The 72,089-nt window shown below is 41.6% G+C and overlaps 3 protein-coding genes across 6 annotated transcripts in view; all 3 read right to left on the bottom strand.

Moving 5' to 3' along the window:
- The window catches only part of c13h10orf53 (chromosome 13 C10orf53 homolog), an 18,000-nt gene extending 1,296 nt beyond the window's left edge, over positions 1-16,704 (bottom strand). Inside the window, exons 1-2 of the mRNA XM_072582898.1 lie at positions 16,549-16,704; positions 9,670-9,789 (exon numbers count right to left, since the gene is read on the bottom strand). Coding sequence (XP_072438999.1) covers positions 9,670-9,789; positions 16,549-16,642 — 214 coding nt within the window. The 5' untranslated portion in view covers positions 16,643-16,704. The remainder of the gene's footprint in view (positions 1-9,669; positions 9,790-16,548) is intronic.
- A 6,586-nt stretch (positions 16,705-23,290) lies between these two features.
- Positions 23,291-64,163, bottom strand: chata (choline O-acetyltransferase a). 4 transcript variants are annotated; one of them, XM_072583386.1, is made up of 16 exons: positions 63,945-64,163; positions 63,747-63,861; positions 63,254-63,380; positions 62,475-62,666; positions 60,027-60,145; positions 59,295-59,348; positions 56,319-56,499; positions 55,823-56,000; positions 49,566-49,735; positions 45,048-45,148; positions 43,951-44,079; positions 43,114-43,236; positions 39,211-39,352; positions 36,677-36,739; positions 25,375-25,512; positions 23,291-24,795 (listed from the first exon to the last, which is right to left on the bottom strand). In XM_072583386.1, exons 3-16 carry the CDS (start codon positions 63,314-63,316, stop codon positions 24,523-24,525), a joined length of 1,926 nt encoding a protein of 641 aa, XP_072439487.1. In that variant the 5' UTR covers positions 63,317-63,380; positions 63,747-63,861; positions 63,945-64,163; the 3' UTR covers positions 23,291-24,522. The 4 variants fall into 4 exon arrangements, with proteins under 4 accessions (XP_072439487.1, XP_072439485.1, XP_072439486.1 ...); XM_072583384.1 differs by having other exon boundaries at positions 63,777-64,163; XM_072583385.1 differs by lacking the exon at positions 63,747-63,861 and having other exon boundaries at positions 63,862-64,163.
- Positions 64,164-67,317: 3,154 nt separating this feature from the next.
- slc18a3a (solute carrier family 18 member 3a) lies at positions 67,318-69,533 on the bottom strand. Its single transcript, XM_072583376.1, has one exon. It carries the CDS (start codon positions 69,489-69,491, stop codon positions 67,893-67,895), a length of 1,599 nt encoding a protein of 532 aa, XP_072439477.1. The 5' UTR covers positions 69,492-69,533; the 3' UTR covers positions 67,318-67,892.
- Positions 69,534-72,089: the final 2,556 nt, after the last annotated feature.

Here is a 72,089-nt window from a genome sequence, read left to right as displayed (position 1 = left end):
TCCCAGCTGCACATGAAGCAGCAACACCTACACACAGCAATGGCAGAATGTGACACTAATAAATCTTGACGTTCTTCAAAGCAAAACCCATTCTAACCCTAAGAGGAGAATACCTTTGTTCCCCAAGCACACATCTTCCAGCACCTTGGAGAACCCTCAGAAGCTGAGTTGTTAAGATGTTTCTTCGTACAATCCAGCTGTGCAGAGATATTCACCTTGGTGGGAAATCATTTGTCTAGAGAGTGACATTCTGGTGACACTGACACAGGCACATAGCCAGTGGAGGAAGATAGGGCTGATATCTCTGATACTTGAAGGAATGCTGGAGAACGGTAGAGAGGAATTTCTGGACTCAGCCTTTAGTTACATAAGAAAAAAGGCAGGAATATGTAGGAAGCCAGCTGGCAGAGGTGCCAGTGATTATACACAGACTGAAATAGAGGGTGAGACGTCTGTCCAGGTTCTGTCTGATGTCATAGTACCCACAGAGCTAGGTCCAGAAGAATTGTCAGTATGTGCAGAGGAAACCTCACTCCAGCTATGGATACATTGGTGAGGTGAGAGAGGGCTAAGGGACACTCACTTCCTTCCAGGTGCCCTGTCTGAGGAAGGTACCACTTCACATGGTTAGGGAAAAGAATTGACAGCCAAATGCTGAGATTTATATCCCAGGACCTCTAATAGAGCATTTTACCACTGTTGAGGATCTGTCTGGGGTTCTGGATTTGCCTCACCCATCTTCTGGGGCTAATCCTTGTCAGCCATGAGCTAGTTCTGGAGATAATGTCGGACAGTGAACACTTGCCCCATTTGGGAGTTTGTTTGGTAATTGTTCATGGTATGTAGGCATCACTGGCTTGGTCAGCATTTATTACCCATCACTACTTGTTCACCTGGAGAAAGTGATGGTGAGATGCCTTCTTAAACCACTGTAATCCAGTTGGACTACTGACAGCACCCACAGTGCTTTAAGATATAAGCCTTCAAATGTTGTTTCCCTCTGACACTAAACCAACACCATAGACAACAGCTCGGCAATAAAACAAAAACAAGGGGTCATGCATTTGGTTCCTCAAAAAATACAGGCCAGACCGAATCACATCTGAACCATTGCAAATGTAGCATAATTTGCATCCAAACTTACACAATCATTTCCCTATGTTTAGTGATTTTTTTTCCCTCAACCATCTGGTACAGCCTGATTAATACAGTAGTTACAGAATCAGTAAATGGTTAGTAATTTGGAAGACTAGTGAGTGCATGAGTGCATTTGCACATTCAAAAATAAAGTCCACTCTTAATTCAAAGTTGTGAAGTCAGCTATTTTTTATTTTTGCGCTATTTTCCTATGCTACATTTAATTTTACTGTACAGTTCACAGTACTGATTCAACCTTTTTTAATGCAAAAAGAATTATTTGAGGTAGCCAGACTTTACTGGAAAAGAACATCATAAATAATGGGCTGAGCTGAAATCTGCAGCCAAAACAATCTGAGCTCCTGGGATTAACTTCCAGTTCTTAGAAATTGTTTGATCTAGAAACAGGCTATGTTCAGTCATCTTCCTCTAAGGACAGTAACTTCACTGTGGCATGTCCTTAGTCAAAGCCAGTTAGGAATCGACATATCTGAAACCAACTGTATTAGGGTGGATTAGAGTGACAGTAACTCAGATGGGATTCTCTTAACTGCACAATTCCTTCCTTGACAGAAAATTGGGAATGAACTTGAGTTGAAACATTTGCAAAAAATTTGACAATGAAGCTTTCCAGGCAGTAGCATTACGCAAGTGATTGGAAAACCTGGAAGAAGAAAACTGTGTCTCATGCAAACAGGATTAGATTTTTAGATTAGATTAGATTACTTACAGTGTGGAAACAGGCCCTTCGGCCCAACAAGTCCATACCGCCCCGCCGAAGCGCAACCCACCCATACCCCTACATCTACCCCTTACCTAACACTACGGGCAATTTTAGCATGGCCAATTCACCTGACCTGTACATCTTTGGAGTGTGGGAGGAAACCGGAGCACCCGGAGGAAACCCACGCAGACACGGGGAGAATGTACAAACTCCACACAGAGAGTCGCCTGAGGCGGGAATTGAACCCGGGTCTCTGGCGCTGTGAGGCAGTGAGCTGGTACTTGTGCTGCAATTTTAATATTTTTGTGTTCAGAATCCACATGATTTTCAATCCAGATACATTACACATCAGATTTGAAATCAAGTAACAACTTGCAAAGATTGGTCATCACGTTTTTGTGCATCAAGTACTGCTGTGATATGTATCGTGCGCTGGCAAGATCTACTCCATCCGTAAGTGAACTATGAATCAACGTGTATCAGCATTGTTCCAATACTGCTGTCCTTCATTGTGTAGCCTGAGCTTGTGGCAGAACCAAAAAATATGGTTACAAGGTCATACCCTGTAATATCTGAATGACACTCAGGGGGTAGAACTTACTGCCATTCCTCATAATGAGTGGGATTATTTAATCAGATGGGTGGGAGATGACCACTTCCAGTCACAACCTTGATAAAGTTCAGGGGCTTGAAAACCTATGGATAGCCTCCACACTGACTATTAATTGAGGTCCTGAATTGGAGAATTAATATCCAGAAAGAAACTAGCATGCATGTTGCTCTTTGGCTTCAGGGTTGGACGGGGGAGCTTGTTCAAACACACCATGAAGAATTGAGGAACCCGGCATTGGGTAGTTGGGCTCTGGACGAGGGGTAATGGTCACTGAGAGACTCACTGCCCTTGCTGCCAAACATCCCCTTCCACCAACAATCCCCTGTGACCTGGTTATGGCAACACCTCAGGTGGGTATCTATTGGCAGCAGCCAGCCCTGCCTCAAAGGCAATGTCGATCGATTGAGCTGCCAACATCTGTCTGGCCAACAGCTCTTGGTAGGTGGAATTTCAATTCCCTTCCTTGCCCCACTCCACCGCCACAATAGATCGCCAGGTTCTTCATCACAAAGAAGGTCTGCTGCTGTCCAGTGTTGCTGGCACTTATTAAAGCAAATTTTGCTAGTAGAGGTGCCACAGGGTTAAACCCCATGAGCTAAGTGCGACATTGAATCATTTAAAAAGGAGGCTCCTTTGTTCACATTAATATTTTCCATCTTCCTTCATTTACAATGGTCATTTGTTTGTTACCCAGCTACTGCTTGCTTTATTCGATCAAGTTTTGCTTGAGACAAGCTTACTGTTGGCATCTTGAAGTTTTATCTGTCTGACTGCCCTCACCATGCACAGTTTGTGACAAAAATCAGAAATCCAGGTGAACGTTGGAAACCAGACCTGGGAACCATATCAATGACCAGGACAGCTCACTGTCTCATTAAGATTTTACATTCCTCAGGTGTTATGGGAAACGGCTGTCATTTCGTCCAACCTGCAACATATATGCACATTACTGATAACGTTACTTGATCTTGTCTCTTAATTGGGTTCTCCACGCTCCAGAGACCAGTACAAAGCTTGAAGGAGTCTTCCATTCGGACTGTGAGACACAACACCCCAGAATGTTACTGTTGCCATATGCACTTGGACCACATTATCAGTCCGTCCAATTTCATTGCTGTACATTTTGTCTCTTCCATTTATATTAATTTGTTCAATACTTCTGTCCAGGTCAATGAGAGGTTTCAATGTTTTTTAAGGGACTGTATCTGACTCTCTAAGAGAGCTGAATCAACACATGTTGTTGAATTGACAGTCACTGGGGGGGTTAGTGAGTGCCTTTACTGGTATTGATTCCATTCAATAATCATCAAAAGCAATGATTCTCTCAGATTCTCTCTTGATTAAATCCTCAACATAAAATGAGCACCCAAAAGTCAAACTGAAGTGATGTTGAGCCTTGTGTTGGGACTCAGTGTAGAATTGTGGCACACAGGCCAGGGACAGAACAGGTTTGCTCCCAAGAATTGGTCTCTGCTGGGTTTATTGCAACTCATTAGCCAAATCATATAAGTAAATGCTCTCTTCAGTGGTGTAGTGATATTATCACTGGACTAGAGAATCCAAAGGCCAAGTCTGACAACTTTGAGGATATGGGTTCAAGTTCCAACACAGCAACTGGTGAAATTTAAATTTGAATTAATAATATGAAGCTAGTGTCAATAATGGCAACCAAGAGAGCTGCTAATTGCACTCCCTCCATGAGATAACGAGATCCCAACCGTTCACAATGCTCAAGAGGTGGTCTCGCTGAAACCCTGTACACTTTCAGCAAGATATCCCTGCTCCTGTACTCAAAACCTCTCACTCTGAAGGCCAAAGTTGCCCATTTCCTCATTATCTCCAGTCATTACTGTTCCATCTGTTTACAATGGAGGATTCCAATTAATCTGAACTGAACCAAAGTGTTATGAACATATGATAATGAATACGATTGTGAAATGTGGAGCATTTATTATTAAATGTTCCTATAGCCAAGATTATTGCATTAAAATATGATTTTTTTGTAGTATCCATATAGCACATCATATCTATAGGCTGCTGATCAGAGGTCAAGCAATTGTTGGAGAATGTGTAAACATTTGATTCAGGAAGAAGGGGGATGAGAGAAAATGTCAAATTTCACCTATTCGCTTAAAATAAATCACCCTCTGAACTTATACCTAGGCTAAAGTGTTGGTAAAATGGAACAAAACTATTTCTTCATACAAGCAGAATACATTCCACTTGTGTGTAATGTTAATTAAACTGAAATACTGATATTGGATTAATAGAAAAATGTCATGAGATGGTTGGAAAGGTATATCAGACAAATATGCTCAAATCTGAAAATGTGTTGCTGGAAAAGCGCAGCAGGTCAGGCAGCATCCAAGGAGCAGGAGAATCGACGTTTCGGGTATGAGCCTTTCTTCAGGAATCGTTAAATTTTCAGGAATATGCTCAAATGCTTTGTCATTTCATGTTATCCCGTGAATTGAAAAGTGAGCAGTTTGAATTAGTTTTGTTGCATTCTAATGGTCCCTTCAAATACAGCAGAGGAACTGCAGCATCAAATTACCATCACTGTGCCCATATTCAAAAGACACCAGTGCCTGATCAGAGGGAGCTGTTTGAAAGGTTTGGTTCAATTACAATGACGAGATGTTAAAGCAGCAAGGCACAGTCGCCTCTGGTCTTATCATGTTCATTTGCATAATTGCTGCTTTACTGATGAGGGAAAGGCACTTCAGGATTTAGCTAAAATCTTATTTGGCTGAAAATGATTTTGGTTTATTGCTATTAATTACAACATTCCTGCCAAGACACTGCCCAGTAAATAAAGATATCATGTTTCTTAAAGCTTGAAGTTTGACTTATTGAAATGCAAGTCAATAGTTGCAGGAGGAAACGATGGCAAAAGTCAAATGAAAAGAAGTCAAGTTGTGAAATGACGGCAAAAGTCAAATGAAAAGAAGTCAACTTGTGAGGAAGGGTTTGCAGACCTGAAACATTAACTTTGATTTCTCTGCACACATGCTGTCAGACCTGCTGAGCTTTTTCAGCAACTTCTGTGTTTGTTTCTGATTTACAGCATCCACAGTTCTTTTATTTGATAAGAAAGCAAATTTCCTTTTAAAGTGTATTTATTGTTGCACAGGTGTTTGTAAGGTGCATTTGTATTGGCAAGGTTGTATAACAGTATGACAAGGTTGTATGTAATTATTAAACAATGGAATGGTGTAGCTGCTCCAATCTCGAGACAGCTCGTCCTGCACAATGTGAGCACTACAGGGTGTTTCCTGTGTTTGGATTTCTGTAGGAAGCACCATCAATTACAGCAGCTTGAGCTCCTGGTTCCAGAGCTTGAGTGGTTCCTGGTGTCACTGCGATGTGTCCATGAGGCTAGAGCTATGTGGATAGCACTTTATAAATGTGGTCACCCCACAGCTCAAGAGTATGTAGGGACAGAGGGAATGGATACCGCCAGTCAGGTAATACAGGACCCTTGCTAGGCATGACTACTAGTCAGTAGTCAGTCCTGAATACTCCTAAAAGTGATGACTTATCTGAGGATTGCAGCCAAGACCAAGTCTGTGGCATCATGTGTATCTTGGTTACATGACCAAATTCAGGGGTGGGGGGAAAGGAGAGAGAGAGAGAGAAAGATGGGATATGTAGAAGTGCAATATTGATAGGTAAATAAATAGTTAAGGGAACAGACCAATGTTGCTGCGGCTGTAGATGTAAGTGCAGGGTGGTGTGTTGAGTCCCTGGTGCCAGGATCCAGGATGTCACTGCTGCAGAGTAAAGTTGAACAACCAGAAATCATGGTCCACATGGAAACAAATGACATAAAAAAGAAAAATAATGATGTGGTCCTGTAGTCAGAATTTAGGAACTTTGGTAGAAAATTGACAAACAGGATCTCAAAAGTAATAATGTATTGATTACTCCTAGTGATACATACAAGTGTTGAAACTGGCAGATAAGACAGGTGGATCTGTGACTTGGTGCAGACTGGGAAGCTTTAGGTTCCTGGAACTGATTCTGGGAAGGTGGGATTTGTACAGATGTGGTCATAGTATCTGTACAGGACATGGCAGTTAGCTTTCCGAGATTGTGTTCAGGAGAAATTTCTGTAGCAGTATGACTCACATCCAACAAGAAAGGAAGCACTGCCACACCTAGTTCTTGGAAATCAGGCAAGTCAAGTTGATCAAGTGTCACTGGGAAAACATTTGGGGGAATAGTGATCACAATATAATCAGGTTGAGGAATGCATAAGAAAATGATAATGAACAATCCAAAGTAAGAGTAATTAATGCACTGCCTGAGAGTGTAGTGGAGGTAGGTTCAATTAAGGTATTCATAAAGGGAATTAGATGGTTATATGAAATGGAATAATAGAAATAATTACAGGAAGCAGGCAGGAGGATGGAACTAAGTGCGTATCTTATGTGGAGAGCTGGAGCAAGCACAATGCTTCAATGGCCTCCTTCTACACCATATCAATGCTGTGATTCATTGTTAAAATGGTACACCAATATTGCACAAATAAAAAAGCCTTATGACTATGTCTAACAATCAAATATCTGAGTTAAGCTTCAATCTGCAATTTGAGAGGGAGTGGGTACAATCTGAAGTGACAATATTTCAGTTGAATAAAGGGAAATATGGAGCTATGAGGGAGCAACTGGCCAAAGTTCAATGGTTCAATACCTTAACAGGGAAGACCGTGGAGGAACAATGGCGGATATTTCTGTGTATAATGCAGAAGATGCAGGATCAGTTCATTCCTAAAAGGAAGAAAGATCCCAGGAGGAGACATGGGCGGCCGTGGCTGACGAGGGAAGTAAAGAAACATATAAGGTTAAAAGAGAAAAAGTATAACTTAGCGAAGATAAGCGGGAAAACGGAGGACTGGGAAGCTTTTAAAGAACAACAGAGGATTAGTAAGAAGGAAATACGCAGAGAAAAAATGAGGTACGAAGGTAAACTGGCCAAGAATATAAAGGAGGATAGTAAAAGCTTTTTTAGGTATGTCCAAGGCAAAAAAATGGTTAGGACAAAAATTGGGCCCTTGAAGACAGAAGCAGGGGAATATATTACTGGGAACGAAGAAATGGCAGAGGAATTAAATGGGTACTTCAGATCTGTGTTCACTGGGGAAGACACAAGCAATCTCCCTGAGGTAACAGTGGCTGAAGCACCTGAACTTAAGGGAATTTCTATTTGCCAGGATTTGGTGTTGGAGAGACTGTTAGGTCTGAAGGTTGATAAGTCTCCGGGACCTGATGGCCTGCATCCCAGGGTACTGAAGGAGGTGGCTCGGGAAATCGTGGATGCGCTGGTGATTATTTTCCAGAGTTTAATAGAATCGGGATCGGTTCCTGAGGATTGGAGGGCGGCTAATGTTGTGCCACTTTTTAAGAAGGGTGGGCGGGAGAAAGCAGGAAATTATAGACCAGTTAGTCTGACCTCAGTGGTGGGAAAGATGCTGGAGTCTATTATAAAGGATGAAATTATGGCACATCTGGATAATAGTAACAGGATAGGTCAGAGTCAGCATGGATTTATGAAGGGGAAATCATGCTTGACTAATCTTCTTGAATTTTTTGAGGATGTAATTCGGAAGATGGACGAGGGAGATCCAGTGGATGTAGTATACCTGGACTTTCAGAAAGCTTTTGATAAAGTCCCACACAAGAGGTTAGTGAGTAAAATTAGGGCGCACGGGATTGGGGGCAAAGTACTAGATTGGATAGAGAATTGGTTGGCTAATAGGAAACAAAGGGTAGTGATTAACGGCTCCATTTCGAAATGGCAGGCAGTGACCAGTGGGGTACCGCAGGGATCCGTGCTGGGACCGCAGCTTTTTACAATATATGTAAATGATATAGAAGAAGGTATCAGCAATAACATTAGCAAATTTGCTGATGACACAAAGCTAGGTGGTAGGGTGAAATGTGATGAGGATGTTAGGGGATTACAGGGTGACCTGGACAAGTTAGGTGAGTGGGCAGATGCATGGCAGATGCAGTTTAATGTGGATAAATGCCTGGTTATCCACTTTGGTGGCAAGAACAGGAAGGCAGATTACTACCTCAATGGTATCAAATTAGGTAAAGGGGCTGTTCAGAGAGATCTGGGTGTTCTTGTCCACCAGTCAATGAAGGCAAGCATGCAGGTACAGCAGGTCGTGAAGAAGGCTAATAGCATGCTGGCCTTCATAACAAGAGGGATTGAGTATAGAAGCAAAGAGGTGCTTCTGCAGCTGTACAGGGCCCTGGTGAGACCACACCTGGAGTACTGTGTACAGTTCTGGTCTCCAAATTTGAGGAAAGACATTCTGGCTATTGAGGGAGTGCAGCGTAGGTTCACGAGGTCAATTCCTGGAATGGCAGGATTGCCTTACACGGAAAGACTGAAGCGACTGGGCTTGTATAGCCTTGAGTTTAGAAGACTGAGAGGGGATTTGATTGAAACGTATAGGATTATGAAAGGACTGGACACTCTGGCAGGAGGGAACATATTTCCGTTGATGGGGGAGTGCCGAACCAGAGGACACAACTTAAAAATACGGGGTAGACCATTTAGGACAGAAATGAGGAGAAACTACTTCACCCAGAGAGTGGTGGCTGTGTGGAATGCTCTGCCCCAGAGGGCAGTGGAGGCCCAGTCTCTGGATTCATTTAAGAAAGAATTGGATAGAGCTCTTAAAGATAGTGGAGTCAAGGGGTATGGAGATAAGGCTGGAACAGGATACTGATTAGGAATGATCAGCCATGATCATATTGAATGGCGGTGCAGGCTCGAAGGGCAGAATGGCCTACTCCTGCATCTATTGTCTATTGTCTATTTATCTATTGTCTTAAAATTAAGCCAATTAGCAGCAGCATAAAGCTGCACAAGTGAAGACAGAAGTTATTGTCATAAATCTTGACAAAGTTAATCTGAAGAGAACCTTAGGAGGCCTTCAGGCCTAACATTGACAAATTGTGCAGCACATAACAACCATGTTTATGCTCAGAATGTAATGATTATAAATTATCCTTTATTCAGTGGCCCACTGTTTCCATAATTGAGATTCAGCTGTTGAATGACCATCTAATCCAGAATTCATAGTTAACTTTTTGACATTGGAAAATGTTAAGCAATTTTACTTGCTTTTTGCTCTCACTGTAGTGTTATGTGTACAATCATTTTGAGAAGTGCTTACCAAAATCAAGATCTGTTATTTTGCATGTGAAGACAGACTCTCCTTTCACGATAATCTCCACCATGTTCCAGTCAAGGAATTGTTCGAGAATGCAATGATGTCCATTGGCCTCCAGCATTGCTTCAAAATAGAAAAAACTTCCCAAATGTTGTTTACTTATTTAGCAATTTGAGAACATTCACGATAAAGCACCTGAAATGGTTCATTTAAAAACCTTAATAAAAAAGAGATAAAAGAGAATTCACTGCAATTGTGTAACGTTGACTCAGCGTGCTGTGAACTTTAAAAAGAAATAAAGCAAATGGCTGCTAATCTCTGAATACTGTGGAAGGGAAGAAATACTTAAGCCTTAATTAGACCAAGAACTATTTTTATCCAACACCTCCCTATGCCGTAACACCAACAGAAATAGAATATGGGCCATTTGACCCATAAGGAGAAAGTGAGGATTGCAGACGCTGGGGATCAGAGTCGAAGAGTGTGATGCTGGAAAAGCACAGCAGGTCAGGCAGCATCCGAGGAGCTGGAGAATTGACGTTTTCAGCATATGCCCATAAGACAATAAGATATAACAGAGGAATTAGGTTATTCGTCCAAGTGAATATGCTTCACCATTCAATCGTGGCTGATATGTTTCTCAATCCCATTCTCCTGCCTTCTCCCCATAACACTTGATCCCCTTACAAAGCCCTCAAGCTTCCTCTGCCATTCAAGGGGATCATAGCTGGTATGGCATTCCTCACATCCATTTTCCTGCCATTAATAACCTCACAGATCAAAATCTATCTATGTCAGCCTTAAGTATACACAAGGACTCTCCCCTCACAGCTCTCTGATGCAAGGAGCTCCAATGACACTGAACCATCTGCCAGAAGAAATTCGTCTTCATCTCAGTCTTAAATTTGTGCCCATTTATTCTGAAACTATGTCCTATGGTCCTAGACTCTCCCACAAGGAGAAACATCTTTTCAGCATTGACCCTGTCAAGCCCCTTTAGAGTCCTATATGGTTCAATGAGATCACTTTTCATTCTTCAAAACTCCATGCCTTCATGAGATTCATGAGCAGCAAAATTTGAAAACTTCAATTCAGACTCAAGGCCACAAGTCAACAGCAACATATAGAGTCATAGTCAGAGAGATGTATGGCATGGAAACAGACCCTTCGGTCCAACCCGTCCATGCCAACCAGATATCCCACCCTAATCTAGTCCCACCTGCCAGCACCCGGCCCATATCCCTCCAAACCCTCCTATTCATCCAAATGCCTCTTAAATGTTGCAACTGTACCAACCTCCACCACTTCCTCTGGCAGCTCATTCCATACACGTACTAGCCTCTGTGTGAAAAAGTTGTCCCCTTAGGTCTCTTTTATCTCTTTCCACTCTCACCCTAAAACTATGCCCACTAGTTCTAGACTTTGTCTATTTACCCTATTCATGCCCCTCATAATTTTATAAACCTCTATAGTGTCACCCCTCAGCCTCCGATGCTCCAGGGAAAACAGCCCCAGTCTGTTTGCCCTCTCCCTATAGCTCAAATCCTCAAACCCTGGCAACATCCTTGTAAATCTTTTCTGAACCCTTTCAAGTTTCACACAGAATTGCACGCAATATTCCAACTGTGGCCTAACCAATGTCCTGTACAGCCGCAACATGACCTCCCAACTCGTATACCCAATACTCTAACCAATGGACGAAAGCATACCAAATGCCTTCTTCATTATCCTATCTATCTGCGACTCCACTTTCAAGGAGCTATGAACCTGCACTCCAAGGTCTCTTTCTTCAGCAACACTCCCTAGGACCTTATCATTAAGTGTATACGTCCTGCTAAGATTTGCTTTCCCAAAATGCAGCACCTCGCATTTATCTGAATTAAACTCCATCTGCCACTTCTCAGCCCATTAGCCCATCTGATCAAGATCCTGTTGTAATCTGAGGTAACCCTCTTCGCTGTCCACTACACCTCCAATTTTGGTGTCATCTGCAAACTTACTAACTGTACCTCTTATGCTCGCATCCAAATCATTTATGTAAATGACAAAAAGTACAGGACCCAGCACCGATCCTTGTGGCACTCCACTGGTCTCAGGCCTCCAGTCTGAAAAACTACCCTCCACCACCACTCTCTGTTTTCTACCTTTGAGCCAGTTCTCTGTCCAAATGGCTAGTTCTTCCTGAAATCTGTGAGATCTAACCTTGCTAATCAATCTCCCATGGGGAACCTTGTTGAACACCTTACTGAAATCCATATAGATCACATCTACTGCTCTGCCCTCATCAAGCCTCTTTGTTACTTCCTCAAAAAATCTCAATCAAGTTTATGAGACATGATTTCCCATGCACAAAGCCATGTTGACTATCCCTAATCAGTCCTTGCCTTTCTAAATACATGTACATCCTGTCCCTCAGGATTCCCTCCAACAGCTTGCACACCACCAAGGTCAGGCTCACTGGTCTATAGTTCCCTGGCTTGGCCTTACCATCCTTCTTATACAGTGGCAGCACGTTTGCCAACCTCCAGTCTTCAGGCACCTCACCTGTGACTATCGATGATACAAATATCTCAGCAAGAGGCCCAGCAATCACTTCTCTAGCTTCCCACAGAGTTCTAGGGTACACCTGATCAGGTCCTGGGGATTTATCCACCTTTTTGCGTTTCAAGACATCCAGCACTTCCTCCTCTGAATTTGGACATTTTGCAAGGTGTCACCATCTATCTCCCGACAGTCTATATCTTCCATATCCTTTTCCACACTAAATACTGTTGCAAAATACTCATTTAGTATCTCCCCCATTTTCTGCAGCTCCACACAAAGGCCGCCTTGCTGATCTTTGAGGGGCCCTATTTTTCTCCCTAGTTACCCTTTTGTCCTTAACGTATTTGTAAAAACCCTTTGGATTCTCCTTAATTCTATTTGCCAAAGCTATCTCATGTCCCCTTTTTGCCCTCCTGATTTCCCTCTTAAGTATACTCCTACTGCCTTTATAGTCTTCTAAGGATTCACTCGATCTATCCTGCCTATACCTGACATATGCTTCCTTCTTTTTCTTAACCAAACCCTCAATTTCTTTAGTCATCCAGTATTCCCTATACCTACCAGCCTTTCCTTTCACCCTAACAGGAATATACTTTCCCTGGATTCTCATTTCTGAAGGCTTCCCATTTTCCAGCCTGTGAACATCTGCCCCCAATCAGCTTTTGAAAGTTCTTGCCTAATACCGTCAAAATAGGCCTTTCTCCAATTTTGAACTTCAACTTTTAGATCTGGTCTATCCTTTTCCATCACTATTTCAAATCTAATAGAATTATGGTCACTGGCCCCAAAGTGCTCCTCCACTGACACATCAGTCACCTGCCCTGCCTTATTTCCCAAGAGTAGGTCAAGTTTTGCACCTTCTCTCATAGATACATCCACATACTGAATCAGAAAATTTTCTTGTAAACACTTAACCAATTCCTCTCCATCTAAACCCTTAACACTATGGCAGTCCTAATCTATGTTAGGAAAGTTAAAATCCCCTACCATAATCACCCTATTATTCTTACAGATAGCTGAGATCTCCTTACAAGTTTGTTTCTCAATTTCCTTTTGACGACTGGGGGGTCTATAATACAATCCCAATAAGGTGATCATCCCTTTCTTATTTCTCAGTTCAACCCAAATAACTTCTCTGGATGTATTTCCAGGAATATCCTCCCTCAGCACAGCTGTAATGCTATCACTTATCAAAAATGCCACTCCCCCTTCTCTCTTGCCTTCCTTTCTCTCCTTCCTCTGGCATTTGTATCCTGGAACATTAAGCTGCCAGTCCTGCCCATCCCTGAGCCATGTTTCTGTAATTGCTATGATATCCCAGTCCCATGTTCCTAACCATGCCCTGAGTTCATCTGCCTTCCCTGTTAGGCCCCCTGCATTGAAATAAATGCAGTTTAATTTATTAGTCCTACCTTGTCCCTGCCTGCCCTGACTGTTTGACTCGCTTCTGTTCTCAACTGTACCAGTCTCAGATTGACCTCTTTCCTCATCATCCCCACCCACCTTACTAGTTTAAATCCTCCCAAGCAGTTCTAGCAAATTTCCCTGCCGGTATATTAGTTCCCTTCCAATTTAGGTGCAATCCGTCCTTTTTGTACAGATCACTTCTACACCGAAAGAGATTCCAATGATCCAAAAATGTAATCCTTCTTCCATACACCAGCTCCTCAGCCATGCATTCATCTGCTCTATCCTCCTATTCCTGCCCTCAATAGCTCATAGCACTGGGATAATCCAGATATTACTGCTCTCGAGGACCTCCTTTTTAAGTTTGTGCCTAACTCTCTGTCATCTCCTTTCAGAATCTCAACCCTTTTCCCTTCCTATATCATTGGTTCCAATGTGGACAATGACCTCTTGCTGGCCCCTCTCCCCCGTGAGAACATTCTGCACTCTCTCTGAGACATCCTTGATCCTGGCACCAGGGAAGCAACACACCATTCTGATTTTTCACTGCTGGCCACAGAAACGTCTGTCTATACCTTGGACTAGAGAATCCCCGAACATAATTGATCTCTTGGAAGCCGACGTACCCCTCATTGCATTAGAGCCAGTCTCAATACCAGAAACTTGGCTGTTTGTGCTACGTTCCCCTGAGAATCTATCACCCCCTACATTTTCCAAAACAGCATACCTGTTTGAAATGTGTATATCCACAAAAGACTCCTGTCCTAGGTGCTGATCTCTCTCACCCTTCCTGGAGTTAACCCATCTATGTGACTGTATCTGAGACATCCCCCCCCCCCCTTCCTATTCACCTTTTTGGATAAAGTTTACTCAAAGAACAGCGGGAGAAGGACACAAACTTATAATTTTGAGAGATACAGGATCCAACCAGTCACAAAAAAAAGTAAGGGATGAGCGAATATGCATGCTTTCTGAGCTGTTACCCAACAGTGTAACAGAAATTTAGCATTCTGCTATGTAAGATCAGGTTGGAGTGCCAACTCAAGACTGGAGTGGAGTTTGCACGTTCTCCCCATGTCTGCGTGGGTTTCCTCTGGGTGCTCCGGTTTCCTCCCACAGTCCAAAGATGTGCAGGTCAGGTGAATTGGTCATGCTAAATTGCCCGTAGTGTTAGGTAAGGGGTAGATGTCGATGTAGGGGTATGGGTGGGTTACGCTTCAGCGGGGCAGTGTGGACTTGTTGGGCCGAAGGGCCTGTTTCCACACTGTAAGTAATCTAATCTAATCTAAAAAAAAATGCAGACTAGATTTCTATACTTAACTAAAAGTACGATTCATTGCAAATACATTGATTCCAACAGAAACAATGATGAACCATTGACATATAACTATACTAATAAAAACTCCAACATTTATAGGACTCCCCTCTATACACACACACAAAGACACAAAAATGGGTGGAGTGAAAGATTGGGAAGACAGTTCCCAGTCTCTGTTCACAGGGTTTGCTCGGGTAATTTTTCTTCTGATCAGAATGCTGTTTCTTGATCTTCCTTCTGCAGGAAGTTTTATCTGTTTGTAGCAGGCACAGGGTGACTGGTTTGCAACTTAGAAAAATTTCTGACTTATTAATTTAAAGTCACAGCTTGTTGCAAGTGATGAGGGGAAATAAACTGCTTTCTTTAGACTTGAGATATTTTTTTTACTGCAGAGGGAAAACAGGTCCTTCCCTTTTTTGGAGATTCAATCTCCCTCAAGCATTCACATTCATAAGCTGTTCAGCCAACTCGGAGTCAATAGCATAGTCATTGGCAGACAAGAAAGCTTTGTCATTGATAACTGGTCTCTCCCTTCCCCTTCATGTTCTTCAGTTAAGCATTGTCCTTATCCAGCTTTGCTTGTTAATGGTTCACTGGCCACATAGGTGTTTTCCTGGTGGTGGGAGGTATGGAATAAAGCTTTTGCACAATGGTGTCTTTTTTTACTGAGTTACTGCACATACACACAAAGAAACAAAGAAGAAAAACAAGTGGTCTCTCATCTCCAGACCATTCAGCTACCTGAACCTCCATTTATACACAGGTCCCCTGGCGCCAGCTCAACTGTAACTTGACTTCAAAATAAACAATGACTTGAGATAGCTTGCTTCTTGAAAAATCAGAAAAACAGCTGGCAACGCAAATCGAGTCAAAGCGAGTGGTGTGCAGCCCAACATTATGTTGAGAGCATCCTACTGGACTGTCTATGGCCAAGCCTCTGGTCTGGTGGCAAAGGCTGCCCTTGACTTGCTGGGCTGGAACCCCCTGAATGAAGGCTATACCCCTGTGTTGGCTGAAGACTGCTGACACCCATAACACACTCCCTGGCTCTGTGCCTGTGCTAAATGGCATGGCTAGACAGTGGGACTGTGACAGAGACAGAAATTGTTGGACAAACCCAGCATCGGTGGAGAGAGAAACACAGTTAAGTTTCGAGTCGTGACCAGAACTTCATAGGGTCACTCCAGTTATTAGTCAGTCAGTATCCGAGGACCAGGAGAATCGACGTTTCAGGCATAAGCCCTTATCTGATACCCAGCATCTGCAGTCCTCACTTTCTCCTAGTACTCTAGTTGTAAAGACTTCATGTGGAACTACCATCGTTTCTCCACTTCCCCAATCATTTCAGGCAGATATACAACTGGGGAGAGAGAATTTATTTTGGATTTTTTTTTTGGTCCAATGGAGGTTTACAAATAATTCCCCTCATCGGGTTGCCATTCTTTCAGAGTGAATAGCGCTGCAGGTAGAGGCAAGCTGGCAGCTTTAGTCTAGATCAGTGTGGTGCTGGAAAAGCACAGCAAGGGGTCAGGCAGCATCCGAGGGGCAGGAGAGTCGACGTTTCGGGCAAAAGCCCTTCATCTGGCAGAGGTGAGCTTGCGGCCCTCGCTTACCTTGTAAGCCCTGCAGGCGGCTGGTCCTGTGATCCACCACTCCACAGGATTCATACGGCCCGTAACGAATTGTCACTAGCGCTGCCTGTGGCATTCCAGCTCTCAGTGTGTCCAAATGCAGCACCACCCACCCCCACCCAACCTGACAACAATACAAAACGTTGCTAAGGAAGTGAAATCATTATTGGAGGAAGCATTGAGTGATTTTTTAAAAACTTCCGTGGGTCCCTTCTGAACTCGATAAAAGAACAGTCGCTAACTTTTCCAGATTTCTCTGTGACACATCTTTCTGTTCTCCTTCGGTGCTGTCTAAAGGTTTAAGTTTTAGTCGGGGCTGACTTGTTTTGCTTCCCTTTCGGCTGTGACCGTGCATACTTTCCCAGTTAGTGTGATTGGGTTACTGTCAAACAATGCATTATGCAAAAAAAAAGCTGATGTGCATCAGACAAGAAACAAAGGTCCCCTTTCTTTAAAAAGAAACAACAGAAATCCTGGGGAAGCTCAGCAGGTCTGGTGGCCTCTGGGGAGAGAGAAAAATACAATAAATGTTTCTGGATGGTTCAGATTGGACTGGAAATGTTGCCTGTCTCTCTCATCCGACACACTTATGAGATCTGCTCAGTTTCCCCATCAGTTCCTGGTTTTGTTCCGGGTTTCTAGCATCCGTGGAATTTTGCCTCTAATCCTCTTTCGTTTCAGATTTGCAGATTTTCAGAGTTGGTGTAACTTTTTAATGTTTTGTCAGTGTTTTTTTTTCAGGTTATATGCCGGCGGTTGTTGAAACTCAGTCAATGATGTAAAGTAATTTCTTTCGTGTTGGCGTCCAACAATGTAAAACTCTAAAAGTTGGTGTGTTCCAGCACCTCGATAGCTGCATAAAAGGCATTAATGGCTCTTGTTTCACATTAATGATTCCTTTGTGGCTTAGAGTAGTTTATGGTGCTCAGTTTATTATAGAGTCATAGAGATGTACAGCATGGAAACAGACCCTTCGGTCCAACCCGCCCATGCCGACCAGATATCCCAACCCAATCTAGTCTCAGCTGCCAGCATCCGGCCCATATCCCTCCAAACCCTTCCTATTCATATACCCATCCAAATGCCTCTTAAATGTTGCAATTGTACCAACCTCCACCACCTCCTCTGGCAGCTCATTCCATACATGTACTACCCTCTGTATGAAAAAGTTGCCCTGTAGGTCTCTTTGATATCTTTTCGATCTCAACCTAAACCTATGCCCTCTAGTTCTGAACTCCCTGACCCCAGGGAAAAGACTTTGCCTATTTACCCTATCCATGCCCCTCATAATTTTGTAAACCTCTATAAGGTCACCCCTCAGCCTCCGACGCTCCTGGGAAAACAGCCCCAGCCTGTTCAGCCTCTCTCTATAGCTCAAATCCTCCAACCCTGGCAACATCCTTGTAAATCTTTTTGAACCCTTTCAAGTTTCACAACATCTTTCCGATAGGAAGGAGACCATATTCCAACAGTGTTATTGAGGGACATATTGTAGTTTCTCTAGCTTTTGGTGGTATACAGAAGTTGTTCATATTAATAGCCACCCAACTTCCCTTCCTGGTTCCTCTGTTAGCTGATAATGTTAACCTGCTGTCTCTAGTATTATCTCTCTGTCACTTGGATCTGTCGTTATACATGCTATGATCTGTATGTCCTTGATTGCTATGATCTGTCTGTACTGCTTGTAAAAAAAAATTAACTGTATTTAGACACACGTGACTACAATAAATCAAATCAAAACTCCATCCCTTCCCTCCTTCCAATTTCCTGCCTGCTCTGAAACCTCCTTTCCTTCTCCAAAGTCTTTGAACATGTTGCCCTTTTTTTCAGTCTACCCTGCCTTTTCTGGAACTCCATGTCTGAATCTCTTTATGTAGGCTTCTAGCCTGGTCACAGTACTGAAAGGGCTCTGATCACAGTCATAACTGATGACAGTCAGAAGTAAACTATTCTCGATCCCCTTCTCATCTTGTTTACAGCCTTAGAAACCTCTGACCAAACCATTCTGTTCCAACAGCTCTCTGACGTTATTCAGGAGAGTCGTGCTACACTCAACTATTGGCAATCATATCTAATTATCACGAGAATTTAATCAATGTTTTCTCTTTCAGCTCCCACATTGTTAGCTCTGCAAAGCATCTACTCTTAGCCCTTCATTCGATAAATGTAAATCTCCTATATACAATCCCTTGTAAATTACATTTATATTCATAGCCCCACATCAAAGTCAACTCTAATAAGCTCCTGTAACTGTAAAACAATTGTTACTTTACAGCCAAACTCCCACCCCCGTTATAATGAAAGGTTGTGGAATCAGTCAAGCAGTAATGATGTCTTTGTTATAGCACTTAGGAATATGTCAACAAACATCTATTGGAACTGATTCTTTCAGCTCACATTTTAAAACAAATCCAAAATTTAATGGGTAGGGGGTTATATTGATCAGATTTATTTGATTAACTGACAAATTGACAGTTCCACAGACCTTATTGAAGCTAGAAATTCCTACCTCTCATTAAGGATATGGTCAGAAATGGTGTTGGGACTTGAGGCTCTGGGTTCCTCGTGCTGTTTTGGATGAGTAGTTGTGTTTCCATGACACTAAAAGAGTCTAGACCAATGTTTCAGGTCAGTAACCCTCTGTCAGAGTTAACAAAAACCATTCTGAAAATACATAATTGCTGGATAAATGCAAATTGCTGCATTTTGGGAAAGCAAATCTTAGCAGGACTTATAAACTTAATGGTAAGGTCCTAGGGAGTGTTGCTGAACAAAGAGACCTTGGAGTGCAGGTTCATAGCTCCTTGAAAGTGGAGTCGCAGGTAGATAGGATTGTGAAGAAGGCATTTGGTATGCTTTCCTTTATTGGTTAGAGTATTGAGTACAAGAGTTGGGAGGTCATGTTGTGGCTGTACAGGACATTGGTTAGGCCATTGTTGGAAAGATGTTGTGAAACTTGAAAGGGTTCAGAAACAATTTACAAGGATGTTGCCAGGAATGGAGGATTTGAGTTATAGGGAAAGGTTGAATAGGCTAGGGCTGTTTTCCCTGGAGCGTCGGAGGCTAAGGGGTGACCTTATAGATATTGACAAAATTATGAGGGGCATGGATAGGATAAATAAACAGAGTCTTTTCCCTGGGGTTTGGGAGTCCAGAACTAGAGGGCATAGGTCTAGGGTGAGAGGGAAAAGATATAAAAGAGACCTAAGGGACAACGTTTTCACTCAGAGGTTGGTATGTGTATGGAATGAGCTGCCAGAGGAAGTGGTGGAGGCTAGTACAATTGCAACATTTAAAAGGCATCTCAATGGGTATATGAATAGGAAGATTTTTGAGGGATATGGTCCAGGTGTTGGCAGGTGGGACTAGATTGTGTTGGGATACCTGCCTGGCATAGACGAGTTGGACTGAAGGGCTTGTTTCTGTGCTGCACATCTCTATGACTCTATGACTGGAAACAGCTTTCCTTGTTTCAAATTTAGATTTTTCATATTCATAATTTTAGCTTCTGTGGCAATGTTAACATGGTTTCAAAGTGTTTTGTTGTCCAGATCATTTGAGGGTCAGTAGGCTTCCTGTACTATTTACACCACAATCTGTTTCCACCCATTTGTTTAAAATGGTCTTTTAAGGCATATGTGAGTTGAAAAAAGTTATAAGGTCTGAACAGGATGCATGCAAGATGATATTGAGCAGAAAAAGTTGTGTTATCCTCTCGAAATATTAAAATGCTTGGCTGTAATTCCTCAGTTCATCAATCAGTTTACTGCAAAATAATTTATCAAATTTATTGAACAATTTAACTGTTTTGACTTGAAGTAACCTGCTAGCTGGAAGAGGCAATAAGGGTCATCAGAATATAATAATGGGATGAGGTAGCTGTCACAGTCTTTCACAAAGTTTGGTTGTTCATGCTGATGATGGTGCAAGATGCTATTGTTGGGGAAATGAAAGTCTTTCTTCCCCATTTTTGCACACGTTTTCCAGATACATTTGTACCCCTAAATTACGTACAGTATTTTAATTCCACTAGCAGATTTGCAAACATTAATTAAAAGCGCGTGACATTGGAAAACTGTTGAGTTAAATGTTTGACGTACATTTATATTTTCCTGTACAAAATGGACATAAAACCACAAAAATCATTCCTGACAAATGATATAAGAATATAGATTTTGTCCAAATTTTATTTTGTACTAAGGTTATATGCAAATGATAAAATATTTTTTTCATATTTGCACAATACCTATTGTAAATCATTGCAATTTTTTGTGCAGATTTGTTTATAGTCTGGCAAGGATCAGAAATGTAGACTTGAAACTGGAACAGAATTATTGCTGGTCGGGAGTGAATAATAAGGCTGTAATTTTGTCACAGTTTTAGGTGACAAGTCTTGAGAGCAAAACTCAAATTGTTTATGGTGTCATCTGAATACAGAAATTCAATCACAGCCCCACTTTCTATCATCTGTATTATTTTTATCACATATTTTATATTCATGAAACAAAAACTGTGCCATGAAGGCAGGTGGTGTTAATATGAATAAATTCCAAATCTAAGGTTGAATACAAAGAATTAAGAGCATAATACGAGTGTACAATTGTTTACATAACATATTTGTCACAGAATAAATTCATTAAAAATCAATGCATTTTCCTCTCTATTCTGCGTTTTTATGTTATGATTTGCAAAAATGGAGCTTGTTAATTCAGAATAGCTCTGTTCAGTGAATATGACTCTAGACTCTGACCTCTCTAAACTCCTGATATTTTAACTGGCTTTAACAATGCTCCTAGCAGGCTAAAGTGTCACAATTTTCTGACTGTAATTCCCTTCCTGACAGTGATTCTCACCTACTTAAGATTTATTTCGACTAAAAACCCTATGCAAGCTTTTCAGCTTGACTTTTGCAATGGCATCTGTACCCAATTTAAATAAATGCCCAGTTACTAATGAATGTGATGGCATGAAAAGTTAAAGAATTTCTGTGGCAGCAAATGAAGAAATGCTAACTGCTATTTTGACTTTCCCAGTCCTGTCGTATAAGGTTTGCTGTTAGGAATTTACAGGAAAATAATTTTTCTAACACTTCATTCTAATCAATCAGGAGTGACATTTAATCTCAGAACCTGCCACATAAATTTGTTCATATTTGTTCTGAAGCTGTGCTGTTTCGCAAAAAAATCAAATTAAGTAATAGACAACTCATCAGAAATGCAGCAGTGAAGTTTCTGATTATTTTGACGATAAATGGATTTGTTGAAATTACACCACTGTAGGAGATCATTACAGTCATGCAACTCCCACTATCATTTGCCTGTATTTTCCTAGTCATCTTTTTCAAATACTCATCCAGTTCCTTTGCCAGTAATCATTTATTACAATTCAATTTCAATGGATAATTTTAACCCTTTATTTTCCAATGATAACATTTTTTTTTGGCTGCATAAGCAACTGCTTTGAACACTCTTACGAAAGTCTCTATTAAGCGGTTTACTGATCTTTTTCTGTGCTGAAAATGTGTTGCTGGAATGAGGAAAGGGCTCATGCCCGAAACGTCGATTCTCCTGTTCCTTGGGTGCTGCCTGACCTGCTGCGCTTTTCCAGCAACACATTTTCAGCTCTGACCTCCAGCATCTGCAGTCCTCACTTTCTCCTTATCTTTTTCTGTTTCAATTACAGGAAAAGGTCTAAATTTTCAAGTCTTTTTACAAGTAAAATGCTTCTTTTCCAAAATACTAAATCCATAATCAGTAGCAAAGCTAGATAGCAAAGATCAGGACTGTAATGTACTTTTGTAATATTATTATTTTAATGTGTTTGTTACTGAAATGAGAGGAAATGTTCTCGGTATTGCTTTTGGCTTGGGATACAGCAAACTGATAACGGGCATCTTCTAAGATGGAGGCAGTCTGGTGGAATTAGCAATCAGCACAGGTCATAGAGAAGAGTCATGCAGCATAGAAACACACCCTTCAGTTAACAAGTCCATCTTAACCATAATCCCAAATTTAAGTAGTCCCACCTGTCTACGTTTGGCCCATATCCTTCCAATATTTCTTATTCATGTCCTTATCTAAATGTCTTTTAAATGTTGTAACTGTATATGCATCCACCTTCCTCTGGAAATTCATTCAACACACTATAAAAAAAATCCCCCTACTGTCTTTTTAAAATCTTTCTTCTCACACATTAAGAATATGCCCCCTCGTCTTGAAATCCCCCACTAGGGAAAAGGCACCTGCCGTTTACCTTATCCATACTCCTCATGATTTTATAAACCTCTATAATGTCACCCTTCAAGCTCCTATACTCCAGTGAAAAATGTTCTAGCCTATCCAGGTGGCATGCTAGCTCACTGCTGCCTCACAGTGCCAGGGACCTGGGTTCATATTCCCGCCTTGGGTGACTTTCTGTGTGCCATGTTTGCACATGCTCCCTGTGTCTGTGTGGGTTTCCTCCCACAACCCAAAGATGTGCAAGTCAGGTGAATTGGCCATGCTAAATTGTCCATAGTGTTAGATGCATTAGTCAGGGGTAAATATAGGGTAGGGGGGTGGGTTCCTCTTCGGAGGGTTAGTGTAGACTTGTTGGGCTGTTTCCGCACTTATAGGGAATCTAATCTAATCATCCAGCATCTCCTTATAACTCAAATCCTCCATTCCAGGCAACATTTTAGTAAATCTCTGGTCAGTATTTGTGGACTTATAATGATCATTCACTGTTTTCACAATAAACAATTTATTGAACAGTATTGCACAATTGTCTGTTTTTTTACCTTTCACTTGTTCAAATGCACTAACTCTTCAGCAATCTGCCTCTATAGGCAGTGTTAAAGGATAAAATTTGTCATTGTACAGTGAACATAAAATTAATAACACTCCACTCACACACACACTGATTTTACATTTCAACAAGAAATACACATTTTGAAAGTAAAATATAGTGAAAAATACAGAACTTTTGTTAGTTTCCAGCATGAATTATGAGAATTTCCTCTGCATATGCTTCTCCAACTGATGTATTATGTACAATATACGTTTATACTGTACTGATTATACATATATATTTGACTTTTCTATAATTAATTTTCTAAAATATGTTTCTTTTGTTGCATAATTATAATTTATATAAATAAAAACAGGACTCCAATAATCCTGACATTTAAATAAAAATAGTTTCATCTGATTGGCATTTAGAGAGGCAATGAGGCAATTATTAATCACCATAATTATTTACAGAACAAAGCACACTACATGTCTTTACCCTGGAAGAATACAGCCAGGATTATGACTGCATCAGCGCTCGTTTCAGGGCTATATTTTACATTCTATTGCTACAATATGTGATACAAGAATACTTCCAGCAAGACTCACATGTGAAACAGTTACAGATAGACTCATATTCTCCAACTACAGCACATTTTTTTTAGCACAACAATTTTGTAATTTACTTAAAAACAAATGACCAAAAAGAAACTTTACTGTTCAACTTTATTCAAATGATATGGTTAACAAAATTATTTAATTCTCTAGCTTTCATGATTTTGTTACCACAATATCACAAAACAAGTTCTTCAATAAGCAAAATACATTATCTTCTTGTGTTGCATAAACAATACAGACATGAGTTATATGTTTTGGATTAAATTGCATTGCTGATTATCATCAAAACATTTGGCAGACCAATCTATCCTGGACTGATGTGCAACATATATGTATCATTATAGAGAGAGAGAGAATTTTTTTTCTATTTTTCATGGTAAAAACATTAGAGCTAATTCTATAATTTAACAAACTTGTGATTTCTTTGTTTATAGTGCATGAACAGTGGCAAGTATATGTTTTTTCAGATTCTATACAGCTACTAAATGGATTAAGACTGATAACAGTATGCTATTCGGTTGCATAGAGAAATGACCATTTATGCATTTCACAGTACAACAGGCTGAGAACATTAATGATACAACTTCCTTCCATTTTGAACCTTCTGTGTTATATTCCCCATGAAGCTTTGCTTGGCTTTGGTGTTGTACTTAATGCACAGCTCTTTCATCTGTATAAAACTCTTTTCCACAGCTTTTGCAAACATGGTAGAAGAGGTTGCCTTGCAATCATTGAAGCAAGAAATGCAGAAGATGATATGGTCTAAGTGTGGATTGTAGGAAGCACCATAACCATCTGGAACTACAGGCCCATAAAACAGAAAGCCCTCCATTGTAGTTGGTACCTGTGGAGTAATGGAACATTTAATGATCATGAGCTATGAGCTTGATTGAGTACACAGTACTTTTCATTTACTGTTCCACTTTGCTGAAATATGGGTAAATCTTAAGTGTTCCCATTCACTTATTAAACAACAATCTTTTGTCTGCATTTACACAGTTGTGCATACAGAATGGTGACATTATCTGAACAATGCTGCTATGACAAATATTCAACATGTCATAGATTTAATATTTTGCATAGTTTTAAATAGTCGATAATACTCTTCCCAATGCAGTCTGTGTCCATACTTGTCTGGAACCTTCAGATCTTGACTAATTTGAGAATCTAGTCAGTAGGCTGGTTAATGCTTTGATGGGAGATCACCTAGGTATACCAGGCGTAACTGACTTTAATCTCTCTATTTCTGAGGACTTTGCCAACTTCTACCCAACATAATCCTGGAGTAGAAACATCATGTGGAGATTTGAGGTCTATCACTCCATGGTATTGGATATGGATGTCTCATCTGCAATTGTTTATTTGAATTGGTTAAGTGAAAATCTAATTAATAATCATAGTTTAATGGTGTTTTGACACTAACCTGGCTGGTGGAGAGGATAAAATGGTTACTTATAAGGTATGTTTCATCAGTGAATAATTTAGGTAAATCCATTTGCAGTTCCATTGCCATCTGCCGCAGTCCAAGTAAATGATTATCAATTGCCATCCCAGTAATAGCCTAGATGTGGGAAGATAAACTAAATTAATATTATCTGATATTAACTATAGCCTTGTGGCACTCACTTCTCAGTAGTGATGCAGCCTCTAAGTCAACAAAATGGCAAGTCAGAAATGTACATCGTATTTTTCATTGAAAATATAACAACCATTATTTTCAATGTACACAAACAAAAGGCATCCTTCAGCCACACCTTTTGGGAGTGGCACGGTGGTTCAGTGGTTAGCACAGCTGCCTCACAGTGCCAGGAACCCAGGTTCAAATCCAGCCTTGGGCGACTGCCTGTGTGGAGTTTGCATGTTCTCCCCTTGCCTATGTGGGTTTCCGCTGGGTGCTTGTTTTCTCCCACAATACATAGATTTGCAGGTTAGGTGGATTGTCCATGCTAAATCACAGTGTCCAGGGATATGTAGGTTAGGTGGGCTCGCCACAGGAAATGCAGGGTGATAGGAAGGTAGGGGGTGGGTGGGGGGCAGTGAGTCTGGGTGGGATGCTCTTCAAAGAGTCAGTGTGGACTTGTTGGATCAAAAAGTTTGTTTCCACACCGTAGGGATTGTATTCTACCTTAAGCAGTGTATACTTTGCAAATAAGAGGCAGGAAACCAGCCTTATTTAATGTCAGTAGCAACAAAATAAGTTATATTATTTCACCTTGATTATGGAACTGGTTGGAAAATGGGCACACCCAAATTCCTAGGGCTTTGTAGTAATGAAGGATTACAGGATTTTATCACCAATGAGTATTTGCATTTTCCCATGTAGTATCATGCTCTCTCATTACTGAAATAGTAGGTTACCACAATATCACAAAACAAGTTCTTCAATAATCAAAATACATCACCTCTTCAGGGGAGCACGTTTTTAGTAAATGCCAGTGTCAAATTTTAACCAGCTGCCAAGAAGCGAATGAGTTTGGCAGAGTGGAAAGTGTATTCTTCTCCCACCCCATCTGTACAGGAACATCTGACCCCTCACTGACTCACTCCGAATACACCTCTCCCAATTCACAACACAGACTGCATTTTACTAGTTTCTGAATTGTCTGTTATAAAATTTCTGAAGGAATTTACTGTGTTCTCAAATATTATTAAACAATTTGAAAATGAAATGGTTCCACGTATTTTAAAATTTGGACTGCACTGAAGATTATTGCTGCCAATAAATTAGATGTAGACCAGTGGTTTGCACACAGCGTAGACATTGTGGCTGAATATTAAGTGTAAAAGCTACAGTATTTTGTGACAAGAAACCAGGTTATTCAACTGAGGGGTAGCAAACTGAAATGGCTGAACAGAGAATCCAATCATCACCCCCTTGACATTCATTGGCATCACCATCACTGAATTCCCCCATTATCAACATTCTGGGAGATACTGTTGACCAGAAGCTTAACTGGACCAGCTGTGCAAATACCATGGCTATGACAACAGGTCAGAGGTTAGGAATTCTGCAGTGAGTAACTCACTCACTGACTCCCCAAAGCCTATCCACCATCTACAGACACAAGATAGGACTGTGGTGTTTTACTTGCCATTTCCCCAAGTGAGTGCAGCTTTAAAAACACTCATGAAGCTTGACACCATTCAGGAGAAAGCAGCAAGTAACTTTCCATGTATTCACAATATATTCCACCTGCCATGTCTTGTCCATTTAATTAAGTGATCTAGTCCATTTGAAGCTTCCTTGCATCTTCTTTGCAACTTACATTCTCACCTCGCTTTGTGTCACTAGTAAATTTGAAAATATTACTTTTGGCCCTTGTATCATTTATGTACATTTTGAGCTGCTGCAGGCCGAGCACTGGTACTCCACTAGAAACAGCCTGTCTTCCTGAGAATGATCCATTTATTTCTATTCTCTGCTGTCTGTGTATTAACCTATTTTCAATTCATACTGATATGTTTCCAGTAATCACATGTTCTAATGCTGTTTACTAATCTGTGGTGGGACTTTTCCTAAAGATCTTCTGAAAGTAAAAATACAGTACTTCCATTGGTTCTCCTCATAATAACACAAATAGTTTGTCAAACATGATTTTTTTAGATTAGATTACTTACAGTGTGGAAACAGGCCCTTCGGCCCAACAAGTCCACACCGCCCCGCCAAAGCACAACCCACCCATACCCCTACATTTACCCCTTATCTAACACTACGGGCAATTTAGCATGGCCAATTCACCTGACCTGCACATCTTTGGACTGTGGGAGGAAACCGGAGCACCCGGAGGAAACCCACGCAGACACAGGGAGAACGTGCAAACTCCACACAGTTAGTCGCCTGAGGCGGGAATTGAACCCGGGTTTCTGGCGCTGTGAGGCAGCAGTGCTAACCACTGTGCCACCGTGCCACCCACCCATTTCCTTTGCAAAAATCCATGAATGAATAGCTAAATACATTTTTGCCTAATTCTACCATTATTTTCAAAGTGTCCAGTCATCATGTCCTTTAAAATAGATTTTGGGAATCCAAGATGGCGGCAACCCAGTAGGTCTGCTTTGCTGAGCTCTGCACCAGAACCCAAAGTGGGGCACCCACCCTCTCTTTACTACTTAATGTGCTGGCAATAACCATTTCTTGACCCCTAGAACCATCTAGTATCAGTTTTAAATTGTCAAGGAAATGACCAAAGGGAATGTAGCATGAGGATCGCATCAGGCAGGAACAGTGGACACACCTGTGGCAGCACCCCCGTCTCTGTGACCACCTCAGGGGACTCACCTATGGGGCAGAGCCTGATCTCGGAGTGAGACTCTGAGAGGAGATCGATTCGTCGACAGAGGAGCCAGACTTGGGCCAGACTTGAATCGACCTCAGTCATGCTGCAGAGGCATGACCAGGAGATCCAGCACCTCGGGCAGCATGTTGGGGAGGCAGAGCAATAGGCCATGGCTTCCGAGACTGCAGCGGAATCCTCGGCGGTTGGATACAGGCCCTGGAATGCCGATTGCAGGCCTTAGAGGAGCAGGTCGACAACCTCGAAAATCGAGGTCATCGGAAGAACATCCGTTTGGTGGGGCTTCCTGAATGGGAGGAGGAAGGTCAGCTCATCAGCTTCTTGGAGCAATGGCTCCCACAGTTTCTGAGGCTGAAAGTCGAGGTAGGCCATGCGAGGGTCGAGCAAGCCCACCGGGTCACAGTGTGCAGGCCGGATCAGACCAGCACCCCCGCCCGGTCCTAGTGCAACTCCAGCATTATAGAGATAAGCAAATGATGCTGGAAACCTCTAGAGCACTAGGGAAGGATCCTCAGGCTCTGATATTTAAAGGATTACGAATTATGCTTTTCCAGGACTTCTCTCTGGTTGTGATTCACAAGAGGAACGCCTTTGATGAGGTAAAAAGGCGGCTGAGGGACTTGACTATCCAGTATTCTGTTAGATATCCAGCAATACCGCATTTCAGCCACGGATGGTCCGTGTTCAATTTTGATTCACCGGAAAAGGCAAAGGATTTCTTGGATACTTTAAAATAGACTGACTGGCTTTAATAATATGGGCAATTATGTTTATTTTGTTTTTTCTCTGTAATTTGCCAGGTTTACCTGGTTGTTGGAGGATGGTCTTGTTTTTTTTAATATGTGTTGGGGTCATAATTATTTTCCTTTTTTTCTTTCCTCTCCTTTCTCTCCCCGTTCCCATCATCCTTTATTTTCCTGGGTTTTCTTTTCTTATTATTTTCTTTTATTCTTTTTTTCCGTTTTGAGGTGGGGGAGGGTGGGCGGTGGGAGGAAACGGGGAGTGGTTTTTTTGTTCTTTCAGGAGTGCTAGGATTACAGTATGGAGGGCATGGGCTGAGTGCCCACTTTTAACTTTCTTGTTACAAGATATTTGTATTTTTGTTCTTACTTTGTATTGTCTGGGCTGGAAGGGGGAAGTCTCCTTTCATTTGTGAAATGTTGGTATGTTGTAGAAATAGCTGTTAGAAGTTTGATCTGGTAGTTTTGGAAGTTGCATTTTATACGAACTGCTTGTGGTTTTCACTCGGCGTGCTATGGGTGGGATTCTTCCTCCCAGGAGATCACAGACTGTTTTGGACGATCATGGCTAGCCATTCTTTTAAATGGTGCGCCTGGAATGTTAAGGGGCGTCATTCACCAATTAAAAGAAAAAAGATACTGTCAAGCCTTAGAAAAGAGATGGTCATGCAGCCTTGTTGCAAGAAACACATTTAACCGATAAGGAGCATTTGAAGTTGCAGTAGGGAGGATTCGGCCAGGTATTTTTCTCATTCTTTAATTCAAAAAGTAGAGGAGCTGCTATTCTCATCCAGAAAAACCTCCCATTTCAAATGCTAGGCCAAATTAAGAATGAGTGTGGGCAATTCATAATTCTTAAAGCTTATTTATGCTTGTATATTGCCCGCCCCACCCCCTGCTCCCCCCGCCCCCCCATCCCCCGGGACATCTCCTTAAATTCTTAACGGATGCGCTTTCTACATTGATGGCCCTTGGGGCGAGTCATACAATTATAGGGGGAGATTTTAATCTTTTTATTGACCCCAAAGTGGACAGGATGCCTAGGGGCCTTGCAGGCATGTCTCCACAATCCATGCAGTTGGTGGACCTGAACAGGGATCTGGGGTTGGTGGACGTGTGGAGATGTCTTCACCTCGAAGGTATGGATTTTACCTGTTTTTCTAATCCACATAAGTGCTATACTAGATGTGACATTTTTTTCGTCTGATCGACCTTTTTGAACTCGGTGCAGTCTTACAGAATAGGGAACATAGCCGTTTCTGATCATGGAGGTCAAGACCGACGGTAACGGGATAGGCTCCCGGCATTGGCGCATACACCCTTTCCTCCTGAAAGATAGCAATCTTATAGAGTAGTTTTCACGGGAGTTTAAAATCTTTTGAGATATTAATTTAGGTACGGCCAGTAATCCATTGGTGCTCTGGGAGACTGCCAAGGCCAGGCACCGGGTTTGATTATTTCTTACTCTGCGACCCAGAAGCGACAGAGGGAGAACAGCAACGTTTGCTCAAGGCTCGCCTGGAGGCAGCTGGGTTAGTATACTTTGACAGACCATCTGTAACTAAATTGCAGCAGATTACAGCCCTTAGGGCTACTTTGAATGCTGCACTTACCCAGTCAGCAAAGAGGGAAAGCTCTTTTGCAAAACAGAGATTGTTTGAGTATGTGATGAACTAGCATACTTGGCCAGAAAGAAGAACGCCCGCCCCTCCCCAATCTATTACATCCATCAGAGAGAGTGCTGCTACTCTTACTTGCAATGCTAAAAAGATTAACGCAGCATTTAGGAAGTTTTACTGTGAGCTGTACCGGTCGGAAGGCTGTGAGGACAGAATGACGAAGATGGAATCCTTTTTTAAGACCCTGGACCTTCTGGGTGTAATCTCAGAGCAACGTCCTTTCTGAATGTCCCCCTGACAGTTCAGGAAATACAGGAGGTGGTGAGGCTGCTCCAGAGTGGTAAAGCACCCAGACCAAATGGATTTCAAAGTGAGTTTTATAAGGAGTTTATAGACAAGCTGGCCATGCCAGCTCATTCAGTCAGGGCTGCCTCCCATCTTCTTTAAGAGAAGCAAATATTTATCTTATTCTTAAGAAAGGAAAAGCACCAGAAGATTGCCCTTTGTACAGGTCCATATTGTTACTGTCGAAAATGCTGGCGTAAAGGTTGGAGAGGGTATTGCCTTTCATTGTAAAGGAGGACCAGACGGGTTTTATTAAGGGTTGTAGGTCTACCAACAATATGAGAAGAGTACAAAATATGGTCCAAATATGCCAGCAAAGATTGATCCTGGGTTTAGTAGTCTCCCTCGATGCAGAGAAAGCATTTGATTGAGTGGAGTGGCTGCACCTCTTTTATGTCATGGAACGGTTTGGTCTTGGAGGGGGTTTTTGCCAAATGGGTGGCAGTGTTGTATAAGGATCCGAAAGCAACAGTTCGCACTAATGGTATAAGGTCAGATAGTTTTAGTGTCAGTAGAGGCTGCCCACAAGGATGCCCTCTCTTGCCACTACTGATTGAGCCGCTGGTAGAAGCTATTTGGACTGATCCCAATACAACTGCCCCAGAGGTAGGATCAGGCGGGCAGAAAATCACCCTCTATGTGGATAACGTTCTTCTCTTTTTAACGGATCCAATGACATCCGTGTCCCGCTTAATACAAGTGATTAATCTATTTGGTTTGTTTTCAGGGTATAAAATTCATTTCATGGAATTGGAGGCCATGCCGGTTGGGGGGGTCTTACCAGTATATCCAACTTTGGGGATGGAACCCGTTTCCCTTTCTGGTGGTCACAGGGAGGTTTTCTGTATTTAGGTGTTTTTATCACCCCGCTCTTCGATCAATTATATAAAGCCAACTATGTACAGTTGTTAGAGAAGATAAGGCAGGACCTTCGGCACTGGGAAGTTTTTCCAATCTGTTGGGTGGGCAGGATAGCTCTGGTTAAAATGAATGTTCTTGCTTGCTTATTATATCCCATGTGAATGCTCCCTTTGATGCTGCCAAGGCAAGCACTACGCAGGCTTTACAGCTGGCTTGGATCTTTTATTTGGCATCATAGGCGGCCTCTTATTAAGCTGGATGAACAAGCTGAGGCTGTTTTCCCTGGACCGTTGGAGGCTGAGGGGTGATTTATTTAGGTTTACAGAATTATGAGGGGCATGGATGGGTTAAATAGGCAAAGTCTTTTCCCTGGGGTCAGGGAGTACAGAACTAGAGGGCATAGGTTTAGGGTAAGAGTGAAATGAGCTGCCATAGGAAGTGGTGGAGGCTGGTACAATTGCAACATTTAAGAGGCAGTAGGAAGGGTTTGGAGGGATATGGGCCGGGTGCTGGCAGGTGGAACTAGATTGGGTTGGGATATCTGGTCGGCATGGACGGGTTGGACCGAAGGGTCTGTTTCCATGCTATACATCTCCATGACTCTATGACTCTAGATAAATTGCAGCTTCCTCAGGAGAGGGGGTGTCTAGATTTTCTGGACTTTAAGAAATACCCTTGAATTCTTTACTATCCTATGTCACTGAATGGGCCTGTCAGGTCCCAACTCATTGTCTGGTTGGACATTGAGGCCTCCCAGACAAAATGCCCCCTCATTAATTTGTTGTTTGTGGACAAGATGAGAACTATTATGGACCACTGCAGAAACCCAATTGTCCTAAACACAGTTAAAGCATGGAGAATTATGTATTTTACAAAAAAGCTTCCCCTTTCACTCCCATAGTGGGAATGTTGGGATTCCAGCCAGGGTCGATGGACTCTGGCTTTAAGCTCTGGGAGTCCAGAGAAATCTCCTATTTGGGAAATCCATTTGACAAGGAGGTCATGATGTCCTTCGAACAGCTGAGTCGCAATTTAAGTTACCTAGGAGAGATCTCTTTCAGGTTAGAGACTTCATTCAAAAGATGACTACATTGATAGTTAGTCCCTACAAGTCAGATATGGAGAGGAGAGTGCTCCAGTCTACAGGCTCCCTCTCGGTTAGCACTCTCTATCACTTGTTAGGAAGTGATGTTTCGAAGGACATGAGCAGCTATGCAGAACTTGGACTCAAGAATTGAGGGTGGAAATCTCATCAGAGACGTGGGAGGATATCTGGGAAAATGTTAGGAAGATCTCAATTTGCAATAAGATCCAGGCTATTCAACTGAAGCTACTCCATAGGGTTCACTTGGCACTGGAACAGCTTGCGAAATTTAAGACAGGAGTGTCCCCCATGTGCCCCAAGTCTAAAATGGACGTTGGCACTCTCACTCATTACATGTGGTCATGCCACAAGCTTTGCAGATATTGGGATGCCATAGCGAGTGTTTTGGAAGAGGTTTTGGGAATTGAGGGTAAGTTGGATCTGGTGTCCCTCCTTTTGGGTCTTCCAAATCTTCCCTCTTGCATGGGAAGAAATTGCTTAATATTCTTTCATTCTGTACGAGAAAGAACATTCTAATGAGCTGGGTGTCGGGGATTCCCCCGGGACATTTGAGCTGGCGTAGGTTAGTCATGGAATACATCCCCCTGGACTTCCTTACAAGTATGGTGCACCAGAAAACTGAGTTGTTTTACAGGACATGGTGGCCCTTTTGGAATTATATTGATGCAGACTTGTCGACTATATTGATCAGAGCCTTTGTGTAGCCGTGAGGGTTGTGTCTGGTGGTCCGGGGTCCCGGGGGGGTGGGGGGGGGGGGGGGGGGAAGAATCCTGAACAAATATTGGTTTGCTTATTATTGCTCCTAGTGGTGGGGAGCTTCGGTGAGACTGCGTGGTGTGTAGTAATTTAATTGCATATAATTTAAGTTAATGTGCTATAACTTGGTTTAATTTTATTCTGTTTGTTTATTTATTTTTCTTCTTTTCCTTGGTTATTTATTGAATTGTAGTTTTTGTAGAGGTTTTTTTGGCTTTTTTTTCTTGTTTCAGTCGTTTGTGGAGTAGAGTAGTAGTTTGCTTCCTATTATTGATATTATATTATAAAGTTGTCACACTATTTTGTACTGGTTTTTGTAAAAAAACAAATTTTTTTCAATGAAAATATTTATTAAGAAAAGGATTCTAACATTTTCCCTAATACTGATGTCAAACCTAATAGGTCTTTATTTCTCCACTTTCCCCTCTCCCTCCCTATTTGTGTAATGGAGTTGCATTTGCCACTTTTCAGACTACGAGAATCTTTTCCAGAATCTACAGATTTTTAAAAGATAATTGACAATGCATCCACTACAACACAGCCCTTGAATTGGCTGAGGACAGCTGACCTTCATGACAAGCTTCCTGACTTTGTGTCTGTACTAAATGGCACAACCAGACAGCAGTACAATGAAAGAAAAAGAAAACTGGAAAAACTCAGCAGGTCTAGCAGCATCGGTGAAGTCAAAGCAGATTTAATGTTTGAGTCTAATAACACGTTCCCATTCTGAAGAAGAGTCACTAGATTTGAAGTGTCAACTCTGCTTTCTTTGCACAGATGTTGGTAGAACTGCTGAGTTTTTCCAGCAATTCCTACTTTAATATCTCTTGCTGGCCATTTTCATTCACCTTTCCCAGTGGGTGTTTGTGTGTTGGAAGTAATGTCTATCTGTTATCATATGTTGCTTCTTTAAATACTAGCCATTGCTTATCTATTATCAAATCATTTTGTGTATTTCCTAATCCATCATAACCAACTTTCTCTAGACATCTTCATGCTTTCCCTTGTCCAGTTTTAAGACCCTGGTTTCAAAATGTAAATGATATCGCATTCAAACTTAATGTGAGGGTCTATAATATTATGATCATCATTTCCTAAAGGCTGTTTTGAAACAATATTATTAACTAACTATTTTTCACTACATAATAGTAAACCTAAAAATCCCAATTCCTGCTTGGTTCTTCAATGTATTGCTACAGAAAACATCTCGGGAATTTATTTTCTGCAGCATTAATGATTATTAGCTTTATTCATTCTATATGTAACTTGAAATTTCCCAGTATTACCGTATTACTCATAGTGCATGCATCTCCACCTTCCTGAGTTATATCATGCTCAACATTACTACTACAGTTTGGTCATCTATAAGCAGCTCCCACTAATGTTTGCTACTCCTTGCTGTTCCAAAGCTCCACCCAAACTGAGGTTACATCTTGATTCTTTGATCTAAGATCTGTCACATATTTATTCATCTCATTGTTTACTAAGAGTTACCCCACCTCCTTTGCATTTTTATCCATCCTTCCTAAATGATGATTATCTTTGGATATTCAGCTCCTAAACTTGGTCACCCTGTAGCAACTTCGCTGTAATGGCAATTTAATCACACCCATTTACTTCAATTTGAGTCTTCAAAACATTAACCTAATTGCAACTACTGTGTGCATTGAGATACAATGCCTTTAATTCAGCCACTTTAACATTATTCTGTTTCCTGATCTTATTTGATACATTTGCTTCATCGGTCTCTTGTTTACTATCTCTTTACTTCCATTGTGGTTCTGTCGAAGTGACAGTCAAAAAAGCAAAACAATGCCTCTATTTCTCCAGGAGACTAAGTCATTTCAGCATATCCACAAAGACTCTTATCAATTTTTATGGATGCCTCATAGGAAGCATCCTATCTGGGTGCCTCACAGTGTGCTATGGCAACTGCACTACCCAAGACCACATGGAACTACAGACACATGAACACAGCTCAATCCATCACTCAATCCAGCCCTCCATCCATTGACTCCATCTACCTCAGAAAGCAATCAACATAATCAAAAACCCCCTCACACCCCAGTTATACTCTTTTCCGTCGGGCAAAAGATATAAAAATTTGAAAACACGTGCAAACAGATTCAAGAACAGCTTCTTCCCCACTGTTATCCGACTTTTGAACAGATCTCTCAAATTTTAATGTTTACCTCTCTCTCTGCACTTTCTCTGTGGTTGTAACACTATAGTCTACACTCTGTTCTGTTACCTGATGTACTTTGTTTGGTACAATCTGCTTGTAGAGCACACAAAACACTTTTCACTGCATTTTGGTACATGTGATAACAATAAATGAAATGAAATCAAAGTCATTTGTCAATGATTGATTTCATCACTCCATGTGACTTGACAAGCCTTTAGTTTGCAAACATTATTTTGTGAAAGTGTACTCCTTTTCATTTTCAGTTTCGGTGGTTTGCAGTAGAACAGATCAGCGCATTTTACCGAAACATTTAGTTATCTATTCTACAATTAGATTAAAACTAGTCATCCTGGTTGTACTGTTATACAGTTTAAAAAGTGCATGTCACAGTGACTTAAATCATAGTTGATTAAAAGAAATCACATTGTCTGTCCCTAAATCAAATCTGTTTTATGATAGATGGCATCACAGACAATGATCCTGGTGAGTCTGAATAGATTGAAACATCAGAGTGCAGTGAGTACATTTATACTGAGCCATGAAGATGCAATTTTAAAATATGGATCTTTTTTCCTTGTCTTGAGATAATAAATTACACAATCTTAACTTTCCTGTTGCAGAACAGGACAGTATGAAACTGGAAGATTTATTGAATAGCTAATGAAAATAGCAGAAGCTGTAAGTGCATTCTGTTACCAAGAGCACCACTTACTGCTTCCCTTTTATTAAGTAATTAATTAATTAGCCTATAAATGTTGGAATCAATAAAACTTTTACTTGGCTAGCACAGCATTTGAAATGAAAATTATTTTCACTTACCAGGATGGTGTAATTCGTCTGTGCATTGATTGCTTCCCAGAGAAGCTCCATCTTCTTTGAGTCCTAATATTAAAAGTCAAGTATCATATACATTAGGTAGTTGATAGTGTACAAGTGTGTCTGACAACTGGTTATTTACACATACACACACACACACACACACACACTTTGCCTGTATATTTGCACTCGCACATAACATCCCTCCACCTACCACCCCTTGTGTTTGGTGACATATGTTAGCTCCAGTTAAGCAATGCCTTCAATTTAAAACTCCCATCTTGGATCCGAGTCTCTCCATGGCAAATAGTAGACTTTGAATTCAATAAAAATCTGGAATTTAGAGCTTAATGATGACTATGAAGTCATTGTTGGAAAACCCCATCTGGTTCACTAATGTCCTTTATGGGAATGAAACTGCAGTCCTTACCCAGTCTGACATACCTGACACTCTAGACCCACAGTAATATGGTTGGTTCTCAGCTGCTGTTTGGGCCATTAGGGATGAGTATTAAATGTTGGCCTCACCAATGATGGTCACATGCCATGAATGAATAATAATTTTTTTTAAAGTTTACATACTGCTGTGGCCTCCTGAGTATGTCTGACTATTCAAAATTGTATATTATTCATAAAATTTATGGTATACAACAAAACATTTGGACTCAAAAATTATGAAAAGTGCAATAAAATTTAACATGTCTCCAAACTTATACTGAGCCATGAAGCTGCCACTCTTCTGTGCCTGGATAGGATAGGATAGAAATAGTCTTAAATCATTCTGTATAGAGCATCGGCCCCAGAAGGCAATGGAGGCCAAGTCTCTGGATACTTTCAAGAAAGAGATGGATAGAGCTCTTAAAGACAGTGGAATCAAGGGTTATGGGGATAAGGCAGGAACGGGATACTGATTGTGGATGTTCGGCCACGATCATAATGAATGGTGGTGCTGGCTCGAAGGGCTGAATGGCCTACTCCTGCACCTAATGTCTATTGTCCTGAGGACAAAATACTTCAAATTGAAAATTATAGAAGCTGCAATAAGCTTTTCTCCATGCACTGTGTTCCATTTTGAAGTGCCTCAATATAATTTCAACACTGTTGATGTTCACTATGTACGTTCAACATCAGACACATAGCCTGAGGGGTTTGGCAGTTTCCAGCCTCTCAGTGCATTTGGCTGAAAGGTCAGAGACAGCAGCCCCAATTTTAATTATCATCTCATCGGTGGCCATCCTTGCCAAGGTTCCAAATTCTGGATTCCATTCTTAAACTTCTCCACCTTCAAGATGTTCTTTAAAATTTACCTCTTCATGTAAACTTTGGGTAATTTGCTTGAAATTATCCTTACGTGCTCACTGTCAAATTTCGCATTATGCTGCTCCAGTGAAACACCTTGGGACATTTATTTCTGTTAGAAGTGCATGTATACAAATTATTGTCTATGCACACATTCATTTATCAGCACATACACATGGGTGCATCCCGTTAATCATTCAGCTTTACATTTGCATGTGTTCATTCAGTGTGTCCCTCACGTACACTCAGATCCACCACTTATACTCCTTAAGGTAACAAATACTTTGTTACACATGTGAAAACCCCATTATTGAGGTTAAATATAAAGCTAACTTCAGCAAAGAAAGGTCATACTTGGAAACCAGGTCCTAGAGAGCAGAAGGAAAAAAGAGCTGTGTATGATTGGCATGCACTATCTCAGACTATCCAGCACATTGTTATAGACTTAGACTAAGTGCAATAAATTACTAAGCTGCCACTACAAAAGCACAAGCGAATTCAGGAGAATAAAACTACAGCTGGCACAAAGTATAGAAGAAATATTCATTTCATGTGGAAAGAAAGAGGAGGATTTCTACCTGAACCTGGGATGGGTCTTAGTAATATTTGAGCACTATCAGCATTTAACTGATGTTCGGTTCTCTCTTATTTTAGCAGAGATGTTAATCCATTTAAAACATTACTGTAAAATGAAGCAAAAGGAATGTCAGATGAATGTGGCAAGTCTTTGAGGAGAAAGTGAGGACTGCAGATGCTGGAGATCAGAGCTGAAAATGTGTTGCTGGAAAAGCGCAGCAGGTCAGGCAGCATCCAAGGAACAGGAGAATCGACATTTCGGGCATAAGCCTGAAGAAGGGCTTATGCCCGAAACGTCGATTCTCCTGTTCCTTGGATGCTGTCTGACCTGCTGTGCTTTTCCAGCAACACATTTTCAGCTGTGGCAAGTCTTTGTTTGGAAACATGCAACACTGAAGGTGACCATTCAATCTATTGTACCTATGCTGGCTCGTTGGAAGAGTTGTTCAAATAGTCCCATTCCTCTGTCTTTTTGTCACTTTTTTTCTATAAAGTTTTCAAATTTAGTTTTGGAAGTTATTACATTTCTATCCTATGCAATCCTAACATAGTGGTGATGAATGAGGATAGAGGGAGAAGTCAAGATTAGACAAAAAGAAAGCAGATTCAAAAATGAGAGTAAGTCAAACTGAAGGATGAGAAAGATCAAGAGAAGAACGCACCGATATAGACGGTCCCCCATCTATCATTGCTTTTACAAAGTCGAATGCCTCTTTCGTTGCTGATCGAATATTATCGACTCTTCCTTCCTGAAAGCGACGTGTTGAAGCACTTTCATAAGTGGGGACAAGCCTCCCATGGCATCTGGATTAGAAGCAACAACAGCAATTTTTAATGATGTGAGAAGTCCTCAAGAACGACGGAGATTCAAGCAGACCAAAAATAAATGTGAAAGATGAGCAGAACAATTTGAAAAGTAAGGAAACAAATACTTTATTAGTAATGTGAAAAACACAGCAAAGAATAAATATAAAACTAACACCAGAAAAGAAAGGAGATAATAGAAACCAGGTCCTGGATAGCTGAAAGAAAGAATAATAAGACATTTTATATAAGGTTTATGAACAGAAATATCAATTAAAGATTAAATATGATTGGAATAACATGGAGGATCAGTAAATATCAGGTATACGATAATATTTTTTCTCGACAAACCTTAATATATATGAAATTCTAGATGCAGTAATTTTAACTTGGAATGTACACTCTATTTAGACATAACTAATGCATGCATTATGAAGAACCTCAAGTTAATTAAATGTGTCCAGGGAATCAGATGGCTTGTATTCAATAATCTTTAAGGAGATGAGAGAGGAATTGTTGGAGAGATACAAATGATTTGTGTTCAACATTGAGGAAGCTATAGTAAAGGGTCTGACAAATGCAGTGAATTGAACTACATGTGAATTATTCCGTTCAGAGCATAATTTTTTTAAAATTGAGATTTAGCAATTTTAATAATCTAGCTTAAATCATTCCATATCTATTTCCTGTATAAGTTGTGTTTGGTGTATGCTCACCACTCAAGGGCAACTAAGGACGGACATTAAAGTCTGGCCAGCCAGCAACAGCCACATTCCATAAAAATGTGTTTTAAAAAAATGAAACATTCTGGACTTTCTAGAATCATAAACTACAACTTCTTGCTCAGGATTCTAAAAGAATATTGATGAGGGCAATAATCTTTGTTGCTAGAGCCGTCTTTCCCTTTCTTCAAGCAAATATGGATGACTGGTCTCAGAGTCCAGGCATTAGAATACAAGAAATAGACATAGACCATACAGCCCACTGATCCTACTCAATCTTTCAGGGTAATTTTGGCTAATCTTCAACATCAACATTGATGATTATGTACCTCCTGTAGTGCAGTTTCATATATGGTTGCCTACCACGCTGACAGTGAATGAACGAAGTTGGGACAGAGATGTTGGAGATTTTTTGCTCTCAGAGGGTAGTGAATCTGTGGAAGTCTTTACTCCAGTTGAGTATAGCGGCTGGATTATGAAGTATTTTGAAGGCTAAGAGAAACAGATTTTTGGTCAGTAAGGGAATTAAAGGTTATAGGGAAAAGATAGGAAAGTAAAGTTTAAGATTATCAGATCAACCATGATCTCATTCAATGGTGGACTAGATTCAATGGGCCAAATGGCCTACTCCTGTCCTGTGTCTTATGATGTTGCCTCAGGTTACATGTTTTTTTGAGATCTAAGTGGCATTCTTCCAATCTTGTTGATGCTCCAAGGTAGAACAAAGACTTAGATTTCTAAATTCGGAGAGGTAACAACGTCAACTGGTAACAGCAATCCAGAGGGTATGATCCACTTATGCTTTCAGAAATCATTTTATTGCATGACAGAACATTTGATGGTGCAGAAGCTTTAATTTCATTTGGAAACATCATGACATTACTGGGATATTAGTTAATTGGATTGGAAACAGTATTAGCATTAAAAAGTGGCAGATGATGATAAATTTAAAAGTATCTGCTGGAGGGGGATAACTAGCTAAGTTCTTTGAGGCATTTTTCGCTAGTCTCCTGCTTTTCACATAAATCAGAAATTATCCTAAAAAGGATGCTTGCAATATCAGATGAAAAGGCAAACTTTTTGGCTGGATGTCAAGCATGCAAGATTGATAACATTGCAAGAGATCAAGATCAATTGAGTGCTTTAGATTAGGAATGGCAGGAGGGATTTAAATTAAATAATTTAAGATTTAGTTTCAAATAGATGTAAACTGAAACAGGAATTGTGATACTTGATGTATTATGAAAACTTTCTTATAAACATATCGAAGGAACATGATTTTGCAGCAATATGACTTGGCCCTGGAGGAGATCTTGCTAAAGTCTTATGAGTAGATTTTTATTTTTTCTTTTTGCTATGGAAATCTCACCCTCAATGCAGGACGCAGTACACTCTCCAAACATTTGGGCTTGCATTAAAATTGGAACTCTGTAGGCTAAACTGAAGGCTTTGTAGACTTATTGGAAGTTTAGGAAACAGAATTTGGTACTGCTTAAACTATGCTCTTTGAGTACCTTTGGAGTCAGCTGAGGCAAGAGTAGGACATAACACAGGGATATCCACTCATGCAATGGAAAAAATATACAACTTATTATTGCTCAATCACTGAGGCTGTCCTGTCAACCTGAAAATGTTAGAGACCATCCACTGCAGTATAAGAAGGACATTTGACTTGTAAAGGGGATGTTTTCACTTTCAGGGGAGACCAAAATTAGAGGTCATAAACTCAAGACAGTCTGATGAAGAATCATCTAGACTGGGAACATAAGCTTGCTGACTCTCCATGGATGCTTCCTGTTCCACTGGGATTTCCAGTATTTTTAGTTTTCAGTACAGATTCTGACGTCCACAGTAATTTGTTCCCGTAGTCATTAATAAATCCAAATTGGAATGCAGGAGGAACTTTAACCTGAATCTGAACTTTAATTAGAATCTGAAACAAGGGGTAATTGAGGTGAAGAGTATAGATGTGCTTAAAGGGAAGTTATATTAAATTAGGGAGAATGGAATTGAAAAATATGTTATTGGACTTAGATTAGATTAGATTACTTACAGTGTGGAAACAGGCCCTTCGGCCCAACAAGTCCACACCGACCCGCCGAAGCGCAACCCACCCATACCCCTAACCTAACACTACGGGCAATTTAGCATGGCCAATTCACCTGACCTGCACATCTTTTGGACTGTGGGAGGAAACCGGAGCACCCGGAGGAAACCCACGCAGACACGGGGAGAACGTGCAAACTCCACACAGAGAGTCGCCTGAGGCAGGAATTGAACCCGGGTCTCTGGCGCTGTGAGGCAGCAGTGCTAACCACTGTGCCACCGTGCCGCCCATAACTTAGATGAAGAAAGTTAGAAAGAATGTTATGGAAGCATGGATTCAGCGGGGCCAGAATCTGTGCCATAAATGCAATATAAACCAGACCCCCTTTCTTTAAATTGATTTTAAGAAATCAAGAAGGATGATGAAAAAGGTAATTAAAATGTTGTGACATTGCGCCATGCGCATGCAAACAAGTTGCTTAACTTGAATGTTTGACATAAAACACAAGACCTTGAAAGTAAGAAACCTCAAGCAAATTGGAAGAGTGCTCCCTACAGAATTATTTCCTAACCTGGTTAGAATGGATTCCGCAACCTAGTAATGGTTGTTACCAGGTTAAGCAGCAATGGAGACAGTTGAATGATATATACATCACTTCAGTTGTTAATTTGGCAGGGATTTGAAGTTTCATCTCAACGAAGGAAACCATTCAGGGTAAAGTAAAGCTTTTCATGCTATGAATTTATAATGGAGGATGGTCTTTAGTTTTGCTTTAAGAGAGGGGGAAAATATTTTGAATTCCTTAATTTGATAAGTCAAATGATTCATCGAGAAAGAACTGTGACAGGAGATCAAGTTTTGACTAGTCTGCAAAAAGAAGAAGCTCAATTGGTCAAACAGCTTATGCCATTTCTATATGATCCCACATGCTTCAAAGCTAGATTGGAGATTATTGTAAATTGCTGAACTTCAAGGCAACTTCAGAGACTTACCTGTAATAAGACAGCTGCAATCCAACCTGGATAAAAGCATCAGGACTCATCTTCTGTTTTTTAATGAAATCTTTGCCAAAAGTCTTAAACCAGTACACATTTAGATCAATGTTGTCTATCAACCTGGAAAAAAACATATTACCAAAATTATAAGATACATGTAATATCATAATATGCACTATTTACACCTCAGGTTTAGCCAAGAATACTAGTGAAAAAGAAGGAATTTTACAATAATCCAATAGTTTTGTGGTCATCAAATCTGATATTAGCTTTTTATTCTATATTTTTATTTAATTAATCAAACTTAAATTCCCCAGTTTGTATGGTATGATTTAAACTCATTTCTTCAGATTACTATATGTCATCTTTGTGTATTATTCCAAGGTGTAACACAGGTGGCACGGTGGCACAGTGGTTAGCACTGCTGCCTCACAGCGCCAGAGACCTGGGTTCAATTCCTGCCTCAGGCGACTGACTGTGTGGAGTTTGCACATTCTCCCCTTGTCTGTGTGGGTTTCCTCTGGGTGCTCCGGTTTCCTCCCACAGTCCAAAGATGTGCAGGTCAGGTGAATTGGCCATGCTAAATTGCCCGTAGTGTTAGGTAAGGGGTAGATGTAGGGGTATGGGTGGGTTGCGCTTCGGCGGGGCGGTGTGCCCATGTTGGGCCGAAGGGCCTGTTTCCACACTGTAAGTAATCTAAACTAATCAAATACAATACTGTAGCCAGAACTGCAGTGAAAGCTGAAACCCATTTATAGATGATTCACTGTAATTATTTTCATAACTTTTACACAAATAAACTCTCATGACATATTACTTATCATTTGGCTGTACCTCTGAAGCTTATCAGCTGCTGAAGTTAAATATCTTTGTATTTCAGAGTCACATTTCCACCTCAGTCTTCTTGGAGCAGGCAGCTCACAGACAGAATCAGCTCGTACTAACTTTTTTGAAGTCTCTTTACTGTTAAAAAAAACGGATACACCAATATGTGTACATTACTCAACACTTGGGTCAGAATTATAGAACTAGAAATGGCTTTGTGTGGACATGCCAATGAATTTGTATTGAATGCACTGCCAAGTGAAGTCTGACCACACTTTCTTTTTGCAATGGTGCAAACAAAAAGAACTTGAGCTCTTCAATCTTTTAACATTAGTCAATTTGTCAGGGGAGCAGGTGAACAATAAGGATAGCGGAATACTCAGAATAATTCTTCAATTATTTTCATGCTTCACGACAGCTCAGAACAACCTCAACAATTCGACCAGTTCATGTACTATTTATAGCAGGGCCATGTACAAATGTGTTCCCAGCAAGTGCAGAGTTCCAAATAGTGGTGTGACTTGTACACTGGGCATTTTTTAATAATATATCCATTTTCCACCTGTTGTGAATATATGCTGTATGTAAAGCTCAATGGTGGCTTTTCCACGATTTTCCAACATGCCAGCCCATTTAATAATGCACTTCTGCATTAAGACAACAGACAAACTAACTTCATATGAAGGTGTTAGGCATTCGAAAGCTAATATCTCATTGTTATTTTTAGGGTATAGGCTTATTTGCTGTTAGTTTTGTTTTGTGAAATTGAGAAAAACTGTCTTTTTAGCTGTTGGGCCTCCCATTCTTGTGAGTTTAGTCAGTCAAGAGTGCTAAGGGAATTTTCTCTGTAATGACACACCGCTAGCTTAAAAAGGATCATAATCGAGAATCACTGGTACACCTTTTACATTGCATCCTTTCACTGTTACAATAAACTGGGTTAAAAAACTTTTGTAACATTTTAATTCCATCTGAGAATTCCACTACCCTTATTATTCACTTAACCCTCTGATTAAATTACTGATAAATAAAGGTTTTCCCAAATAGATTTCTGCAACATAACAGTCAGTGAAGTGAGAATATTAACAAGAAAACAAATGACGTACATGTAACAGAGTAGGTGTTCAACACATTGTATAACTGCAATGCCTTCTGCAGGTGAATGTTCATAAACCAATCCACAGATTCCATCTTTTCCAACAACAAACTGCATGAAAAATGGAAATCTGTCAGTTTTTCTTCAGTTAAATTGTGAGGTCAAACCAAATGTATCATGAAAATAATTGTTAATACATCTTCTGATGACCGCTTATTTTGCCACTTTTTCTTTAGATATCTGTACAGACAACACTGCTGCTTCATTAAAATATAGAAACATAGAAGATAGGAACAGGAGTAGGCCATTTTACTCCTCAAACCTACTCCACCGTTCAATAAGATCATGGCTGATCACCCTAATCCCTCCCTCCCCTCCAACATCCTTTTAGCCTCAAGAATTACATCTATCTCCTTCTTGAAAACACAATGTTTTGGTCTCAACTACTTTCCATGGTAGTAAATTTCACAGGTTCAGATGAAAACGTTTCTCCTCATCTCAGTCCAGAGGTTAAACTATCCTTATCCTCAAACCCTGATTCTGGACTCCCCTATCATTGAGAGCATCCTTCCTGTATTTAGCCTATCCAGTCGTGTTAGAGTTTTCTAGGTTTCTGTCAGATAACCCCCTCCCCCCCCACTCATTCTCCTAAATTTCAGTGAAATTCCAACTGACTCAATCTCTCCTTAGCTGTCAGTTCTACCATCCATGGCTTCTGACCATGGAATCCACAGGAATCGGTGCTGGATCCACTTTTCTTTGTCATTTGTATAAATCATTCAGATGAAAATATAAAAGGAATAGTTAGTACGTTTGCAGATGACACCAAAATTGAAGATGGTTATCTAAGATTACAAAGAGACCTTGATCAATTGGGTCAGTGGGTTGAATAGTGATGAATGGAGTGTAATTTGGATAAATGAGACGTGTTACATTTTGGTAAAACAAACAAGGGCAGGACTTATACAATTAAAAGTAGGGCTTTGGGTAGTGTTGTAGAAAAGAGGGACCCAGGGGTTCCAGTACATAATTCTTTGAAGTTTGCATCACATATAGAAAGGGTGGTTAAGAAAGTGTTTAACATTCTTGCCTTCATCGCTTACATTTTTGAGTATAGGAGTTGGGATAGCATGTTGAGGTTGTACAGGTGAGGCCTGTTCTAGAGTACTGTGTCCAGTTCTAGTCACCCTGTTATAGCAAGGATATTATTTAGTTGGAGATGGTTCAGAAGAGATTTACCAGGATGTTACTGGGAATGGAGCGTTTGAGTAATAGGGAGAGGCTGGTGAGGCTAGAACCTTTTTCACTGGAGTGTAGGAGGTTGAGGGGTGACCGTACAGAGATTTATAAAATCAAGAGTGGTATACAGAAGGTGAATGGCAGATATCTTTTCCCTAGGGGGGAGGATTTCAAGATTATGGGGGTATATTTTTAAGGCAAGAGGAGAAAGATTTAAAAAGACATAAGGGGCAATTTTTTTACACAGAGTGTTGCATGTATGGAATGAACTTCCAGAGGAAGTGATGGATGTGGGAACAGTTATAATGTTTAAAATACATTTGGATAAATACATGAATTAATAATTTTTGGGGAGCATGTGGGCCAAGCACAGGCAAGTGTGATTAGTTTAGTTTGGGATCATGGTTGGCATTGACTGGTTGGATCGACAGATCTGTTTCTGTGCGGTATGACTCTATAACTCTATGAATCAGTTTGGTAAAAACCTCCGTTGCAATCCCTGCATAGTAAGAACATCCTTCCTCAGGTAAGGAGACCAAAACTGCCCACAGTATTCAAGGTGTAGTCTCACCAATGCTCAGGGATCCTTTATCATTAATGGGATAGCAGCATGCAAATGGAAAGAACTTCAACAAGGGCTGCTACCTCATGAAATTGCAAGAAAATAAATAAAGCCTGTACAATCTCGGTCAAAAATCATCAAATTCCTAATGCCCATTGCATACGGCAGCAATCCTGATTTAACGACTGCTGATTTAATATTGGATTTCAAGTTTTATGGTCAAGGGAGAAAGTTCTGGTTAGCAACATCATCTGAATTACACATGAAGCTTTTCCCTTCTTGTAACTAAAATTTCAAGTGCAATAGCTCGTGGCAGGAATATGGAGAAAAGACTATAAAACCATAAGACATAGGATCACAAATGAGGCCATTTAGCCCTTCAAGTCTGCTTCACCATTCAATCATGGCTGATAAGTTTCTCAACCCCATTCTCTGGCTTTCTCCCCATAATCCTTAATACCCATGACAACCAAGAACCTATCTATCTCTGTCGTATTTTAGATTAGAGTGGTGCTGGAAAAGCACAGCAGTTCAGGCAGCATCCGGACTTCACAGAGTATATTAAATTCATTGATGTGTGGGCAGAGGGGGATGAAGGTGAGTCCTCTGCTACGGACTGATCGTTCGTCCTCAGTGAGGTGGAGGTCTGGGGGAATGGTGAAAACTCAGCAGGGCTGGGAGCTGGGACCCGGTGTGGAGGCGAAGCCTGTAACTGGAGTGGTGTGGTGGTGGGGGGAATGGAGATGGAGTCATGAGCAGGGCGGTGTTCCCCTCAGGGTTCTGGGGGGCGGGGATGGTGACAGTGGGATCTGCTGGTGGCGTGTCAGCAGAATGCAGGTGAGTGGCGTTGGTGGGGGCAGAAGTGGTGGCACACACGGCAGTGGGGGGGAGGGGGCGGAAGCCACTGTATGACATCAGCGATGATGCGAGGGGTGAAAGCGATGTCACATGTGCTATGAGGAATTGTGAGGGTCTGTGGAAGTGACCATGATGGGGGCGGAAGTGACGCCATCGATCACCGTGGGGATTGTAGCTGCACCAGCCGCATGGCTATCTCTGCCTTATGTCTACTTAATGACCTGGCCTCTACAGCCTTCAGTGGCAATGAATTCCATGGACTTGCCAATCTCTGGCTAAAGAAGTTTCTCATCTCCAATCTAAAGGGTCTTTCCTTTACTCTGAGGCTGTGTGCTTGGGTCCTAGTCTCTCCTGCTAATGTCCACTCTGTCCAAGCCCTTCAGCAGTTTTTAACTTTCAATTAGATCCCCTCTCATCCTTCTAAACCCCATCGAGAATAGACTTGGAGTCCTCAAATGTTCCTCACATGTTAAGCCTTTCAATCTTGAAACCATTCTCGTGAACGTCCTCTGGACCAGCTCCAGGGTCAGTCCATCCTTCCTGAGATATGGGACTCAAATCTGTGCACAATACTCCAAATGTGGTCTGACCAGAAACTATAAAGCCTCAGAAGTACATCCCTGATTTTATATTCTAATCCTTTTGAAATAAATGTCAACATTATATCTACCCTCCTAACCACAGACTCGACCTGCAAGTTTACCTGAAGGGAAACCAGGGCTAGGACTCCCAAGACTCTTTGCACTTCGGATTTCTGAATTTTCTCCTCATTTAGAAAATAGTCCATGCATCTATTCTTCTTACCAAAGTTCACAACCTCACCTTCCCACATCGTATTCCATCTCCACTTCTTTGCCCGCTCTCCTAACCTGTCAAATCCTTCCTCAATACTACTAGTGCCTCTACCTATCTTTGTATAATCTGCAAACTTAGCCAGAATGCCCTCAGTTCCTTCATCTAGATCATTAGTGTATAAATTGAAAAGTTGCGGTTCCCAACACTGAGCCTTGTGAACCCCACTAGTCACCGGTTGCCATCCTGAAAAGGACCCTTTTATCCCCACTCTCTGCTTTCTGCCAGACAGCTATGCTCCTATCCATGCTAGCACCTTGCTTCTAATACTATAGGCCCTTATCTTACTCAGTAGCCTCCTGTGTGGCACCTTTCTCATCTCCAATCAAAGCCTTCTGAAAATCCAAATAATCAATATCTAATGGCGCTCTTTGATATAACCTGCTTGTTACCTCCTCAAAGAGTTCCAACAGATTTGTCAGGCATGACCTCTCCTTGATGAAACAATGCTGACTTTGCCCTATTTTACCATGCACCTCCAAGTATTCAACAATTTCCTCCTCCTGAATGAACTCCAAAATCTAACCAATGACCGAGGTTAGGCTAATCGGCCTGTAATTTCCCATCTTTTGCCTCACTCCTTTCTTAAACGTTAGTAATTTTCCAGTCCTCTGAGACCCTCCCTGACTCCAGTGATTCCTGAAAGAGATCTGGCTTAAACATGAGCATCTCTCACCTCAGTCAAATCTTGTAGGAGATTGACAATGTAGCCATATCTATCTGACTTCGTGAATAGTCAACTGTTCCATTGAGTATTTCACTTTTGTTAAGCCCACTGATCTTTGTGAATTCAGATGTCAGCACTGGTATGAATGCCACTTAAATAAATGGGTTAATATCTCATAATAAATTAGAAACTAAGAAAGAATTCATCCATTATTATCATGAATAGAATTTTCTACGATTTTGAAACATATACAATGATTTGATCTTTGTCTATAGGAAAGAAACAATCCCCTAAAGAAACTTCCTTAAGAGATCATTTAATGTTGTACATGAGAGCCCTGCATCCATTACCTGCATGGTTTTGTCATACCAGCGATTTGCTCTATTTTTGTGACAGTCACCTCCATGCATTATCTGCAGTGCCAGGTTTATATCTGTCTGCTCAACACCACTTGGGGAATCTAAGCACAGCAGAAATATGCAGCGTTCGATCGCATCCAGAGAGTCTCGGTTAGTAGAGTCTGCAAAGAGAAAATTCAGAACTCATTAACCAAGCAAACAGATTTTAAATACCCATTGTAATTAGGGTGCCACAGTTAGGATAAAATGGCTGTTGGGCACCAGTTGTATAGACTGTTAAATAATACTTGCGAAAATATTCTTATTACAGCTGCCATTTATCAGATAAGACACAGATCTAATAACTATATAACTTCCTTCAATGTTTAGACCACTTGTATTGCACAAATTCTGTTAATTCAAAAGTGAATTTGCCAAACTATTTCGTGTAATTTGTGTGAGACTAGTATATTAACTGTAATTGTTGGTATTAAGCCTTCTTGGAAAGTAGTTCTTCATCAGATATTGCCTCATTTCAGAACAACTGCACTGTGATTGCATCTAATAAAATACAAATTTTAATGTCACCAGAGCCATTCAGCCGATTACACTGAGTTCTTGTTTGTATTATCTAATTGGCATATGGAACACGATAACTTCTTTCAGAGAGAGTGCTGCACTCTAGTAGCACAGATAGGTTTTACATTGTGTTTAACAGGTGTTGATTTCAAAACAGTGCTTACAGAATACTGATGTCCAGATTCAGACAATAACTGAAAAGTTGAGGCATTAGCTTTATTATAGATACATTTCTGATTTGGATTTAATGAAAGTAAGTTGTTATTATCCCTGTACTGCTGATCTAAAACACATGGGCAAAATGCCTGTGCTCTCAAAGGTTTTAAAGAAGTTCCAGTTTATAAAGCAAATAAAAGGTTTAATGAATCTTCTAAACATTTTTAAAATTCAATTCGACACTGCACTAGAGTTATACTCCTTAGAATACTGCATGCAATGCACTTCATTTTTAAAAAATGTGTGTGAAATGTGATCATCATGAGCTATGCAGCATTTATTGCATCCCTAATTGCCCTGGAGAAGGTGAGCTGCCTTCTTGAACAACTATTACTTGGCCTACTGCCCTTAGGGTGCAGGCATACCCACAGTGCTTTAAGGAAGGGTGTTCTTGGATTTTGACCCATGGTAGTAAAGGAATATTGATATAGTTCAGGATGGCCTAGGCTTGGAGGGTAACTTGCACGTGATACACATTCCCCTACTTCCACTGCAACATTCATAGGTCTAAATTGGAATTGGCTCCAGACTTTATTGTCATACTTGAGTTACTACAAAATGGAAAATACAGCACAACAATGCAACAATGACATTGTAACCAGACCCACAGATATATTCATCATTGTGCTCCATTACAAGTTTGGACAATGATGTACAACTCGTTTGGTTTTGTGTTGAACTTCTAAAGCATACAGTATCGATTGAATATATAGGTATTAGCCCTTACAGCTGACTGTAGGGCATTGTGCAGACAAAAACCAGAATATCTGCATAAACAAATTTCTATCTCTTAATAGCAACTCATTTTTACCCTGTCCCAAAAGGTCTATCGGAATTCATAAGGTACGAAATGTAAATAGCATATGTACTGAATTCAGCTTGAGCCACATTTCTTATAAGTTATAAGTGATTGCCATGACCATGAGAAACATGTTGCTTTTTTTAATTAGGTATTATTTTGTTTGAGATAATGAGTAAAATACATTCAATGCCACATGCTTTCACTGAACAACTTACCACATTTATTATCTGTAACTATTGATTTTGTTTGATACTTCTAGAGGTTTGTGCTCTTTCTAGAGCACAATGTGAAGTACTCAACACTATATGGGAAAGCATGAACTGACCAAAATACACATTCAGAAACAATAACACAAGTTGCTGGAAAAGCTCAGCAGGTCTGGCAGCATCTGTGAAGAAAAATCAAAGTTGAAGTTTCGGGTCCTGTGACCCTTCTACAGAATCTGAGAAAGGATCACCCGCCCCAAAACATTGACTTTGATTTCTTTGCATAGATGCTACAAGACCTGCTGAGCTTTTTCGGAAACTTCTGTTTTTGTTTCTGATTTACAGCATACACAGGTCTTCTGGATTGTATACATTCACTTTTATGTATCACATACATCATTGAAACATGAAAACGTCTTTATCAATGTGTACAAAGATAGTTACTTGTTGTACCTCTGAAAGAAGCCAATGTACTTGTATTCAATATTGACTTTTATAATCAGTAGGTCAGAAGCACTGTAAATCTAACAGGAAGCTTTCATATTTGCATATGGTCTGGAGTAGCAAAACAAGTCCAAAAGAAACAATGACACTTGTACACAATAAACAAGGGGAATTGTCTTCCACATTGTATGTTTCAGGCACAATTTGTTCAAAAAGTATTGATTTTAGTCAAATATATTTTCCACTTTTTCTAACTCACCTTCTATTACAAATTCACGGAATTTTACAGCTGGATCAAATCTATTGCTTGCAGAAAGTTAGATTTAACTATCCCAATTATTATCACCATCATTAGTTAGTAGTAATGCACTTTTTTAATGTTATGCAGTGTTAAACATTATAAATATTGATCGGTGACTTCATTTTGCATGATGGTAATAGCAATTTCACCAAAGCACCTTTCAAATCATGACCGCTGCCATCTAAAGGACAATGGCAGCAAATACGTTAGAACGCCACCGCCTGCAAATTTCCCTCTAAGCCACACACCTACCTGACTTGGAAATATATTGCTGTTCCTCGTGTGTTACTGAGTCAAACTCCCTCTTTAACAGCATTGCAGATCTGTGTAACCAAATAGACTGCAGCATTCCAGAAGGCTGCTCACCACCACCTTCTCAAGTGATTTTGAAATTGGCAGCAAAGCCCACAATGAAAAAGTCAATTGTGCATGAGCAATCTTTGATGGTGCATCAAGATGTACTGAGTAATGTCTGAGGGTATGAGTAATCCAGTATATCCCATTAGTTTAACCAGATCTTGAAAGGCAATCTCGTTTAAGATGACTGTATGAATTATATTCTCATTTTATTCAATAGGATTCCAAGATATTTCCCAAATATTTGGTGTTTGTATGTTATTATTTTTCTTGTTTTGATTTAATGGTATTTAGTTATCTATAGCATACTCTGTCAAGCAACTTACTTGCCTCATCATTTAATTATAAATTAATTCAGATCAATTGATTCACAGGCCTATACTTAACAAGTGAACAGTATAAGATTATGTCTGGTCGAGTCCAATGATCAAAGGACACTGAAATAACTCATGGAAAGAAATGTGTTTGGTGCATTTGCAATACCAAAGTTCATTCTAAGACCATTCTCTAATTCAACTAATACATTGTACATGGCCTTTAACATGGATCTAGATGTAGGTTTGCTCGCTGAGATGGAAGGTTTGTTCCAGATGTTTCATCACCATACTAGGTAACATCTTCAGTGAGCCTCCGGATGAAGCACTGGTGGCATAGCCCACTTTCTCTTTATATGTTTGGCTTTCCTTGGGTTGGTGATGTCATTTCTTGTGGTAACATCATTTCCTATTGTGGTGTCATTTCCTGTACTTTTTCTCAGAGTATGGTAAATGGGATCCAAGTCAATGTGTTTGTTGATAGAGTTCCGGTTGGATTGTCATGCTTTTAGGACTTTTCATGCGTGTCTCTGTTTGACTTGTCCTAGGATGGATGTGTTGTCCCAGTTGAAGTGGTGTCCTTCCTCATCCGTATGTCAGGAAACTAGTGTGAGCGGGTCATGCATTTTTGTGGCTAGTTGATGCTCATGTATCTTGGTGGCTAGTTTTCTGCCTGTTTGTCCAATGTAGTGTTTGTTACAGTTCTTGCAAGGTACTTTGTAAATGACATTAGTTTTGCTTGTTGTCTGTATACACAACAAACCACAACCTGCCATTCCTAGATGTCGCAGTAGAGCGAACAGCCAATGGAAAACTTCAAACCAGCATCTACAGGAAACCACACATACAGACCAAATATTGAACTACAGAAGCAATCATCCAAACATCCACAAACCAAAGCTGCATTAGAATATTATTTCAATGGGCCACCACACACTAAAGCACACAGGAACTACAAAGAGCAGAGGAAAATCATTGAAACAGTGTATTTAAAAAAGAATGGATTTCTCAGCAACAATGAGAATATAAATAAGCAGACAAAATGCAGCCAGAAACCCTAGCCACTCTCCCCTATATTGAAGACATCTCGGAAATTACCGCCAGACTACTCTGTTTGTGGGCGGCACGGTGTTTGGCACTGCTGCCTCACAGCACCAGAGATTCGGGTACAATTCCCACCTCAAGCGACTGACTGTATGGAGTTTGCACGTTCTCCCTGTGTCTGTGTGGGTTTCCTCCGGGTGCTCCGGTTTCCTCCCACAGTCCAAAAATGTGCAGGTTAGGTGAATTAGGTGAATGCTAAATTGCCCATACTGTTAGGTGCAGGGGTAAACGTAGGGAAATGGGTCTGGGTGGGTGCGCTTCCGTGGGTCGGTGTGGACTTGTTGGGCTGAATGGCCTGTTTCCACACTGTAAGTAATCTAGTCCACTCAGACCTCTTGGCATCATAGTAGCCCACAAACCCACCAACACACTAAAACAGCAGCTAATGAACTTGAAAAACCCAATACAGACAACAAGCAAAACTAATGGCATTTATAAAATACCTTGCAAGAACTGTAACAAACACTACATTGGACAAACAGGCAGAAAACTAGCCACCAAGATACGTGAACAACAATTAGCCACAAAAAGATACTGTCACGAGTATCCTTACATATGGATGAGGAAGGACACCACTTCAACTGGGACAACACATCCATCCTAGGACAAGCCAAACAGAGACACACATGAGAGTTCCGAGAAGCATGGCATTCCAACCGAAACTGTATTAACAAACACATTCAGTTGGATCACATTTACCAGCCCCTGAGAAATGACATAACCATAGGAAATGACATCCCAACTGAAAGAAACCCAAACATATAAATAGGAAGGGGGCTACACAACCAGTGCTTCATCCTGAGGCTCACTGAAGATTTTACCTAGTATGGTGATGGAATGTCTGGAAATGAACCTTCCAGCTCAGCGAGCAAACCTACATCCAGAACCTCAACCTAAGCTTCACATCTGTTCAAAACTCACTAACATGGATCTATAATATCTACAATACAAAACAACTTTGAATCTAATTTTGGTAAGTAGTCAACGACAAAAAAAATCAGCCTCTGTCAAGGGACTGTGAGCAATCCTTCTGTTGGATGTATTAACAGTGATGAGATCTTTCGCCATGGGAAGATAGAATCTACCTGTTGGACAAAGTGCTACAAAATGTTTATTCCATGGGCAATGTATATATTCTGTCCTTAGAGATGGATTTCTCTTCAAAATAACATCAGGAATGCCGACAAAGCACTGTTAATGTTTGGAAAATTAAAATATATTCTTGAAGTAAAGTAATGGTAGCAATGAATCCATTGCAAAGCTTTCCATGGATTTGAAGGTGTTATAGTTCTAGATGCAGATGAAATTAAACTCAGGCTTCTATCCTTAAAAAAAAGATAGAATTTGTGTAAATATAAGAAAAGCTTCTCTAATGTAAATGAGATATGCATTATTCTAATTTCTGTAATGGTAATGAGCTGGCTTATCTACATAATGTCCATGATACAATGAAATGCAAGACTGGAAACTGCTTCTTACAGAAAAATTATCTTAAGACACACTAATATGAATTTGTGGTCTGAAATGAAACTGATGTGGGAGTTCACTGGTACCTATGACTACCATCCATGTAATCCGCTTGCTAGATTTATGTAATACATCAATTTGTGACTTTGATTGGACAGCCATCATTTTAGTTAAATCGGCATTAAATTTCCCATCATAAAATTAAATTAAAGTGAGAGAAAATTAGAACATCCAACTGTAATTGAATTTCTATTTGGACAGTTTGCATCTGGTGAAACTGAAATTAATGGAAAACATTGGCATTCTCAAATTAATGGAAAACATTGTCCCATTTGTATTTTCGTGGTACAGGGAACAGATAGAATCCCATATCATTTGCATTCAAAACAAATAACCTTTGGCCCAAAGCATTTGACTACCTTGTTTCATGTTACTGAATAATGGGAATACTTTGCATGCTTTGCTGGATCGTATCTCACCTCTCATGACCACTCTCCTCGCCTCTGCCCATTCAGTCCTACTGTCTGATGTGAGCAGCCCAATTGGAGCTGTTTGTTCCTCTTGGTTCTCCGCCATTTTCACAATCTTTCTCAACTGAGTGAATAAGTCAGTTTCATTCAAACGTCTGAAGTTTATGACAACATCCAAAACAAAGAACTGGAAACAAATGGAACTGACGTTAACGTTCAGAGACTGTGTAAAGTATTAAAAAATATGGGTTATGTTTTTGAAGACCTATTTAATTTGTGGTTTTGGTTACTTGGTGCGAATAAAGTCCATTATTTATATCTTGTTTGATAACTTAAAAAGATAATGATCAGGTGAGCTGTCTGAAGTTATGATCTCATTTGATCTCATTCCGACATCGACTTACTAATGTTCACTCCAATTTCGGCCACTCTGGCATAAATTTCCAATTGTTCTGCAATTTATTTGTGTTCTGTCCCATGTAGAAATTGGGATAAGTCTTCTCACCTGGTTCTGACAAGCCACTATAACATGCTCTGGTTCAGGCATGACGCTGCTTTTCTGGACTGCCAGTGTATCTTTTTGGTGACCTGGGAGACGATAGGATGAGAATAGCTTGTAGTACTGCTCCATACACAAGGGTTGTCCAGCCAATTGACCGCGGGCATAATCAACAGGTAAAGCACGGCTGAAAAACAGATGTAAAGGGAAATGTTTCCAGCTACTCCTGTGATACCCAGCATCATACAATTTGAGTTTTCAGCCAAATCAGTTCAGTCCACATGATATCAAGAAATGGCTGAAAGCACTGTATGCAGCAAAGGCTGTGTAGCCTGGCAATAGTTCAGCAATATTATTCAAGACACATTCCAGTTGTAACCATGTCCTTAGTCATATTATTCCATTAGAGCTACACTGCTGCTATTTACCTGACAATGTGGAAAGTTGCCCAAGTATATCCTGAACACATAAAAAAGGACTAACGTATCAGTGTACTCTCGATCATTAGCATAGTGATGGGAACTTTATCAACAGGGCTATCAAGTGGCACTGACTCAGTAATGATCTGCTCACTCTTATATAGTTTGAGTTCTACCACAGTTATGTGGCTCCGGGCCTCATTATAACCTTGGTTCAAACATAATTGAAAATGTTGAATTCAAGAAGTGAGGTGAGAAGTTGACATCAAGGCAAAATTTGACCAAACATAGCACCAAGAAGCAACAGCAAAACTGAAGTAAATGGTAATGAGGGAAAGCCTTCCTCCTGACTGGAGCAATATCAAACACAACGACGATGGCTGTCCTTGTTAGAGGTCTGTCATCTTAGACCCAGACATCACTGCAGCTGTTTTCAAGAAGTTAGATATAGTTCTTACACCAAAAGGCATCAAGGGATAGAGAGAGAGGGCATGATTGATGAGCTCAATGATCAACCACAATCACAAAGTATAGTTGAGCAGTCTTGAGGGTGTCTAGTGGCCTATTCTGCTCCCATCTTCTAAGTTTCTATCTCAGGAGAGTGTCCTCGGTCATCTTCATTCGCTTTATCAATGACTTTCTCGATATACTTTCAGAAATGCAGATGTACACTATAGATCGCACAATGTTCAGTACCATTCACAACTCCTCAAATGTTCAATACCATTTGCAAATCCTCAGTCATACACATATCTAACAAGACACGCACAACATTCAGGCTTTCCCTAACAGCACCATGAGTATGCCTACATCACATGACTATAGTTATTCAAGAAAACTGCCCAGTATCACTTTCACAACGTCAATTAAAAATGGGCAACAAATACTGGTCTTGGCAGCAGTTTTCACATCCCATGAAATAATTTTTATAAAATCATAGTTTCTCTCTGATTGTAACAGCTGCTACTTAATTTAAAAATTAGCTTAGGGGAAGCATTTTCTGATTGCATAAAAGCAAAGATCCAGATTTTTACTCTGCTCAACTTGGTGAGTGGTCTGAAAATCTAGATGTAATATGAATTTTGTTAGGAGCCACTGCATTTTAATAAAAAGTCTAATATACAATGAATATGGTTAGCTGTCAACAATCACCAGAAAATATATGAATGCAGTGTGGAAACTATAGATAGATACCGACCATCAAAGTCCATACCTGAAACCATAAACATTAGTTTCGAGCAATGCAGAAGGGCAGATGATTCATTATTATCAACAGATATCCTTCACTTCAAGGCTGACATCTGCTCAGGTTGATTGAACAGACTGATTCTCAGTCCACAGTTATTTGGTAATGTGAGGCAGAATGTGCCATGAAGTAGCAGGATCTAGAACACATTGTTTGCTTCCTTTCTCCTTCCTCTTCTGGGCATGCAGCCTCATCATTAAGATGCTGTGACTCAGAGCATGATGTAGATTGATAGACTAGCTGTCACAATTTTGAATGATTGGTGGCAATTTAGACTCAGTCATTAATTTCAAGGAGAAATTCTGAGTGTATTTGAATTGTTTTATTTGTCCTCCTCTAGAACATCAGCCATATGAGTGTTGAGTTAGTCTGGCATGGAAGTTGTTTTTCACCTGTCCAGAGTACAGTGCATCACTGCGGATTTTCCTGGAGTTTTGCCTGAATGCTGCAGAACTGCTTTCCAGAAGGACGTTAGTGTGACTCTCATGTTGAATCCCAATGAAGGTGCATTGAAGGTTTGCTGATAAGAGTTTCTCTTATGGGTCAATAGTACATGTACATAGTCCAGCATTCATTGTAATGGCAATGACAAGTATTCTGTACATAAGGACTTTAGTTGACTTGCAGAGATCTGTGCTATCCCCACTGCTGTTGTTTGTGGAAAGCTAAATGGACCAAAGTGGATGATAGACAGCAGACAATAGGTTCAGGAGTAGGCCATTTGGCCTTTAGAGCCAGCACTGCCATTCGTTATGATCATGGCTGATCATTCACAATCAATATCCTGTTCCTGCCTTATCCCCATAACCCTTGATTCCACTATCTTTAAGAGTGGATCTCCACATGATGGGTGAGATATTATCACAAGTTGCCCTTTAGATTCTAAATCCTTATATTGCCATGAAGACAAAATCCTTGACATACCTGACTTGGCTCATTGCAATGCCCTAATACTGACTAACCTCATAACTCCTTCAATCATTCCTCACAATCTCTAGAGTTTGAAATGACCTCCAACCACCTAATCATTGCATTCTCCGGTCTTTCTGAACTTGGTGGTCCATTGATCAAAGGCTACAGGTTTCCCAACATCAGCAAAAGGAATCCACTGCACATATCTGCCTCTCGCTCTTTTTCAAGATCCAAAGTTACCGTAGGCTATAAAATCGAAGTCGAGTGATTTACAGGTGGCGTTTTCACGCAATAATCTTAGGTTTAGTGGAGAAACAAAAGGAACATAGTATTCAGGGGGTTACTGCGTTTATTGCTATGACCGATATTATTCCATGTGAGGTTGATATCTATATTATAACTTACGCATCTATTACAACTTTGTAATCCAGTATTCCCGCAATCAGGCGGGCAGCGAACCTATAAAGGATAAAAATAAATACTGGTAATAATAGCACCATCGTGAGATTTTTACCAAGTACGATCTAATACTAAGAGAAAGACAGAACCCTGAAGCTCCACTTATTATTCACGAGAATTATGTTGTAACGCCCATACCTCATACTCAACACTGAAGAGAAGCTCAGCTCCGAACTAAGACTGTTTAACCAAGTCCCTATTAGTTACAACCTTAAGCCTCCCAATGTCGATAGGGGGACAATGTGATCTCGCAGCTGCCCTATGCCATTCTTGTAGGAAATGACGCTGATGTTTCTCCCGTTGCACTGAATACTCAGCCGATATACCCGACGGAGTATACTTAACAAAATAAAATTTTAATAAAACAAAGAACTGTGAGTCCTGGAGTCACTGCACTCGAAAATTTGACTCAGCTCTCCCTCCACAGACCTGCCGAGTTTCTCCAACGTTTTCTGATTTTATTTCTGTAAAATAAAAGCTGACGTTGGAAACTGCTTCTGTTAAAAACAAGAGCCCAGCAGCAACGAATCCGTGCACATGGGTTGGGGCCAACTCTGGAAAACATCACCCAGAAAAGTTACCGAGGTGATATTTAAACTTGCAGTGCCCTGGGATACATTGTAGACACCGAGTGATGCATGGTCCAACGTTTTTGGACGGGTTAGGGTGGGACCGTACCTGAGCTGATCATTTTGATCGCGGAAGATCTGACGGGGGAACACCATCCCAGGGCTGGAGTTTACTGTCAGGGGCACTGGATTGCGTAGATACATGTCATCCAGCCACCAGTCGTACACCTCCGGAAGAAATGGAAAGGTTACCCTAATGTCATATTTAATCCTGGAAATGTTCTTGTTTTATTTACACGGTTATCTGATTCATTAAAATAGAATGAAGAACTGCGGAGATCTGAAACAAAAAACAGAAATTGCTGGAGAAACTCAGGAAGTGTGCCAGCACTTGTGGAGGGACAATGCAGCATTAACGTTTCGGGTCCTATTCTGCAGAAGAGTCACTGAACTGGGAAACGATGACTCGGCTGCCTCTTTTGTTATCTGATTCATTGCTCAGTTTCGACTTCAATGTTAAAGACATTTCTGAAGCAATGGTTTCTTGTTATAAACATGAGGCCCTTTGGCCCACGATGTTGTGCCGAACATTTGTCCTAGCTTAAGCACCCATCCATGTACCTATCCAATTGCCGCTTAAAGGTCACAATGATTCTGACTCTGCCACTCCCACAGGCAGCGCATTCCATGCCCCCACCACTCTCTGGGTAAAGAACCTACCCGTGACATCCCCCCTATACCTTCCACCCTTCACCTTAAATTTATGTCCCTTTGTAACACTCTGTTGTACCCGGGGGAAAAAGTCTCTGACTGTCTACTCTATCTATTCCCCTGATCATCTTGTAAACCTCTATTAAGTCACCCCTCATTCTTCGCCATTCCAATGAGAAAAGGCCTAGCACTCGTATGACCTATTCTCCATTCCAGGCAACATCCTGGTAGTTCTCCTCTGCACCCTCTCCAAAGCTTCCACATCTTTCCTAAAATGAGGCGACCAGAACTGCACACAGTACTCCAAACTGCTCAAACTGTTCGTGTCAAAGATCTATCAGATGGTTCGGAAAACTGACGCAAAGCTAATCGCAGGGGTCTGTGGTTTAATTAGCAAGAAACCGCATGTGAAAATCGTGGTAAGCATGCGGAAATGATGTTTTTTTTTCGGAAGGCATCAAAGCTATTGGCTCTGAAATTGACGCATACGAAAATCCCTCTCGAAACTCGTAAACATACATAATCTGTAAAACGAGGCCGGAAGATTTGTATAAAGAATTGGTTGTGGACTGGGTTGGAGAGTTTTAGTTGTAAAGAGAGATTGGACAGGCTGGGTTGTTTCATTCGAGCAGAGAGACTCAGCACAACGGCCAGTTCAGGTCTCCCTGTTAGAGGGAGGATCTGATTAAGCTGCAGAGTTCAGAAGACATTTACCAGGATGTTGCCAGAGGCTGGAGGGGTTGAGTTACAAGGAGAGGCTGGATAGGCTTTTTTCACAGAAGGTTAGGAGCTTAAGAGGTGAATTTATAGAAGTTTATAAATTGAAGGGTATAGGTAAGGTCAGGTGTCTTTTCCCCAGAGTGGTGAATTTTAAGACCGGGGGCATATTTTTAAAGTGAGAGGTGAAAAGTTTTGAAAAGGCATGAGGGGCAGTTTTTTTACACAGAGAGTGGTCTGTGTGAAATGAATTTGCAAAGAAAGTGGTGAATACAGATACGATTACAATGTTTATAAAGACATTTAGATAAGTGCATGATTAAGAAAGGTTTGGAGGGATATGGGTCAACTGCAGGTAGGTGGGACTGGTTTAGATTGGGATTCTGGTCGGCATGGGTAGTTGGACTGTTTCCGTGCTGTATGACTCTATGACTCATTGATTGAAGTGTATAAAGTTATGAGGGTCATAGACCGAGTAGTTGGGAAGAATGTTTCCCCATCATTCGGCCTATGGAGTCCACACCGACCCTCCGAAGAGAGCCCCCTCCCCCCTCCCCCACCCAGAGCTCCCCACTTCCCTTTATCCTGCATTTCCCATGGCCAATCCACCTAACCTGCACATGGTTGGACTGTGGGAAGAAACCGGAGCACCTGCAGGAAACGCAGGCAGACACACGGGGAGAATGTGCAAACTCCACACAGACAGGTTGTCCCAGGCTGGAAGCGAACCTGACGCTGTGAGGCAGCAGTGCTAACCACTGATGGAGGGATGGGGGTGGGATAAGGGGCAGGAGGTTTAGAGGGGATGTGAGGAAGACGTTTTTCACCCAGAGAGTGGTGGGAATCTAGAACTCACCATCTATCATTTAGATAACATTTAATGTGTATTTACACGTGCACTTTCCATTCCAACGTATCCAAGGCAATGGGCCAAGTGCTGGAAAATCTGATTAGATTTTTAATGAGCACGGGCGCGATGGACCAAATGGCTCTTTCTCTGGGCTATCGGACTTACGACTCTATGAACATTTCATAGCAGTTCAAAGGACGTGTGTACTTTGGCGAAATTTATTCGAAGGTAATAAGCTAGGACAAGGTTATCTTTTGAAGGTACCGTGGCTTCATTTACCCAGTTAGCTTCTCTTTCCCGTCGCTTTATCAATTGTTGCTGCAAAAACTCGCCAATCTCGCCACGGGCACCGAACTTCTGCACAATGCCCTCAGTGGTTTTGTACTGCTCCTCGGTGACCAGGTGTCTCATAGACTTCAGGTACATGTTCAAGGTCTCTTGCAGAGGCGGCACTGGCAACTTGGGCAAGACCTGTAACGCAGATAGGTTCAGGAGCAATGAGATGACATGCAACCCTCGTTTTGGCTCCTCAACTAAATGTAGAAAAAACCAAATGAAACGGGAAGGCGAGAAAATGTCAGCAGTCTGATGCTTCGTTTACGCTTCTTACTGACTTGGTCTCGGGCAGCAACTTGCTTTTATAAAAAGTACCGGCGTGTCTTTTGCCTTATGGCTTTATTATTTCTGCAAACGTTCAGCATGTTTGAGATGGGCCACCTCCTGCATGTCATTTGCCTGGTTTCTTTTCTAGCTCCCAGAGGGAAAGGGCAGTTCAATCAGTTCTACACTCTGCTTTCTCCATCTTATATTATTATCGTTCATGATAGCACTAAACCTAATTCTCTCCATCGAAAATAAAATGACTGGATTTATCTATTTCACGTCCCGAGGATGCTGTAAAAGCTACATGTTGTTACTTGGGTTTGATTATGGACTGTTCCTGGTTTAATTTTAATACAGGACTCAGTCTGTTACCAAGCACAGCATAGAACAGGCACATATGAAAGGACATGGCAACAGATATTGGTACATCTAAGTGTGTAGAAAAGTTGAAGTACATAGCTGTTCCGGCGAGTTTTGGGTCGGACCGCATCCTGGCTGGAGTTTTTGAGGATGGGCATGGTTCCAGTTTGATCTCAGACCACCGAAAGGAGGGAGGCACCGAGCTAGGGGATCAGCCAACTCCTGGTGTGAAAAACCACAGTTAGGTGTATGTTTAACTCCGTATTAATGGGTAAGGGATTAAGATCCACACACACACACACACACACACACGAAGACCCAGTACATGTTTTCCTCCATCTCTCTGCTTGCCTTTCTGTATTTTATTTACTCACACTCGAAAACTAATCAGAATACCGGGTCACTTATTAATGGTTCTCGAAAATCAAATTGAAAAAGAAAAGGGTAATAAAACGCATGGAAGAGATAACGCGCAAGGCGACACTTCCTCTGAAAAAAAAATCATTAAAGCAATCGCAGCAACCTTAAACCCAAGTAGCCTTTCCGATTCTGTGTAAATGAATTACGAAAATGTATTTGTTATCCTACTTGAGATTAGGCCATTGAAAAAGCACCCACAGGAGAATTCAGATCCGACAACTTCAGAAGTCCCCACCTGCCCGGTAACACGCAAATCAAGTTCGCTTCGGGAATCTAATCCAACCTGTTCTGGCAGAAAGCGAGCACTTAGAACATTCCTAAGAATCAATCCGTGTCCACCGTTCACAAGCTGGGGTTGCTCCTTACCGAACTGCCCTCCGTTTCGTGGAAAACCAAGGCAATGCTGACTCCACTCAAACGCCTCTCGCCAAGCGCATGGCGGCAAACTGGGTCTGAGCTGCATCGAAAACTTTCTCAGTCTGCTGGCATTTTCTACCCATTCTGACTTCTTCGCGCTCAGAGCGATGGAGCCCGAACGGAGAGAGACACAGAGAGAGAGAGAAAGAGACAGAGAGAGAGAAGCGCGCAGACCTCCGCTTGACTTTTTCTTGATGGATCAGAACCCTCCCCTTTTCCCGATTCGCCGAGCCTCAAAAGCGACAGATTCATACGTAGCACCAGAATCAGTCACTGGACATTGGTGGGGCCAGACTTGAGGTAGGGGGACGGTGGGGGTGTATTACCTTGGAGTGGTCTCCCTAAGTGTCGATGCCTTGTAACATTTGAGCTATAAGGGTGTATATATTTACATATCATACTATTTCAGCAATTGATTCAGATGGTAAGCTTGATAGAATCTAACGCTAGTAACAGATTTTTAATAGGTGCAGTGTCATTGAAGCGTCCTCCGAATTCAGAGAAGAATAAAATTAAGAGTATAGCTCACATCCTTCTCGAATACCTTGGGAATTATTTAAACAGGGAGTGTACGTTGTACTCGACCGACATGTGAGTTTTCGTCACTTTAATCATATTTTTGACGACGAGAAACATGCAAACATTCTTAAAGTGAGCTAAAGTGCTATAGGCCAAAATAATGTGAAGATTTTAATGGGAATACCGAGCAAAATTTATAGAGCAACCTACTTGTTGCCTTTCATCGACTATTTTGAAAAAAGTGGCCGGAATATTTCCTCGTGAAAGTTTGGTACAGGATGGATATGGGAAGCGTATTGATTTAACTGTTCTGACATATAAACACATTCTCACTTGTGCGTATTTGCAGATACAAACACATGTTCTCACTTGAACATATTTACATATACAAACACGCATACACACCTGCACACATTTACATATACAGACAAACACACCTGTATATATTCACATATACAAACACACATACACAACTGTATACATTTACATATACAAACACACATACAACTTGTATATATACATATATACAAGCCAACATATAAACCTGTGCATATTTACATACGTAAACACACATTCTCACCTGTGCACATTTACATTTCCAAGCATTTGGTCTACCCAATATACATTTACACATGCAAACACACAAATACCTATGTATGCATTTGCAAATAATCTTACCAGCGCAATTTACATATACCCACATTCGCTATTGCACATCTTTGCATATACAAATAGATATTCTTCCATGTACACATATTAATATTTACAAACACATATTGTCAGTTCTACCCAGATTTCACTCTTGGTATTAAATTCCAGAGTCAAATTTGACGATTTGCATGTTTGTGTGAAAGATAGGTCGCAAAACCTGGTCGAAAGCGGGGATGATTTCTGTCTGTGGCTGGGAGGATGCGGAATGAGTATTGCAATTTGTGTAATGAATTATTTCGCGATTATTGATGCGCTGTTGTAGGTTTTAATCGAGATTTCACCCTGAGATGGAATAATCCAGGGCACAGTTAGCGCCTAACTCCACCAATCATTGTACGATGTATAAACGATTGATTTACATGATTGAAATATTCCAACACAAATAGAAACCTTTCAAATTAAAGTCACTCATTAGTTACCTCTTTCCCCATTAATCATGTTCTTCAACAAAAAAACACCACGTTTATTGCAATTTATTAGATGAATTTGAATTAAAACTGCTCATCGATTTTTCAAAAATATATTAAAAATATTATTTACTCCCAAAATTGTGAAAGATGACCTCCAGATTATCGGACTGTATTTCTTGGCAAGTTTTACTGATGAATTTATCATGTGCGTCAGTTGTCTATGAGTTTTTTTTTCTATGCCGTCTGTGTATCTGTTTATTTTTTCGGTGAACTGTGATACTCAATATCAGCCGAGACAGTAATTAAGCTTTCTGTGCAGCGTGCGCCGACTCTAGACAAAGCTGACAATGGTTTCGGATCGTTTTCAAGAGTTAGTTTGCTTTTTAGTCATTTTAATGTCTGGACACACGTGGAAGTCGAGGCTTCCGATATCCTACTTATTCGGGGATTTTCTCTATTTTTATTCAAGTTGCAACAGGTTGCACCTCATGCATCTCACTCGGAGTTGGCCCGTTTTGTTTTAGATATTTCAGGAACTCGTTGTTGTATCTTCCTGGCATCGAATATATTCACAGATGCGGCAGCCCGTGCAGACCGTAATGTTGTAGGGAGCAAATTCCTTTGATGCTGGAATCTGTACTGGAAACAACAAATGCTGGAGATCACAGCAGGTCAGACGGCACCCATGGATGTGACCTCCAGCATTTGTAGTTTACAATGTGGACTGTAACGTTACTTAACCTTGAATCTACACCATAAACTTCAACTTGCAAGAGTGTCTACCCACTGATTAAGCGGCCTTTTGATTTTTTTTATAACTATGATTGCTAATATGTGAACTAAAGAGAATTCTCGGATGCGCTCTGATTCCCTCCTTTTCACTGAATTACAGAATGGTGCGATGGTTCGGGCCATTGGGCCCATCGCGTGCGTGTCAGCTGTTCGGAGGACCTATCCGGTTAACATCTCCGCTCGGTTCTTTATCCGCATTCATATCTACCCCCCCCCCCCCCCCCCCCCGCACACACACATACACACACAATCCAATATTTTTTTTACAACTTCCATTGAATCAATTTCTACCTTTCTGTCAGAGTGCATCCTAAATCATAAACGCCGAATGCTCTTTTTAGAAAAGGATTTTCATCCCACTCATCTGCCTCTGTCTCATCTGTAACCACCGCCTTCAAATTGTATGTTCTGGTTTTATAATTCTGACGATTGGTTTATTTAGTACCGAAAGCATTTTTCACTTTGAGTGCCGTGGAGTAAAGCGTGCTCCACCTTATCAAAACGTGAAGCTAAGACAACCTGTCTTTTGGAACCAAATAACGGTCTACAGTCTTCACCGTGGAGAACATTATAGGATTCACCTGAATTTGTTCGGACGGGAGCTCGGACAAATTCCAGTAAGACACAGAGAACGTTTTAAGTATTCCGTGTTGGAGATGAAGCCAACACTTTAACCACATTATTCCAATGTGTGCATTCACCAAATTGCCAGCAATTACATTTCAAGTGCCGTTCAGGTTTCTTGACTTCGGAATGTGGAGCGCTCGAAAAGTGAAAATACAGCTATATTTTTTAAAAGGAAGTACACAGTGGAACGTGCCAAACCTGACACTTTTCACTAAGTGCAGTTGCAGTGTGTGTATCCAGCCGTGATATGATTGGAACACCGATTTATTCAAACTCATTCACCGTGTCTTGATCCAGGCTTTAATCTGACATTGTATTTATAACATAGCAGCACATAATGGTCGGAATAGTCCCATACAGAGATTAATTCTCCGAGAAAAATACACAATCACCTCTGCTTCGATTCAAAGGGTTGGGGAGAACAATTCAAGGAACATACAATATATACAATTATTCACTTCCTGTCAGATCCCTGAATGTATCCATGAATTTTGTTTAAATACATACAACGATTTACTCCTCACAAAAATTTACAAACTAAAACGGGCACACAGCGATACAATAGAGCAATGGGGCACTTGACATCAGTTAAGTAGAAGGGTGATAAATGGGTGTTGGGTTCTGACAGAATGCAGATTATAATCTTTCCAATTTTATCCCATCCTCCATCCGCTTAAAACAAGTGAAATAAGCGATTACATAAACTATACAAAGTTAATTCACGAGCAATGGGCAATGCTTATATTAGACACCGAGTACATCACAGACGGGCAATGGGATGTTACATCTCGTTAGTGTCATTGTCCTTGGGAGATGTGACTGTGGAAGAGTGCCGGAGTTAGCTGTAATCACTGCCCGATGAATCATCTTCAGACGGAACCTGGTTCCTCCTGGAGCTCTCGAACCCGGTGTTATCTCGGCCCCCGGCCGTGGAGTAGTTCCCGGCCGAGCTGCCGTACCTTTTCTTCCCGGCGCTGCGTTCTTCCATTTTGATGGTGTCGTAGAGCCCTTTGGGTCCCTCCTCCAGGAGGACATTCCTCTCGGAGAGCGAGGGCTTCATTTGGCACACGTTTCTGAGCAGCAACAGGGCGGGGGCGTACAAGACGTTGACACAGCCCATGCCCAGGTTGAGCTGCACAAAGCCGAGAGTGTGAACAATCTGACCGGCCACAATAGGTCCCAGGGCATAAGCAACCGAATAGGAGATGTCCGCGATGGCATAGACACTGCCATACACGGACACATGGCGAACATCCACCAAGAAAGCAAGGGTCGGCAACAGGGCAGTGTCCACTAGCGCTATCCCAAAACACAGGGAACACAGTGGGATAATGAGTTCTTCAAAGTTCCTGCAAGCTGGAACTGTACAGGAGCTAGCACCGATTATAACCATGCCGATGGCTCCGTAGAACCACTGGTAGTTGGGATACTTGGCAGCCAGTCTGACAGTCACATATACCCCCAGGATGTGCGGGAAAAACGCGGGCAGCCACGTTAGCCCCATTTGCCACTCATTCGCCTTCATTGTCTGCTTCATCCATTTGGAGATGGTGGGTTCCAGGAAAGCCAGGGGGATGTTGCAGGTGGTCAGGGCGCCGGCCACCACCGCGATATATGGGTCGATCATGAGCTTGTAGATGGGGCTGCCCTGCGGCATGTTCTCGCGGGTTCGGCCCGCCAGGGGGGACACCACGGTCAGCAACAAGATCCCGTCCAGCAGAGAGACGAACGACAGCACCAGGAAGGGCACCCGCTTGCCCGCGAGGTCGTACAGGATCCCCCCGAAAGGGGGCGCCGCCAAGCTGCCGAAGGAGATGAACGCCAGGGCGATGCCCAGCGCGGTGCTTCTCTCGGACTCCTCCGTGTACCTGTCCGCGATCATCGCGATGCCCGAGGTGTCTGCAAAGGCTGAGCCCAAGCCCTGCATGCTCCTGGCCACGAATAACATTGCGTAACTTTCGCCGAAGGCAAAGGTGAGGGTGGACAGGAAGATGATGATCAGCCCAATGAACAGAGGGATGTCACAGCCCACACGGTCAATGAAAGTGCCAGTCAAGGGGTTGGCGAGGAGCTGCAGGATGGCTTTGGAAGCAAAGAGCACCCCGATTTGTATGTCTTCGTTTGCATTGGGGTTGGTGTACCGCACAGCTCTCTGGCTGGAGTTCAGAGATGAGCCATTGGTTCCATTGGAAGCTGAACTGACATAGACCACCTTGTAAGTTCGCAGAGTTTCCAGGTAGTTCGGTATGATCGGGACAATGACCATGTACAGCATGTTGTCCAACAGCAGGGCAATGCACACTATCACCAGCATGACTCTTCGCTGCCTCCGGGGTTCTTGCATCGCTCTGCTGATCTGCTTCGTTCTCTCGCCGATCATTTCGGAGAATTTCACCACGGCCGCTTTGGCCAGTCCGATGGTCATCTCTGCAGCCATGGCCACCCCCTAAAACCGAGCGGCGTAGCACGGGCTCTCTCCCTCCGGACACCCCCACGCCCCCCCCCCTCAAACCACCGTCCCCAGCCCCTAACCCAACCCCCTCCTTCAACAACACCGAGCTGTCTCGCAGGCGAACACCGTGTCTGTTACCTCGACATAGCGTAGTGTCCGGCTGCAGCGCAGTGCAGCGTGCTGTTGGGGAGCATGCTCCCGGCTCGGTCTTTTTTTTGGGTGGGGGGAAGCTAACAAAGGGGAGGAAGTGAGTGGGGGTGGCTCAGGTAGAGATAACCGCCTGAACTCCTGCCTGCTTACCCCCTCCCCTCCCCTTCGGCCGGTCCAGCTAAAACAAATGCAGGGACCCCACAGTGAGAGAGTCTAGTGACTCGCGGCTGGATGAGGGGGTAGCGAACCTGAACAGGTCATCCCTGCTCCCACCTGTAACGTCCAGGGCTCGGGAACTGTTCCTCACTCCCACCGAGTGAATGGCATCCTCTCCAGCTCCTCCCCGGGTTTTCTAAAGCTCATGACGTGCCCCTCGCTCTCCCCCTCCCCCTCCCCCCCCTCCCCTCCTTGTCTGCTTCCATCTGAACACGCCCCTTATGTTAATGCTTCAATTTCCCCAGTTACAGTACCCGGGACTGCTTCCCCCGGCCCGCATTCTCCTGGCGACAGCGGGAGGCGGAGGGAGGGAGGGAGGGGAGTGGGGGTGGATCTCCGACAGCGCACTGAGTCAATCCAAACCCATCCCCAGGATTTCTCTGACAGACTTATCGGTGCTTGCTCAGGACTGGGAACCAACTTCCACGACTCTAAGATAAACAGAAACGATTTCAGAACTAGAATGGGTGGGGGCGGTGGGGAAGATGAAATGTTTGTGAGTAGAATAATGAAGATTTGGAGAGCGCCTGATTTTTGGAGACTTTTTTTAATACTCTTCATTTCCCCCGTTTTTTACATTTCTTTTTGGGTGGGCGACCCCCTTAGTGGGACTCAAATGGGCTCTCCTGTCTCAGAGGTAGGGACACAACCATTGCCTTTCGTTTTCGCTAGCAAATATTTTCTACTCCCTGTTGAGAGATGGGTCAACAAGTGTGGTGCTGGAAAAGCACAGCAGGTCAGGAAGCATCCGAGGAGCGGGAGAGTCGACGATTTCGGGCATAAGCCCTTCATCAGGAACGAGAGATGGAATTGCTCAGCCCTGGAGCTGGTGGGATTTGAACCCGGTTTTTTTTTCCGGGTCAGAAGCAGAATCATTGAAGCCCCCCAGTGTGGCCATTCGAGTCCACACCGACCCTCTTTTGAAGAGCATCCGACCCAGAGCCACTCCCTTCTACTAGCCCTGTAACCCTGCATTTCCTATGACTAATCCACCTAGCCTGCACATCCCTGAACACAATGGGGGGTAATTTAGCATGGCCAATCCACCTAATCTTTGAACTCAGAGATAGGGACACTCCCACCGTGCTACAAATACGCTGTTTTAATGGATCTTGAACTAAAGTCATTGGCCAATCGGTTGAGGCGCTTTATTGCCAATCGCCCCCAATTTAATCAAACCCAACAGTTCATCGCTCAGTTCAAGCAGGCCGAATTTCTTGCCCCCTCTCATACGGCGCATTCCATAAATGAAGATTTCAAGATCTCTAACATTGCGAACTGTAACCTGGACTTAAACTGACATGGTGGAGGGAGACATGATAGTCCAGGAGCAGGTAACATCGCTGAGCGGTTAGAACTGTGTTGAGATTCTGAGGAAGGGTCACTGGACCCAAATCGTTAACTCGGATTTCTCTCCACAGATATTGCCAGACCTGCTGAGCTTTTTCAGCAAATTCTGTTTTTTTGGGGTTTGAGATCAAGGTTGGATTTGTTTAAGGGGCAGTGACTGGCAAGCACATACTCAATGTTGTGTGTTCAACGCTGCACTGAAACTCTTCCCCGAGATTGTTTCCTGATTTTAAGAAAACGCTTAGTTAAAAGCGACCAGCTTGTGTAGACTGTGTAATCGGACTGGGGCTGGAGCATATTCTGAACAATGAGCAGACAGCACAGTGATCTCATAGTGATCAATGTGACCAAACCGCTGTTTGTCATCGCGGACTAACCTTCAGGAGTATTTTTACATCAACTCACTCAGACATGTTACCACACACCTCTCGATTCGAGCCCAGGCCCTTCAGCTCAGAGGTAGGGACACTACCAGTGCGTCACAAGAGACCCCCGCCCCAGAACTGCGGTAAAGTTGTTTTATTCACGTCAGTGGTAGTCACCAGAGATGAGCTATTCTCAACTGTTCTGTGAATTAAATAGGAAAATCAGTTTGGTTTTAGTTTGACTTGCTCACACATGTTGTCGCAAACCTGTGCAACAGGTAAGATTTGAACTCAGGCCTCGTGGGTCAGAGGTAGGGGCACTCCCACTGCACCACAAGAGCATCCGTCTTCCCTCCTGCACGCCCCCTCCCCTTTCCAAATGTGATGATCGTTCTAGTCCACATCAGTCCCACTCACTGTCGGTTCCGGACTGCAGCAGAGAGAGCTGTTTCCTGAAGCCCTGTTATTCTAGTTCGCCGCAGAGATTGGTAACAGTGGAGCT

The sequence above is a fragment of the Chiloscyllium punctatum genome, chromosome 13 (assembly GCF_047496795.1).
Source record: "Chiloscyllium punctatum isolate Juve2018m chromosome 13, sChiPun1.3, whole genome shotgun sequence".
NCBI lineage: Eukaryota > Metazoa > Chordata > Chondrichthyes > Orectolobiformes > Hemiscylliidae > Chiloscyllium > Chiloscyllium punctatum.
This window is presented reverse-complemented; position numbering and strand designations above follow the sequence as displayed.

What these genes read in the sequence shown, in the direction of transcription:
- chata (XM_072583384.1), bottom strand. Translation starts at nt 63,316, where the DNA reads ATGCCCATCCTCAAAAACTCCAGCCAGGATGCGGTCCGACCCAAAACT. An exon ending in AAACTCGCCGGAACAGCTAT is followed by an intron (nt 62,667 to 63,253) that starts GTACTTCAACTT and finishes TCTGCGTTACAG; the next exon opens with GTCTTGCCCAAGTTGCCAGT. An exon ending in GATCAAAATGATCAGCTCAG is followed by an intron (nt 59,349 to 60,026) that starts GTACGGTCCCAC and finishes TATCCTTTATAG; the next exon opens with GTTCGCTGCCCGCCTGATTG.
- slc18a3a (XM_072583376.1), bottom strand. Translation starts at nt 69,491, where the DNA reads ATGGCTGCAGAGATGACCATCGGACTGGCCAAAGCGGCCGTGGTGAAA.